We start from the raw sequence: 72,089 nt of genomic DNA on the forward strand, positions 1-72,089 counted from the left end.
ACTTTAGATTAAGTGGGCAAATCACAGTTGACCAAGGCAAGTGGTAGTCGATCCTTTGGCTAGGGGTTTTTGTTAAGATTCCTTTAACTATATTGCTAAGTGATTAACCGATGTTATGTTGAATATAGGTTCTGGAGATTGTGAATTCTTAGTACTCTACGTGATGAGGTGTGTAATCGGATGCCTTGTTTGATAATCGGCTGAAAAGCCGAAAATGTGCGTGATGTTTACTCTACTATGACTGTAGGCCGGCAAAATGCCGAAAAGCCAAAAAAATAGCGTATGATGCCACACGAGTGTGCGATCGCACATATGGTGAACCGAGCCCATGAAACATGGGTGTTCGGCGGAAGAGGCCGCCATGAACGAATCCATGGGCTTAGGCTAGAATGGGCCGAATAGCCCCAATGGGCCCTCTTGTGTCAAATCAGCTGCTAGGTGGAATTTGGTTGGGCTCATCATGTCGCGTACATGGAATAGCCGTTCTGGGCCACGTTGGGCCGGACTGGGCTGTGTGGGCCCAATGGGCTTGTGGGCCTACACAGATAAAATGTATGTTATGTGGTAAGTGACAAATTATGACCTAGGCTATAGAGTTCACATAGCTGTGACTGAAATTGGGCTAAATGGGCTACACGAGCGTGTGGTCCCACTTGGGCCGAGTAATGGGCCTTAGGCCCATTTGCACCGTTAAGTTTGTTTAGGTTACTTTAGTCGTCGAGGCGACGATGGACCTTCAGTTGGGTCGTTAAGACCCCGGATTGTAAAATTACCGAAATACTCTCGATTTGTAAAAGTATTGAAATACCCCCAGTTTGGAAAATTATTGAAATACCCTCGGTTTGTAAAATTACCAAAATACCCTCAATTTGGAAAATTATTGAAATACCCTCAGTTTGGAAAATTATAGAAATACTTTCAGTTTGGAAAATTACTGAAATACCCCTAGTTTGGAAAATTACTGAAGTACCTCCAATTTGAAAAGTTACCGAAATACTTCAGATTCGTAAAATTATCAAAATACCCTGATAGTGTAAAATGACTATAATACCCTTGTAGGGTAAAATGACCGTAATGCCCCTATATGGTAAAATGACCGTAATACCCCTGTATGGTAGAATGAAAATTATGCCTTTATGTTCTGTATGACTGATGTGCTTATGATTTACATATATGATTGTACTGAGTATGACTTTGCATACACGTAATATTTATGACATGACATGCTGCATGGGGTTGGGTTAATATTGACGGAGGAAGTGTACGGCTCGTAGCCATTCTGGGCAAGGCTTTCAGCCTTTCTGTGATACTTATGGCTTATAGCCGTTCTGTTAACTGGCAGTGTTGCTGCAATATTTATGGCCTTTAGCTGTTCTGTCTATGGCGTTGAGCTGTTCTATTGACTTAGTGGCACAACCGGTGCTAAGCTTGGTGTGCTGGGTGGGTGGGTCCTACATGGTGTGTTGGTTGGTACGGTTGGTGTGTTGGTTGGACTCAGTTGGATATCTATCTGCACATCTACATTTGATACTGATTTTGTATTGGGCTTAGGCCCACCTGATTCTGTTAATGGGCTAGGCCCAACTGTTACTGATTTTGAGAATAGGCTAGGCCCAATTGATTCTGATGAGGCTAAGACCCAAGTGAAATTGTACTTGGCTTAGGCTCACACACATTGTTCTATTACTGTAATGAGCTTCGGCCAAGGGGTGATTCTAAATTTTGTCTATTTACTAACTATTTTAATTTAGGAGGGGATTACACACTGAATTTTCGTAAACTTACCCTTTCTTTTAACTTTACAGGTAATCCTCAGGCTTTGACGGTTTTGGCTGCAAGGGACTCGGAGGTGGCCACACAATTACTATTGTTCTACCTTTGAATTTATTTATTTGAATTTTATATTGGGTTTTTGGTTATGTAATAAGGCCATTTGTGGTTTTAACTTTTATTTGGGCTTTGATTTATTATTAAATTGCTAGTCTAGGAAAACACGAGATTTTAAAATAGTCACGGTTTTCTAAAGAACACGAGCTTTCAACAACAAAGTTTTCAAAATGCTTCTGTGATTTAAATTGAAGTAACATTCTAAATGAAAATAGATTGATAAACATTTTGACGAGAATTTTGTTAAATAATAATAAAAAGATTTAGATTCAGTAACAGATTTTTACCGAAAAGATCAATTTTTGAAAAAAAACTTCAATGTGACACGCCAGATTCGACCATAACGCCTAGGCCAGGTTTGGGGTGTTACATTTAAACACTTTTAACAATAGAAATAAACTTTTATGCGTTATGCGATTTAGTCCTTTTTACCAAATTAAGCATTTAAACAGTAAAATTTCTTTACGAAACTTTAACATAATAATTCTATCATGTTGTAAACCTTATTAAAATAAAATATAAATATTTTGACTTTGTATTTATGGTCCCGAAACCACTGTTCCAATTCCACCTAAAAACAAGCTGTTACATATTTAGCCGCTACCTTTTAATTTGCTTAAGGATCTCTACTCGCAGTTCTGTCTCCTAAGGTTTCTTCCTTTGCTTCTTTTTAAATTTCCTTGTTTTTTTCAGGATAATTCCAACAGCACTAAGATTTATCTTTTCCTCTTTTCTTGGCAGATTTATCTGGTACAAGTAGAGGTGGGCTGAAACTGATCTGCGCTGAATGTTGACTGGACACCTTTCCGGCATTGCCACGGCATATTGGCTAGCAATCTGAATACTCTTTTGCCCCGAAAAAACTTCACTTATTTATTTCTTGTTCCTTATCCTTCACCTACCAATACCACAAAACAAAGTCCTTCCACAAGTAATTAAAAGCACCTAATATTTAAATGCAACCCAAGTTCTAATGCAGTGCTAAAAATACTAATGAAATGTCTTAAAATGAAACTAGATATACTTAAGTACCGACATTTAACTAGGTCCCAAGGCATAAAATATAACTCTTTTCAAGAGTTATCAACAAGAAAGGTGAGAGAAAGAGAAATAATTCGGTAAGCTGGTAAGAGTCACTAAGGGGGAAGGAATAGGGACCAATACAATGTGCCAAACTATTTTTGTGTTTGTAACCATTCTTGATGCTTACTATTTTTGAATGTCATACCTGTCCTAAGCCTTAGAACATTACAAGCCAAAAATTCCTATGTGACATAAAATATCCTCATACAAGAATGAACATCACATTGAACATATGCATATATAACTATTTGTATTTTGCTTGGATAATCAAAGTACTTGTATGATTTGTTGATGGATTCTTACAGGTGGGACCCTTAATACTTGTACACTTTGTAACATATTGAACTTAGGTGTTTGTGGGAAAAAGTGGTAAGTCAACTACTCATTATGTTAAGATTGTTTGTAAGTATGAAATGCTTAAGTCATATGTTTCGAAGTCAATACTTGTATCATATTTGCTCAAGTTCATCATTTTATTATTTTTGTTATTATTTTTGTTTATGTTGCTTGAGGACAAGCACTGACTTAAGTGTGGGTGAATTGATCTGCCGTAATTTAGTGTAGTAGATTAAACTAGTTTTCATGTTTAAGGAGCTAAAATACAAGAAATTTTGTTATGTTATAGTTAAGTTTCAAATAGTTTTATTTATATTCAATAAAATGTGAAAATTAAGTCTTTTATTAACCTTAGGGGTCGAATGCGGCCTAAGGTGAGATAACATACTTTGTGAGTGTGCAGGAGACCATTAGAAAGTGTATTAAATGAATACTGGTTGCTATGTTGCAACACGGATAACTCAATGTCATCACATAGGGAACAAAATAAAGAAAACTCAAGTCTTTCTTCAATGTCGTAACACAGACTAAGGGTGTCACGACATACCCCTGAAGATGGTTGCCGAGGATCATACTGGTTGCTATGTCATGACATAGGTCTTGGTGTTCTCTAAGATCAATCAAAGGTTTGGATATTATCAATTGAAAGTGAAGGAGACAGATGTTCCTAAGACTGCGTATAGGACTCAGTATGGTCATTACGAGTTCCTAGTGATGCCCTTCGATCTCACGAATGCTCTGACTTCTTTTATGGACATAATGAATCAGTTTTTTTAGCCCTATCTTGATCAATTTGTTGTAGTCTTCATCAAAAACATCTTGATCTACTCCAAGTCTAAAACTAAGCATGATGAGCACTTGAGAGTTGTTCTGCAGATTCTCCGTAAGAAAAAGCTCTATACTAAACTTAGTAAGTGTGAGTTTTGGCTCCACAAAGTGATGTTTTTCGGGTCACGTGGTATCAGATAAGGGTATCCAACTATAATAGCCCAAAATTGGGTCTAGTTGGAATAAAGGTTTCGGGACCACAAAATCTGAGATAGAAATAATTATTTTATGATTATTTTGAGGTCTATGATATGATTGCATGATTTTGTGAAAATTTCGTGAAGAAATTCTATGCATAAAGTGCTTAATTTGAAGTTAGGGACTAAATAGAATAAGTTGCAAAACTTGCATTCTAGAAGTTTCTAGTATGAAATTGCTTTGAAATATTAATTAGGAGGTCTTAAATAGAAATTTTACCAATTTCTAAGTTATGGACAAAAATTGGACATGGATGGAATTTTTGAAAGTTTAGTAAGGATGGGCATTTTGGTCATTTGGTAATTAAAAGAAATAAAAAGGAAAAATAAAGCCAAAATTGACTCATCTTTTTCATGGAGGTCGAAATTAGCATGGGGGAAGCCATGGCTAGGGTTTTCAAGCTTTCCAACCTCAATAGCAAGTCCGTTCTAACCTCCTTTTTCAAGTTCTTTACGTTTTTGGAATCCCGATAATTTGATTAAGCTTATTCTAGCAATAATTTAAGCCAGGGTTCATATTTGGAAAAATACCCATAGGTGAAATGTGTTTATTTTGATGTTTTATGATAGAATATGAGGTTTTAAATTATGTTAGAAAACTTGTGCTACTCGGTTTTGAGTGAAAACGAGTAAAAGGGCTTAACCGGTAAAAATACCTAATAGTCATAAGTATATGTTAGAGTGAGAATTTGATGTTGCCATAGGAGGGAAAAGTGATCATCATGTCATAAAACATAAGAATAAGGGATGAAGTTTAATTCCCGAGCCTAGGGGCAAAAGTGTAAATATGCAAAAGTTTAGGGGCAAAATTGTAATTTTTCAAAATTTTGAGTTAAGGACTGTTTTGAATAGTACATTAATTAAATAAGTAAAATATGATGTTTTAGATCTCAGAAAATGAGATTTGAACCTAGAATGAGAGAAAAATCAAAAATTGGGAAAGTTGGTAAAATGGCCGTTTTAGTATCGAGGTAAGTTCATATGTATAATAAGCATTAATTTCTGCATGTTTCAATGTAAAATTGATATATTTACTATGATTGCCGAGGTGTTGAAAGTATGTAAGTTGGTGTGATAATAATACAGCAATAATGCTGTAATTTATATTTGAAAGTTAAATTTAGTGAATTAATTGAATTATGTTAAATTAAATGTTTATGGTGCCCAGTTTATGAATTGATTTAAAAATATGTCTATGGTACATGAAGTGCATTGAATTATCATACATAAATGTGATTTCTATGATTATGGATATTATGAGAAATTGTAAGTTTATATGATTTTTAATAAGGCAATGTGTAATTTAATGTTATTACCTTGATATTAAATGAGATGTAAGTTTATATGTAAGTAATACATCAATTTTACTTGTATTATGATATTTTATAATAATGTTGGAAATATGTTTGTTGATAATTACTTGATTGGTGAAATTGTTGGAAAAGAGAGAGAAATCCCGGTTGAACCTTCGGAAAGATTGGATGATACAGATGGTATGTAGCTAGGTCACATGTATGGTGCTGAGTGCACATCATGTGTAAAAGAGAGCTACAAGACATTATGATGTAGCTAGGTTGCATGGGTGATACTATGTGTACACCATGTAGACAAGAGAGCTACGAGATATATGTAGCTAGGTCGCATGCGTGGTTCTAGGTGAAGGACACCATGTAGACAAGAGAGCTACGAGATAAATTGGCTAGGTCACATGGGTGGTCCTGAGTGTTCACCATGTGTACAAAAGAGCCGAACTATATGATGGGTGGAGCTATGTGCTGAAACCACCAAGTATCGAGGATTGATCCGAACTGTTCAACGGGAGACTCTCTATGTATTGCTTTGTGAGTTTTGTGATGAATAAGTGCAGGAACTTAGTTATGTGAATGATGTGTACATTAAGTGACCGGGATGTGGTAAGGTTATAAACAAGTAAATTATACTTGAGGATGATTTTATAGTGACCTTGTAATCATGGGCCTATACTTGTGATGTATGAAATGTGGTGAAAATGATTTGTGATATGTATGTTAAAATGAGGTTAATACAAAGAGAGTGTGAAAGAGTGAATTAGCAATAAAATTGTTTTGGACAGTAGCAGTGACGTGATTTTTAAAAATCACCAAAAATAGTAGAAATTGAATCAGAGACTGAATGAGATATCAAATTAAAACTTAATGAGTCTATTTTCATATAAAAGAAACAGAGAAAGAAAAGAAGTTATATATTTTGACATATTTATGTTTTTGTGAGACTGGTTCAGAATGATTAAGTGATCCCCTGTTCTGACTTTGGAAAATCACAAAAATTTGGAAACAAATAATTAGAGGCTAAAACTTATATTTTTAAAATCCCTAATGAGTCTATTTTCAAGATAAATCAACAAGAACATTATCTGAGTTCTGTATTGTGAGATAATTAATTTTTAGTGAAAAGAGGTCAGAACTGTTAGAAAGTGAAATGGGGGAAAATTTAATGAATAAACTGTACTAATTGGCTAAACCAAAAATTATGAAAATTTTGTGGTGGAAAGATATGTGAGTCTAATTTCAGGGGAAATTTACGGATCTTAATTTGGAGCTCTTTAGCTCAAATTATAAATAAGTAAGTAACTATGACTTGTGTGGATAGTTTGTTGTGAGCATTTATTAGTAAATTGTGAAATCGTACTTACAAGAATGCTATATACATTAAGGATGTGGAATGGAGAGGAGTAGGAGGAAAATAAATATATGTGGAATACATGGAAACTATGGTATATGAAATGTTGATATAATGAAATAAATGATATGTGTTTTTAAGAAAACAAAAAGAGAATGATATGTATCATGACAAGTATATATATATATCTATGACTAGTCTCAATGTAATGCTTGTTGGGTATGGAGTTGAATTGAAATGTTTCAGGCAAACATGTTATTCTGCGCATCTGAGTTGTGGTATTTTATAAAGATATGATCTAGCTTTAAATATGAATGCTTGATGATTAAGCTGAAGATATTTGGTAAGATGATAATCTTGGTATAAATGTATAAGTGTGTAAGAGATTAAGGTTGACCAAAGCTTGGAAAATAGCCTAGGTATATTCCACACAGGCAGAGACACGACTTTGGGACACGGGCGTGTGGAACCTTAAAGCATGAAATTTTTAAGATTTTCGTAAGTTCTCGGTTTAGTCCCGAACCCTTTCTAAAGTATGTTTTGGGCTCCGTAGACTCAAATAAGGGACTATGTGCAAGTGAATGAACGTTTTGAAATGAATGAAATTTTATGGCCTGTATTTTAGTTTAATGTTTATATGTTTTTTTCGGTAATGCCTCGTACCTTACCCCAGCCTCGGGTACGGGTAAGGGGTGTTACACCAACATAAGTCAACTGTTCATCATGTTAAGCTTAGAAAAACTTAAGCCTGTGTTGACTCTAGCACCTGTTTTGATCCAGCCTGAGTTTGAGAAAGACTATGCAGTATACAGTGATGTGTCTCATGCCAGTCTTGGTTGTTTTTTGATGCAATATGGTAAGGTTGTGGGCTACGCCTCGAGACTTCCTATACATAAGCGCAAAATCTGTAGTCTTACCCTCCTCAATTTATCTATACTTAAGGCAGAGGGGATGGATAAAATTGCTCAAGGAGTATGATTGTACCATTGAGTACCATTTCGGAAAGGCAAACATTGTGGCTGATGCACTGAGTAGGAAGTTGATGATTGATCTAAGAGTTATGTTTGCTAAGTTGAGTTTGATTGGTGATAGAGGCTTGCTTGCAGCGTTGCAAGTGAGACGTACTATAGTGGATTATATTTGGTCGAAGCAATCTCTTGATACATCTCTTGCACCTCAATTTATACAGATTGAGGAGGGTAAGACTACAAATTTTGGGCTTAATTCTTAAGGAGTTTTTTGTTTTTGTAGGAGATACTGTGTACCTAATGATCAATATTTGAGATAGTTTATTCATCGGGAAGTGCATAGTAGCCCATACACTATGCATCCTTGAGGGAATAAGATGTATTAAGATTTAAGGGAGCAGTTTTAGTGACTAGGTCTTAAGCATGAGATAACCAAATTTGTGGGTAAGTGTTTGACATGCTAGCAGGTCAAGGTTGAACATTAGTTTCCCTCTGGTTTATTACAACCTATTTAGATTCCTTGGTGGAAGTGGGAACATGTGAGTATGGACTTCGTTAATGGGTTGCGTTTGACACCTACTAAGAAGGATTAAGTCTGGGTAATTGGGGATAGACTAATTAAGTCAGAACATTTTCTGCCTGTTTGTATTGATTATTCATTGCAGAAGTTGGCAAGATTATATATTTTCGAGATTGTGAGACTTCATGGAGTACCAGTATCTATCACTTCCAATCAGGATCCTTCATTTACATCTTGGTTTTGGAAAAAGTTACACAAGGCTCTAGGTACTTAGTTGAACTTTAGCACAACTCTTCACCTACAGTTTCGTGGGTAGTCAAAGCAAGCTATCCAGATTCTTGAGGACATGTTAAATAATTGCGTGACTGACTTTAGTGGTAGTTGGAAGGAACATTTTCCACTAGCAGAGTTTGTGAATAACAATAGTTGTTTTTCGAGCATTCATATAACCCTTTACGAAGCACTTTATGGTCACAAATGCAGACACCTATGTACTAGATTAAGTTGGGGGGCAAGAAAGAATTGGGTCTAAATTTGGTACAGGACTGAGAATATTATTAAGCTGATTCAGGATTGATTAAGAGGGACACCTAATCAAAAGAAATCTTGCACTCATTTGAGAAGGAAAGATATAGAGTTCAGTGTTGGGGATAAAGTTTTCCTTAAAGTATCACCATGGAAAAAAGTATTGAGATTTGGTCGTAAGGCAAGTTGAGCCCAATGTTTATTGGACCTTACAAGATAATTAAGAGGGTTGGACTAGTGGCTTATCATTTGTAGCTACCTCCGAAACTGGACCATATTCATGATGTATTCCACATTTCTATATTAAAGCAATATCTATCTGATCAAGCTCATAGGTTCCAATCAAAGAGGTCAAGGTGAGACAATATTTGTCTTATGAGAAAGAGCCAGTTCAGATTTTGGACCGTAAGGTCAAGGTGTTAAGGAAAAAATAGGTTCCACTAGTGAAAGTCTTATGGCAAAATCATGGGACAAACGAACTTACTTGGGAACTCGAGGATGCAATGCGACGACAATGTCCTCACACGTTCTGATAAGGTAAATTTCGAAGGAAAACTTAGTTTTAAGGAGGGTAGGGTTGTCAAACCCCATATTTTTATTATTAATTTCATCAATTCGTGCACAAACAAGTAAGTAGCCTAGTGGTAAGGAGCCTAATTAAATTCCTAAATATCGTAGTTTCAATTCCCCTTATCCACATACTTTTTTTTATAGAATTTTTGGCATATTAAGAATGATTCAAACCCCTTGTTCTATCCACACCAGGTTGCCATACAAGGGAAGATTCTTTCCTTGTTTGTCTAATCAACCTTCCCCCAATAGCCCCATTTTCACTCCCTTGATCCACCTTTCATGCCTTTGTTGTAATGACCTGATAGTCAGGGGTGTTGGAAAGTGCATTCCCGAGTCTCTATTCTCGTAAATCAGACTCATAAATATTTTTAACAAATATTTACGAAGCTAGTTGTGTAGTTAATTAGGTTTCAATTAAGCGAATTTACTTGAATTAAAAGTACTTAGGTATAAGGACTAAATTGCGTATAGGGTGCAAGTTGAATTATAGATTAAAAATTAATTAAAGGGCCAATGTAGTATTTATACCTATGTTATAAAAAATATGTTAAAATATGTTTTCTTAATAATTAAGTAAATATATATATTATACAATAATAATTAGTATAATAAAACAAGATAAGTATTAAAAGAATGAATAAAAAAAGAAAGAAAGAAAGAAAGAAAGAAAGACATACAAAATTGAAGAAAGAAAAAGAGAAAGAAAAAAGAAAAGGAGATGCACGGCTAAGGACTTCTACGGTTCAACGTTCAATTGGTTAGTCAATTTAGTCATTTTTCTTGTAATTTTTATGTTTTTGGAATCCCGGTACCTAGGGTTACCCGACCCATGTTGAAATTTTAGCATTGAATGAGTTTTTAAATGTTGTTGATGTTGAATAGTTTTAGTATTAGGGATTAAATTGATAGATTTTTAAGCTAGAAATGAAGAAAAATTAAATTGTAAAATAAATTGTAAAATTTGAGTAATAGGGACTAAATTTTAAAAAATTTGAAATTTAGGGGTTTAAGTTAAAATAGGGTGTTAAATTTAGTTTAAAGTGAAGTTTGTTTAAAAATATAGAATTAATTGTAAAGAATAAAAATTAGTCTCGGTTTAGGGGCTAAATTGAAATTTAGGCAAATATTGAGTAAAAAATTAAATATTCAATATGAAATTGAATTGTATTGTATCGATGAATTTTAATTGTTTTAATTTAGTAGCTAATGTCATATTGGAATCCTCGACAAAAAGGGGAAAGATAATTCGACGTCGAATAGCTCAGAATTCACGGTCTGTATTTCTATAATCTGAACCTAGTTCCTAACTATTGTATTTTGATTTAATGCATATGGTAAGTGGTTGAGGTGAATATTTGGTACCTTGATATTGAATTTAATTAAAGTTGATTGAAATTGATTGAATTGGTATATATATTATGAATATATTAATTATTTGAATTGAAATGAACATATATGTGTAAATGTGATAATATGCAAATATGATACTTGGATATTGGTTGTATTTTGAATGTGAATTGGAACCCTATTAACTGTATCGGGCTGAGTCAGATATAGACTGCATGCCATAGGATAGGAAGTGTACAAGGATTTTTTCGACTTCAAGTTGATGAGGTACTAGGTGCCAATTTACTTCGGTTTAACTAATGAGACACTAAGTGTCAATTTATATAGCGCTGGGCATAGTTATTACTTCGGATTTATCCGATAAGGCACTGGGTGCCAAACTGGTGTGTTGGTTGGATCATTGTATTCGTCTGAGTTCGAGTCGTGTTAATAGCGGTAATTGAAATAAAACGGTTTTATTATTGATATTGGATTTTATTGCATGAGAAATGAAAATGAGATAGTGATTTGAAACATGAAAATGAGATATATTGTGATTAAATGAGATACATGAGTTATGTACTCATGAAGTGGATATGGAATGGATAAAGTAATTGTTAAAATGAAATGTGGTTTGATATGTAAAAATCTATTTATATAGAAAGTATGAGAATTGGGATATTTGTGAAACAAATAAAATATGATGGCATGTGTAAGTTTAATATAGTATGAAATAAAAAAGGTTGGCATATGGTAGTTGTGATTTTTAAATATTAATATGTGTTTATATTTCTAATATACATTTGTAATTTCTTGTCTTTAAATATTCAGATTATAGGAATATCACTGAGTTTTACTCAGCGCACGGTTTTGTTTTTCTATGGCATAGGTTAGGTATTTCACTTTTGATCGCTGATTTAGCATCCAACAACGATCTCGAACTCAAATGTGTTGATGTTTATCTTTTGTGTTGGCATGTACCTAGGACGTCTAAATGATAGTTATTTTGTGGATAGATTGTAAATGAGGTTATAAATGTAATGTCGGTTTGGTATATACATATAAATATGTGTTTCTATTTGAAGCCATATTATGGCATGGTAAATTGAACCTAATCTAGATATGTGCATGTGAATTTAAGTTAATGTTTTAGGTAGATTTGAGTTAGGCCAAATTAATGAATTTTGACATGTTTATAATTTTAATTTGGTTGATGTTTTGATGATATAAATGTGGTACATTTGAGGGTACATTGGTTAGGCACCTAGGATGATTGTTTTGGCATGTTTTGAATGTGTTTGATCGTGTTTTGAATAGGTTAAACAAGTGGTTTTTGAGTTGTTTAATGTCCAAGCTTGTAGGAAATGGTAAATTTGTTGTTTAAGACACATTTTAGGTCCACACGGCTAGACACACGAGGGTGTGACTCTCACACGGCTAGGATGTAACATCCCAAAATAGGGCCTAAACGAAACAGTGGTAGCGAAACCATGAATCTGAGATAGAAAATTTTATTTCGAATTAATTTTTATAATTTACCGAGTGATTAGATGCATGTGTTAGAGTATCGATGGAAAATTTTATAGATAGCATGCTTAATTTACCTACTAGGGCTTAATTGCAAAAGTTGATAAATACGAGTTTTAGATGCTAAAGGATTAAATTGAAGAGTATAATTGAAGTAGAGGTCCTTAAATGGTAATTAGACCATTAGGTTTTCATGGACAACAATGGACATACATAGATAAAAATAATTAAACTTTTAATGAAGGGTATTTTAGTCATTTGGTAATTAAAAGATTAAAAAAGGGAAAAAGATGGCAAACTGTGCCCATCTTCTTCATTAGGTCGAAATTTCATGGGTTCTTCATAGCTAGGGTTTTGTCAAGCTTCCAAGCTTCATTGTAACTGATTCCAAGCCCCGTTTTTAATGTTCTTTACGTTTTTGGCCTGGTAACTTGATTTAGCTTATTCTAGCAATAACTTAACCTAGGGTTCATATTTGGAAAAATACCCATAGGTGAAATGTGTTTATTTTGATGTTTTATGGTAGAAAATGAAGCTTGAAATTATGTTAAACGACTTGAGCTAAGCGATTTTAAGTGAAAAGGAGAAAAACGACATAATCAGTAAAAATACCTAATGGTCATAAGTACATGTTAGAGTGGGAATTTGATGTTGTCGTAGGTAAATAAATGATCAGCATGTCATAAAACATAAGTATTAGGGATAAAGTTTCATTTCCGAGCCTTAGGGCAAAAGTGCAAATATGCAAAAGTTTAAGGGCAAAATCGTAATTTTTCCAAAGTTAGAGTTAATGACTGTTTTGGTAAATGTGAATATTAAATAAATTAAATTTGCTATTATAGATCAAGAAGAACGAAATTTGAGGTTAGACCGAGGAAAGAAAGAGGTTGAGGACTAAATCAAAATATTTGATTGTATTTTGTATCGAGGTAAGTTTGTGGTAAATAAATGCAATGTTTTATTATTTATAATTAATGATGTTATTTTTCAAAATCTATATATTTATTTTGTAAATTTATTCCTTGATGATTCAAGCAAGAATTGACAAAGAAATGATACTTAAAAGTCCCAATTGAACCTTAGGAATGTGTAGGATACAAATGTCATGACATTAGGGTTTAAGGATACCAAGTAAGACCATGCCAAGGCATGGCATTGGTAAGTATTACAAGGCAAGGAAATCATGTAAGACCATGTCAAGACATGGCACTGATAAACTATGATAAGGCAAAGATCCCATGTAAGACCATGCCAAGGAATGGCAATGGTGAGTTCATAAGGCAAGGATACTGCGTAAGACCATGTCAAGACATGGCAATGGTAAGTTTAGAAAAGGAAAGGTACCTGTGTATCCGGAGTAAACCACGAGGCATTACCAAAGGGAAGTAAGATAAGTCTGGTAATGCCTCGTGCTCAACTCTAGCAACGGTCTCGGGTAAGGGGTGTTGCATAGGACATGGGTATGCGAGACCATTTCGAAGGGTACACGGCCTGGCACACGGGAGTGTGGCTTGGTCGTATGAGTCAAGCCAGAGAGTTACACGGGTACAGACATGGGCTGGGACACCCCTGTGTGTCCCTACTTAGAATGCCCTCATGGCCGTGTGAACCCTACAGTTAAAATTTTTATAACTTTTTCCTTAAACTTTTCAAATGTTACCAATTTAGTCTCAAATCGTTTCTAAAGTGTTTTCAAACTCTCAAAAGCTTAATAAAGGACTCTATGCATGTTAATGATGAATCATTTTATGATTTTTGAAATGTTTGAAATGAATGATTAGATTACGATTACTTGATAATGCTCTAAAACCCTATTTTGGTGACATATATGGGTTAGGGGTGTTACATTTGTCCCCCGTTGTTTCCATTCTCTCTCCCTTACCATGCCATACCGTCCCATGCACCTAGACACTCCTAAACTCACATTTGTTTTTCATTTCATTTTTCTCTCTTTTCCTCCTCATTCAAACACCATTCCTTTTACTTTTTGCCACCATACCACCACCGTCGGCCACCATATCATCACCAAATCATCACCACGACACAACAAAGACATCCCCCTCTTTTTAACACCTCCTTCACACTTCACAACCACCGCACTATCGTCGCACCATCACCTTGTTGCTGCCTTAGCACTGCCGCACCACCATCTTTTGTCTCCATTTTGATTTCTATCTTCTCTTCAATTACTAAGTTGTAATGGAACTACTTATCCTCCTCTCCTTTTCTTTCATAGATAGTTTAATAATTTATAAATTCTGATGGTTTAACCACATTATCTTGTAGTATATCTGTAATTCAGGTGGGTTGCCCATAATAATTTATATCTGGCAGATTGTCTGCATTATTTAGTGGCTTGTCCACAATAATGATGTGTTAATGGATGGATGAGAACTCAAAGAACTCTTTTATGGTGTGTAGCGGAGCTGGGTAGGAGTGTTTTCTGAAAACTATGCATTGATTTATGAAAAATTCTACATTCACAGTACCAAGCATATCAACATATGTAAAATTGGCCAATTTTTGTACTTTCTGCTATCTTTTTGAATCCTGTGATTTATTCACTGTTATATTTTAAGTAAGACTCACATTGGGATTTAAAAGCTCACCACCTCAAATTCCTAACTTTTAAGATAATCCACAAGGTTAGGACATGGGCTTGGCTTACAAAAGAGTACTCGGATATTTTGGATATAAACTTTTAAACTTATTTATTATTCGGTATTTTGGGACTGTTCATTTATTATTTACGAACTGTGGCATGGGACATTGAATTGGATTTTGAATTTTTGGAATACTTTTGCATGATTTTATTTAAAAACAAATATTTAAAGGGTTTATCAATTTGGTATGAAAAATGAGTTTTTTCAACATAATTATAATCTTGACCCAATGATTTTATCTCAAACTCAAGAATTCGTTTTTACAAAACTTAAATATATTTATTCACTTATTCGATAATTTATAAAATGTATCAAATTATGATTTTTAATCAACAAGTAAGATTTGGTCGTTTTTCTATTGCGACATTTTCAAAGTATGATTTTTTTTTTCAAATGTTCAAAACTTGCACTTTTCAAAGCTAATCAATTTATGATAATATCTTTCCAAAGATATTCAAAGAAATTAGTTTGGTTTTTCTTGAGCAAATAAAAACGCTGATTTTAAAAGTAAGAAATGAATAAGTTTTGGGCTCTTAAGTGAACCTAGATGTTAACTTATAGGACTTATAATAATTAGTGTTTGTTTTATGTCATAAAGAGAGAAGGAATCTAATGGCAAGGTGGCTCTACATGTGTGGCAAGGAGTTTAAGGTTCGAGGCATGGCATGCGCAATTGTATGTTTATTTTGCTGCTTGAGCTAGGGAGGTGTTGGAACTGGATTGGAACTCTGGGGTTGAATTGGTCATAAGAATTTGGATTGAATTTGAATGGGGAGTTGAAGTAAATCAAGGAGAAAATTCGGTGGAGGAGATAAATGAGGAAATTGTGGAGAAAATCAAGGAGTTTTGGAATAAGGGGGAAAAGCTAGCGCCGTTTGTGATCACTAATTCAGCTTTAAGGGAGCAGTTTTCCATTTTCAGGATTATGAGCATTTTGGGAGTTCTCTGTTGCACTACTTAGCCGATTCTTGCTGGGGGTCTTTCAGGTTTCCTGTTATTTTTTTAATTTTATTTTTGGAGTAGCCGAATTGTTACCATTCAGGTATTTTGTTCATGTTGGCTTGTCACCTTTTCTTCCCTCTCTCAAGAGTTTCCTCGTGGACGAAATACCCTCCTTTCTCCTCCTCAATCCCTTCACATTTTTGATTGGTCAATTCTCTGCTCCCCTATCCTTCTTTCAACCTAGCCGAATACATATTTCTTTACTCCTTCTCCATTTCCTTTTTGGTTTCTTCTCCTAGTCGACTTTCTCTTCTTTATTTTCTCCATTTCCTTTCAACTTTTAGTTCTTAATCCTTGTGATCGATTTCTGGATTCTTCTCCCCCTCTTTGTTCTATTTATGGTTTGGTAGTGGTTCTTTAACAATTGCTGAACCTCTCTCTCCATTTCTATTCTTAATTTAGCAAGTAAACTCTGTCAATCGAACTTGCGATGAGCAAAAGGGGTTCTAGCAATAAAGCGATGACAGTGGTGTTGATTGGGAGTGGACGCGTAGCCTCTGCCCCCTAGTTTAAGCGACGTAGGGTATCAGCGGTTCGAGACTTTACGCCAGGTTGCGGAAGGGTGACTGCACCAAACATTGGATTAAGTAGGCAAATTACAGTTGACTGTTCGAGTCAAGGCAAGTGGTAGTCGATCCCTTGGCTAGGGGTTTTGTTAAGATTGTTTTAACTGTGTTGATTAGTGATTAACTGAATGTTATGTTTGAATATAGGTGTTGGCGATCGTGAATTCTTAGTACTCTTTGTGATCACGTGTGTAACCGTATGCCTTGTTTTGATAATCAACTGAAAAGCCGGAAATATGGCGTATGATGCCACATGTGCGTACGATCGCGCGTGTGGTGAACCGAGCTCACGGAACGTGGGCGTACGACGAGGAAGGCCACCATGAGCGAATTCATGGGCTTAGGCCGCAGTGGGCCATTTGGGCCATGAAATAGGCCGAATAGGGGCCCGCTTGTGTCAAATCAACCGCTAGGTGGAATATGGTCGGGCTTGTCAGGTCACAGGCCAATCTAGGCCATGTTGGGCTGGACTGGATCGTGTGGGCCCAATGGGTTTGTGGGCCCACACAGATAAAATGTATGTTATGCGGTAAGTTTTGGACTGGGCTACGGCGTCGAACAGCCGTGATTAATTCTGGGTTAAATGGGCCGTATGGGCCCAATGGGCCCGTGGGCCTGCGTAGGTAAATTTTGCGGTTAAGCGGGAAGTAGATAGACTTGTCATGTCGCGCAAATGACTTAGGTTGTTTTGGGCCTCGATGGGTCAAAATGGGCCGTTTGGGCCCAATCGGCTCGTGGGCCCACACAGATAAAATCTGCGGTAGGTGGCTATTGATGAGCCAGGCTATGGTATAGACATAGCCGTATATTAAATTTGGGCTAAATGGGCCACACGAGCGTGTAGGCCCATTTGGGCCGAGTAATGGGCCTTGGGCCCATTTACACCGTTGTGATCATTTAGGTTATCAGTGTCATTCAAGGCGACTGTAAACCTTCAAAGAGCCCGTTATTTGACCGTAATATCCCTGTAGGGTAAAATAACTGTAATGCACCTGTAGGGTAAAATGACTATAATGACCCTGTAGGGTAAAATGACCGTAATGCCCCTGTAGGGTAAAATGACCGTAATGCCCATGTAAGTTAAAATGACCTTAATACCCCTGTATGGTAAAATGACAATTATGCCCTTATGTTCCATATGGCTGATGTGCTTATGATTTACATATATGATTGTACTGGGTATGACTTTGCCTACACGTAATATTTATAACATGACATACTGCATGAGGTTGGGATTTGGATATGGAGGAAGTGTTGTACTGGTGATTATGTCACATTCACTGTTACTGGTGGCTATGCCACAATTACTAATACTGGTGGCTTGGCAACATTTATAGTTTCTGGTAGCTATGCTGCATTATTATTACTGACAGCTTTGCTGCAATATCGGTGTACTGGCTGTGTGGGTCGATTTATATCCCAACATGGTGTGTTGGTTGGTACGGGTGGTGTGCTGGCTATATTTGGGTGGGATGCATAATTGCATTACACTATACTGATATTGCATTCGACTTAGGCCCACACTGCTACTGTATAGGGCTAAGGCCCAGACTGTACTTATCTTGAATAGGGCTCAAGCCCAGACTGTTACTGATTTGGGCTTAGGCCTAGACTGTGTTATTCACTGTTTGTTTGTTATTGGGATTACACACTGAGATTTCGTAAACTAACCCTTTCTTTTAACTGTACAGGTAATCCTCAGCCTTAGACGGTTTAGAGCCGCGAGGGACTTGGAGGTGGCTACATGATTGCTGATGTTCTACTTTTGACTCTATTTATTTTAAAATTCATATTGGGTTTTTGATTATGTAATAAGGCCATTTGGGGGCTTAAGTTTTAATTGGGCTTTTGTTTTCTTATATTAAACTGCTAGTTTAGGTAAAGACGAGTTTAAAATAATTAATGATTTCTAAAACACGCGTTTTAAACTTCATCGACTTAAAGAGCTTCCGTGTCTTTAAATCTATTTAATATAACACTGATGGTTAATAAGGTAAACATTTTGACGAGAACTTTTGTTAAATAATAATAAAAGGATTTAAACTCAGTAACAGATTTTTATCGGGAAGATCAATTTTTGAAAAACACTTCAATGTGACACGCTAGATTTGGCCATAACGTCTAGGCCGGGTTTGGGGTGTTACAGTTCAAGTAAAAAGTAAGTAAAAATGAGTTATCGTCTCCGCAGGGACTATATAAGCTTAAACAATTAATTGCAAAATTATAATTAACAGTTTGCTGTAAAGAACTCAATAAATTTGGATAGTGATGATTAGATTAATTAAATGTAAGAGTGATCCCTTAATGCAAATTTTAATCTCAATGCAATTTACCTAAGTGTATGAATGAAGGCTTTAGCAACAAAAATCATCAATATTAAATGGGCTAGGATAATTATATTAATTAATTCAATTTACATTCATCATGCTAACATGTTCAAAATTACTTCCATGCCAACTCGATCTCTTATGGATTTGGGCACCAAATTAAGTCCTCTCGGATCTTTTAGTTAGTTAAATATGCATGCTACTGATCATATTAGACTAAGGGTTTCTTAGCATTTATGCAAGGTCACAGGGACATTTACGTTTGCAATAATTTAATTACACAAACCTAAAAACCATGCGTAACACCCATCACCTGTATTCAATGCCAGAACAGGATACGAGGCATTACTGGACTTATCACACGAACAAACATACAATTTGGGGTATACATTTGTGTCCAAATTAAATTTTTTTGCATTTAATCATAAAGTTCCTAATATGAGCTGACGAGGCCCAAAATATGCTTTGGAAGTGGTTCAAAACTAAACCGAGGTCTTTAGGAAATTTTACACGGCTAGGGCACACGCCCGTGTTTGAGGCTGTGCCGTCGACACGGTTGAGACACATGCTCGTGTCTCTGCCCGTGTGCTCAATTCTGAGCGTTCTATTTCTTAAAATTTAGGTACAGGGGACACACAACCTAAACATATACATGTAGGGCGAGCCGTGTGTCGCCACGGCCTAGATACACGCTCGTGTGTCTACTCGCGTGGACAAAAGTAAGGCTATTTACCAAGCCCTTTTGCCACCCCTTTAATGCACACACCTACACAACATCACATAGCACCAATCCAAGCATATACATACGACCAACATCCACAACAAAGACATCAACACATCATTCATGAAAGGCACCATTATATGAATATACTTATAACCAATATTAGCCTATTTCTAATGGCCTTATACAAAATGAACTTCTAACCAGTATAAGATGACACATTTGGCCAAATCAATTATGAGACATAACAAAATGACCAAGTCCCCTATACATGCCATAACTCAAAATGTTGAATTCATTGGTACCAAAATAATTGTTGATAGTGTGAGTGAATCTCCGATGGTCTCTGAACCCCGAGCTAGATTAGTGACACTATAAGACAAGGGAAATGAAAGGGGAGTAAGCTATATAGCTTAGTAAGTTCCTATGCAAATAATAAGTATCATAACCATACATTTAACATACAATTAACATTATTAAAATTAGCATGAATGTTATCAAAATCTCATAATCATAACTTACTCAATCACAATCCTATCAAGAGCTCACCACATATCAATCTCATTACTTATGAGTTTTACGTACATACCTCTACCAACTCGTAACATAACCATATCCTTTCACAACTTTGAAGTTCCCGTTGAACACTTGGAATATTAACGAATACTCGAAAACCTTGTACATAAGTGCCATATATGTAGCTGAAGCTACCTCATATCTCATAACACATATGGGCTCGTTTTCGAGCTATTCACAAGCCTGCTCACACAAGCTGTCAGTCAGCACGTAGCTACAGAGTGCCGCTCACACAAGATGTCAAGTATCCACAACACATGCCAGACTACCCAGCCACTGGAAGGACGTACGAGACCAGCACCCGAATTACTGAATTGCATATACTCATGGGTTCCTAGTGACATGTCACTCGTACCCTATTCTAGTCCTAAGGTTTAATCGAGATTTCTCACTTGTCAAAACTTTTTCGAATACATCCAAAGAGTCAATCACAATTCATACAACATTAAAGCATTTAAAACATAAGTATAACAATATATTATTTACATAAGAACTTACCTCGGTACAAAATAGTAGAATTGGACCTAATCGTCAAACACTTTGTTTTTTCCACAATCTAGGTCCGAAACTCATTTTTCTTGATCTATAATAACAAATTTAACTCACTTAATACTCACATTATTCAATTTGGTCCAAAAACCATATTATGGAAAATTTACATTTTTTCCCTAATGTTTCAAATTTTTACAATTTAGTCCCTAGGCTCGTAAAATGAAATGTATTCAATTTCTTCAAAACCCAAGCCTATCTGAATCGTTTTCATACTCATATCAACCCATATTTTCTACTTAATCACACTTTTACTACTTATTTTATAACTTTAAGTCCTTTTTGACTTTTTTACTGAAAATCACTTAGCAAAAGTTCTTTATCTAACACTAAACATGCATTTTCTACCATTATACATCAAAATACACAAATATCTAACATGGGTAAAATTTTAAATTTTATCTTTCTTTCAAATTAGTCCTTGAAATAACTAGATTAGGTTACAAGGATCTCAAAAACATGAAAATCATTAAAAACAAGGCTAGAACGGGCTTATAATAGAGCTTGGACGCTTGACTAACCCTAGCTATGTTTTCGTCTTATAAATTTCAGCTAAGGGATGAAATTGAAGAAGATGAAGATGTTTTATTTAGTAAATTTTGTCTTTATTTGACAAATGACTAAAATGCACTTCACTAAAAACTTTGCAATTCTACTCTACGATGTCCATTTTTGTCCAACTTAAAGTAAAATGGTCTAATTACTATTTAAGATATTTTAGCTATACTTGATTGGAAACCTCCGAGAAATGTTTCTGAAGTCTGAAGTTTTTTGGGACTTGCTGGTTACTATAGACAGTCCGTGAAAGGCTTCTCTATTATTGAAGCCCCGGTGACAAAGCTATTGTAGAAGGATGTTAAGTTCGAGTGGTTAGAAAAGTGCCAGGAAAGCTTTGATCAGTTGAAAGCCTTTTTGACTGAAGCTCCAGTGCTGTTCAGCCAGAATCGCGTAAAGAATTTGTTATTTATAGTGATGCATCTTTAAATGGTTTGGGCTATGTTCTGGTGCAGGAAGGCAAGGTTATAGCTTATGCTTCGAGACTGTTAAAGCCACATGAAATGAACTATCTGACACATGACCTAGAATTGGAAACTATTGTGTTTGCATTAAAGATATGGCGTCACCATCTGTACGGTGAGAAATGCCATGTTTATTCTGATCACAAAAGCCTAAAATAATTGATGACTCAAAAAGATCTGAATTTGAGACAACACTGATGGTTAGAATTGCTAAAAGACTACGAGCTTATAATTGACTATCACCAGGGAAAAGCTAATGTTGTTGTTGATGCTTTAAGCCGAAAATCACTATTTGCTTTACATGCAATGAATGCGCATATGGCTATGTTTGATGATGGTTCGATAATAGCTAAATTAAAAGAAAGACCGTTATTTGTTCAACAAATTTGTGATGCCTAGAAGGTTGATAATGAGTTGATAGAGTTGATAGCAAAACGAGCTCAATGTGATTTAAATGCTGATTCAGAGTTTCAAGTTGATGCTGATGACTGTTTGAGATTCAGAAACTAAATATGTGTCCTAAGGAATTCAAAGTTGATTCAGATGATTTTGAATGAAGCTCACAGTAGTCAGTTATCTGTTCACCCAGGTAGTCCGAAGATGTATAATGATCTGAAATAGCTTTATTAGTGGCATGGTATGAAACAAGACATTTTTAACTTTGTTTTGAAATGCTTAATCTGTCAACAAGTAAAAGCCGAGCATCATGCACCTTCTGGATTGCTTCAGACGATTATGATACCTGAGTGGAAATGGGACAGAGTTACTATAGATTTTGTATCTGGTTTACCATTGACACTAAGCAAGAATGATGTAATCTGGGTTATTATGGATAGATTGACTAAATCGGCTCATTTTTTTCGATTCGTACAGATTATTCACTTGATAAGCTTGCTAAGTTATATGTTTCTCAGATTGTGAGATTACATGGTGTACCTATTTCTATTGTTTCGAATAGAGATTCGATGTTTACATCACAGTTTGGAAGAAACTGCAAGATGCTCTAGGTACGAATTTACATTTCAGCACTACTTTTCATCCGCAAATAGATGGTCAGTTTGAACGAATCATTCAGATACTTAAGGATATGTTGAGATGCTGCATTCTCGAGTTCGATGGTACGTGGGAATGATACTTACCCCTGGTTGAATTTGTGTACAATAATAGCATTCAATTGAGCATTAAAATGGCACCTTATGAGGCTTTGTACGGTCGTAAATGTTGTACACCATTGTATTGGACTGAGCTCAGTGAAAATAAGATACACGGGGTCGATTTGATCAGAGAGACTGAACAGAAAGTAAAAGTGATTCGTGAAAGTCTAAAAATAGCGTCAGATCATCAGAAATCGTATGCAGACATGAAACGAAAAGATATAGAATTTTAGGTAAAATATAAAGTATTTCTGAAAGTCTCACCGTGGAAGAAAGTACTCAGATTCAGTCATAAATGCAAATTAAGTCTGAGATTTATTGGGCCGTATGAGATTATCGAGCGTATCAGGCTGGTTGCTTACAAACTGTTGCTGCCACCTGAGCTAGAAAAGATCTACAATGTATTCCATGTTTCAATGCTTCAAAGATATCGATCGGATTCCTCACATGTGATTAGTCTATCTGAGATTGAGATTAAGTCCGATATGGCATATGAGGAAGAACCGATTCACATTCTGGCTCGTGAGATTAAAGAGTTATGAAATAAGAAAATTTCGTTGGTTAAAGTACTGTGGCATAAACACGGAGTTGAGGAAGCAATGTGGGAGCCAAAGGATACAATAAGAGAATGTTATCCTAACCTATTCACCGGGAAGATTTTCGGGGACAAAAATCCTTAAAGGGGAGAGTTGTAACAGTCCGATTTAGACCCGAATCGGAACGGTGGTTTCGGAACCACAAATCCAAGTTAGAAAAATATCTAAAAATTATTTTCTGTGTTTATTTTGTGTGAATTTATATCTGTGAAATTATCGTGATTTAATTTTGTCGTTTAGGTATCTGATTAAATAAAAGAACTTAATCCCGTAAAAGGGAAATTTGGTGGTTATTTCTAAAAGGGACCTAATTGCTATTGGCTTCTTTAATGGGAACCTTTATGTTGTAAATAGTCCACTTACATATTTCTTGGACGGTATTAGGCTTATAATATAAAGTTTTATAATAATTCATTAAGGTTATATTTGTATATTAAACTTTAAGTTATAATATGTTATAATATATATAATAACAGATAAAATAAAGTTAACATATGTGTTATTATTATTGTTCTTGCCGAAACCAAATAAAAGAAAAAGAAACTAGGGTTCGGTTGCTTTCAAGCTTAATCAAGGTATGTGTTTAGCTCAGTTTTTGATAATTTTTACGTTTTTGAGATCGCTGCTTCGAGTACTACAAAACCCATGCTTAAATTTTTGATTTTGGTGAATATTTTGAGTTATGCCATTGATGAGAGCTTGTGATTTTTGTTGTTTGATGATGAAATATGAAAGATATGTTTTAGATTAACATGTTTTGTATTGGAGTTTTTGATGATTTTGAGTAATTAGGACTAAATTGTAAAAATAAAAATTTGAGGGACTAAAATGCAAAATAAATGAAATATATGGACTTGTATAATAATGGGTAAGATTTGGTCCAACATAGGTATGTTGAAATTTTGTATATTTTGTGTTCAATGCAATAGGGACTAAATTGTAAAAAGTGTAAATGTTAGGGGTAAAATGGTAATTTTCCCATTTATGTGTTTTTGGACTAAATTGAATGAAAATATGTTTGAATGAGTGTAATTTAAATATGTTTAGATCAAGAACCAAAGAAATCAGATTTCGATTGGGAGAAAACGAAAGTTGTCGATTAGCTGCCTTGTTCTATTCTGTATCGTCTGAGGTAAGTTAATAAGCAAATAGGTGTGCTAAATTTAGATTAAATGCTAAGTATACTTGCTGGATTGAAATATGTGAAATTATGTATGCTATGGCTGAATGTAAATAAGTTGGCTACTATATTTCTGAATTCGTTTCGACCGAGTTACGATGTCTGAAAGCCCCGTATGAAACTTAGGAATAGTTAGGATACATATGTCATGACATAGGATTCCGATTTATGTGCGTGAGTAAGACCATGGCATCGATATGTGACTCCGATTTATGTGTGCGAGTAAGACCCTGTCTGGGACTGTGGCATCGATCTGTGATTACATGTAAGACCACATCTGGGATGTTGGCATTGTACGATATATATGTGATTATCTGAGTGTCCTATCAAATTTTGAATGGTTCATCGGGCATAGATAAGTTGTGTTCGAATGTGTAAAACGAGCTAAATGGCCAGGTATCAATTCGCTTGTTATTACCTAAAATAAGGTAAGTGTATTCAGCCTTGAGATTATTATTGGAATGAGCCTTAAAATTTTGCATGCATGATTATGTGTATTCGGTTACATAATTTACATATGTATATGAAATTATATTGTGACTCATGAGTTTGTGTGATTGTGTGTATGTGAACTAGGCTGATAATGATTATTTGGCTTTGGATATTAAATGGTAATATGTTAATTTGGAGATATGAGCATTCGGTCAAGGTGACTTTTATGAATGAATATTTATATTTATAATGTGAATTTTATATGTTGGGATTTAATTGTGTTAAGATGATATACTTTGGCCTAATTTAATTAAGTTGACGATATTATTAAGTTACTCATTTGCTTATGACTTACTAAGCTATAAAAAGATTACTGTGTGTATATTTGTGTCTCTATTTATAGATCTTGAAGTCAAGCTACGAGCTTAGGGACTGTCAGCAAAGTTCATCACACTATCAGCTATTTCGGTACTTTTATAAGTTAAACTTGAATTATGGCATGTATAGGCTAGAATGTGTTTTGAAAAGTAGAACTTTGTTTTGTATAAAGGCCATGCAAAAATGGCTTATTTTCTACGCCTGAATTCGGTTTTGGCATAATTGTTGTTTAAGTCCATTTTGATTAATATGCTATGTGCCATGAGTGATTATAATTTGTGTTATGAGTTTGTATATTGAAGTTGGTTAATGATTTTGGATGAGGTAAGAAGAAATTGGTCGTAAGTATGTTTGGTGCTTTGGATGTGTTTCATACTAATATATTTATATATGTAATTTGATCACTATGTTTAGTCTTAGTCTTATATGTTCTTTTTTTTAGTTGTAATGTTTAAAGAACTTAGTTTTGGTAATTCGGTGATGAAATCTTTTGGTTTTGTTCGTGGTTTTTAGTAATGTAATTCGGTTATGAAAGGTAATATGTAATAAAAATGTCCCATGAATGTTTTAGTCAATTGTTTTGTATGCAATTAAATGTTAAGTGTGGCTTTCAAATTTAAGGTAAATACGCACAGTGTATATATGTGTTAGAAGCTTGTTCGACCATGTTGTATTGTACTAAAGATGCTTACGTGATTGCTTATTAAATTATGTAAAAAGTTTTTAATCGATTATATTAAAAACTTGTGCAGAAATTGATACTCGTGATTAAATGATAGACTGAGGATATAACGAGTTATGCATGTTATTAATATTGAGTTGTTATTTGTGGCTGAAATTGATTTAAGATAAAATGGAGAAATATGTTTGAGCTCGATAAAACATGTTGCATCTCTTATGTGATGATTATTTATCAAACCGTAACTATGACTTACCTTAAAGCTTTATTCGATTATGTTTAGTTACCTCTATTAATATGTTATATATATTAAATAGGTGTATTGGATAACATTAATGTATGACTTATGAACTACATATAAATTAATACAATAATGCCACATAAATAAATAAAAAGGAAGGTATTGAAATTTGTTTCAAATGATGTTTAATTTTGTACATGTGCACGACTTATATAAGTAGGTTTGACATTCAATTAATGAAGTTATTAATTTGTTACATGTTTAGTATATGGGTAAATTGTTTGATAGACGGAGATTATGTTTTAAATTATGTCAAGTTATGAATGATATGATTTTAAGATTGAATCTCTTATTTAGTTATGAGCATTGATGTAATTAAAAATTTTGAATTGTAATAGGTTATGTATACTTGTATGAGCTGTATTATGATTGGTGAGGTCTCTTAATCCTCATCCGGCGACGGATATGGGTTAGAGGTGTTACATTACCTGCACAGATAAACAGAAGGGTGAGTTTACAAAAACTCAGTGTGTAATCCCTTAACGAGCAAACAGTCAGAAAACAAGCACAGGCTTGTCCTAAGCCCTTTTTAGTAATAGTGACAATATCAGTTTGGGCTTTAGCCCATTACAGTAATAGTAAATAGTGTAGTAACACTAACAGTGTAGTAACAGTAAACAGTATGCAAGTCCTACCTATCTAGCCTCTACACTCTATCTTCGTCCAACCCTACACTTCATGTGGGGATAAAATCAACCCACCCATCCCTACACTCCATGTAGCACCAGTTGCGACATTAAGCAGTATTTGTAGCAGAGCTGCTAGTATAATAGGCTTAAAGCCATCAATGATTTGCAGCAAAGCTGCCAGTATAGTACACTTCCTCCAATCATATAAAAACCCATCCCCATGCAATGCATCATGCAACATGTCATAATATTATACATATATTCAATACAGTTACAATAGCATGCTAAAATATAAACATACATCACATAGGGGTAAAACAGTCATCTTACCATAAAAGGGAAAAATAGTTATTTTACCACATAAAGGCAAAACAGTTATTTTACCACATAAGGGCAAAACAATCATTTTACCTCATAAGGGCAAAATAGTCATTTTATCGATAAAGGGTCTAGGTATGCTTACCGACCCAACAGAAGGTCCACAGTCGTCTCGGGCGACCTCCTTAATAATCAAACAGAGAAAATGGGCCCAAGGCCCATATTGCAGGCCCATGTGGGCCCACACACCCGTGTGGTCTACATAGCCTAAAAATTGCCTTGGCCGTGTGGAATACACAGTCTGGTCCAATATTCTCCACACGTCCGTGTGATTTACTCGTGTGGGGCCCAAACGGCCTATTTCAGCCCAACATGGCCCAAATCAGCCTTAGACCATGAAGTCGCTCATGGCCGGCCTTAACGATCTTACGCCTACTTTTAGACGTTTGAATTACCACACGAGCGAGCGCACACTCGTGTGGTGTCGACGGTAACTTATTTTGGTTTTGTCGATTTACGAGAATGGCAATATGGTTACACACCTGTACCAATTTTGATGTCAAAACTCTCTAAGCCCGAATACCTTCAAAACGACCCTTCACTAACACCGTTAAGCCAAGAACCACGATCACCCAAGAACCTTCCTTAGCTAGAAACACCACTTAGTCAGTTAGACAAAACATGCAACCAAACTGGAATACTAAATATACACCACATTACCTTTGATCACGAAAAGAGGGGAGTTTCGTCCACCCTAACGCTAGTTAAAGATCTTCCACCCTTCAAATAGTCCCTAAGCACCAACCAAAATAGGTGAGCATTCACTCATCAATAAACAAATTTCACTATACTATTACACTTAGCAACCACGCGAACAGTGAACCAATTACGAGGTGCAAGACTTGACCGTAAGAAAAGGACACCACCGGCTCCAAGAGAAAGATAAGGATGAAAATAAGGAAAAATTCAGCCAAGGGAAACCAAAGTGGAGAACGCTTGCTTACTACACCGAAAGAGCAGAAGAAACCAAACAGATATTCGGTATTGAGGGAGGAAGAAACGTTAGCTGTAGAAAATGGGTAAAGCCGAAAGAACGATGTGCTAGCTGAAACACAGACCACAAAGATTTTAGCCAAAACAAGGGAAGCAAAAACAGGAACAACAACTGGAGAAGCAGAGAGAGAAAAGAAAATCATCAAAAACAAAATTAGGGAAAAATATGAGAGAAATCGAATTTAATTATGCTGACAAAAAAATCAAATAACTCTTCTTTTATTCTCTCCTAAAATTTGGCCACTAAATCCCTACACTTTAAAATCCCTTAATTCTCTCCTAAAATCACTCCTAAAATTCCTCCAACCAATCACACCTCCCCATAAACACTCAAATTGAATTCCCCTCAACCACTTCAGTATTTCAGTCAACCCACAACACTCCCACGACACAGTAATAAAATAAACACTCCCTTGCGCCCAGTAGGACTTGAACCTTAGACCCCTTGTAACACTCCACACGCCACTTACCCCTAGACCAGCAGGCCTTTTCTGTCATGAAATACCCATATTTATTTAAAAGCCTATTCCCAGAGACAGTACTTATTCCTTTAAAAACAAAACATTTTGCACCTGCCCAGGCTTAAACCCAAGACTTCTTAGACACTTCCCAGAACACTTAACCATTGAAGCAGACATGCAATTCTGTCACTTTCTTGCACAATTAAACATTTATGTGCAGCCTCCTAACTGTTCCCATGTTCAAGACCTAATACTTCTAGGCCTAAACTTTAGGGTGTTAAAGAACCTCCTCTATGGCAAGGATGAGAAGTTTTTTGGTAAAGGATGGAGACATGGAGTGAAAAGGGGGATCATAGAGTGAAAAGGGGGATCATGCACCCTCCTAAATATGATGACTATGAGGTGGACGACAATTCAGAAAGAACATAGGAAAAATGTGTAAAAAGTTTAACCAAAAGAATGTGAACATGAGGGCTTGAACTTAAGACCACTAGGATAGTTAATGAGCATTTAAACTACTAGACCAAACACTTGTTCTCAAACTTACACCACTAGTAATAAAAATATGGGATTTGACACTTTGACTAATGCTCTTGCTACATTTATGGACTTGATGAATTGAGTATTTCAACCGTATTTAGATCGGTTTGTTGGGGTATTCATCAATGATATCCTGATATATTCGCTGAACGAGTCATATCATGCTGAGCATTTGAGAATTGTATTATGAACTCTACGTGAAAGGGAACTTTATATGAAATTCAATAAATACGAATTTTGGCTACGCGAGGTTGGATTTTTGGGTCATGTAATCTCTACTAATAGGATTTTGGTTGATTTGAATAAGATATCGATATTTATTGATTGAAAAGTTCTGGAGAATGTCATTGAGGTACGCAACTTATTGGGTCTAGCGGGGTATTATCGGTGTTTTGTTATACACTTTTGTATTTTAGCAACTCCAATGACAATGTTATTGCAAAAATGTGTTAAATTTCTTTGGTCTGATAAATGTCAAAAGAGCTTTGATCAATTGAAGAATATGTTGACTAAAGCTCCAGTGCTCACTCAACCTAAAATTGGAAAAGATTTTGTTGTTTATAGTGATGCGTCTCTTTATGGTTTAGGGTGTGTTTTGATCTAAAATGGGAAAGTGATTACTTACATCTTGAGGCTATTAAAACCTTGCGAATGAAATTATCTGACACAATTTACGGTTTAGGTTGTGTTAAAGATTTGGTGACACTATTCATATGGTGAGAAATGTAACTTTTTTACTAATCATAAAAACCTAAAATATATGATGACTCAGAAGGATTTAAAATTGTGGTAACAAAGGTGGCTTGAATTATTAAAAGATTATGAGTTAGTAATTAATTATCATCTCGGGAAAGCTAATATGGTAGCGGATGTGTTGATTCGTAAATATTTGTCTGCCTTAAGAGCTTTGAATGCAAGCTTAACAATAGATTGTAATGGTACCATTTTGGTTGAGTTGAAAGTGAGACCGATATTCCTGTCAGAGATTCAAGAACTTCAGAAGAATGACTCTGAATTGTTAATGAAATGTGAAGCTGAGAAAAGGAAGTAAACAACTGATTTTGATGTTGGAATCGATGATTGTTTATATTTTTGTGGAATCTTTGTGTACCAAAAGATTCTGAGTTAAGACGAAAGTTGTTAAATGAATCTCATAGTACTGTTTATTCGATACATCCTAGGAGTAGCAAAATGTATAATGACCTAAAGCAATGCTATTGACGGACTGGTATGAAACAGGAGATCACAGAGTTTGTAGCTAGATTTTTTATTTGTCAGCAAGTGAAAGCATATCATCAGGTTCTGTCAGGTTTATTAAAACTTGTAATGATACCTGAGTGGAAATGGGAGCAGATCACTATGGGTTTTGTTTCAAGGTTACCATTGAATCTGAACAGAAAAGACTCAATCTGGGTTATAGTTGATATATTGACGAAATCCACTCACTTTATACCTATTTGATCTGAATTTTCACTCGAGAAGTTGGCAAAGTTATTTGTTGCTAAAATTGTAAGATTGCACTATGTTTCTCTATTAATAATATAATATCATGATTTGAGATTTACTTCTCGATTTTGAGGTAAATTACATGAAACTTTGGGTTCCAAATTGAATTTTAGTACTGCTTTTCATCTGTAAACAGATGACCAGTCTGGGTGAGTAATATAGAGTTTAGAAGATATGTTGCAGTGTTGTATTATTGAGCTCGAAGGTAGTTAGGAAGAATACTTGCTGTTAGTTGAATTTTCCTATACTAACAATTATCAATTGAGCATAAAAATGACACTGTATAAGGCTTTTTATGGTCGAAAAGGCAGAAGTTCGTTGTTTTGGTCTGAATTAAATGAAAGAAAGCTGGTTGGGTTTGATTTGGTTTGAGAAGTTGAAGAGAAAGTTAAACCTATTCATGATAATTTGAAAGCTACGTTTGATCGTTAGAAATCCTATGCTGATTTAAAATGTAAAGATATTGAATTTTTCATTGGTGAAAAAGCATTTTTGAAAGTCTCGTCGTGGAGAAGAGTGTTACAGTTTGGCAGGAAAGGAAAACTTAGTCCCATGTTGATTGCACCGTACAAAATGTTATAAAGAATCGAGATGTGGCTTATCGTTTAGCATTATCTCCAGAGCTCGACAGAATTGATAATTTATTTCACGTTTAATGCTTCTTCATTACCGTTTTGACCCATAACATATTTTGACTACGAATGAAAATGAAATACAACCTGGTTTGGCTTATGATGAGGAGCCTGTGAAGATTTTAGCTCTAGAAATAAAATAGTTGAGAAATAACTCTGTACATCTAGTTAATGTCTTATGGAGTCGACATGGGGTAGAGGAAGCTTCATGGGAAACAGAAGAAACCATAAAATCTCATTACTCGAACCTTTTTTCTGGTAAGTTTTTCAAGGATGAAAATTTCTCTAGGGGGAGAGTTGTAATATCCCATTTTTCAGTGGTGTTGAGAATGGTGATTTCAAAACCACAATTCTGACAAGTAAGCTCATATTGTATTGTATATTTAATGTCTATAGAATTATATTTGAGTCGTATTAAAATTTTGTTAAGAAATTTTAATGTTTAGCTTGTTAATTTGGTAAAAATGGATTAAATTGTAAAAGTTGTCAAAGAATCAATCAATAGTCAAAGATGTTAAATTGAGCATTTAACATGTTAAGTGATCTTTATAAGCAATTTGCCCAATAATAAGTATAGTGGACGGTCATGGTTATATTTTTAGTGAATTTTAATTAAATTTAAAAGTTTATTTGGTAAAAGGGTAAATAAGATTATTATGCAAATGATAAAATATTTGGTATCTTCTTCGTTAGGGTATTCTACTGAAAATAAAAAAAGGAAAACCTCTATTTTTTAGCTTGAAGTTTCGGTTAGCTAAGTGGTGTATGTAAGTGTTTCTCTAATAAACCTCAATAGTAACATATTTTAATCCCGTGTTTGGCATATTTTTGGATGAATTATCGTAAGATTTAGTGAATTTGATGCTCCTAATCCTTTAATTCCATGTTTTATATCCAGACAAGCATAGGAAAGCGAAAAGTGTAAGAAAAAGGGCCAAAAACGGACAAAATAGGTTTATTTCAGTGCTGCACACGACCCAGACACTTCCACACGAGTAATACACATGCCCGTGTTAGACACACGAGAAGGCCACACGCCTATCTGTCATGGCCGTGTCGACTTAAAACCATATCAGAATTGCACACGGGCTGAGCACCTTCACACGAAAGTGGCATACTACCGTGTCCCTGTCGAGCCCAAGTCTAATTCTATTCAGAAAAGGCTAATTTTGGGTTATTTTCGACATTCCAAAGTCTATATAAACACCCTAGAAGAGGATCAAGGAGACACAGAGGGTAGAAGGCAGAAAATACTCGAAGACAACCATCGGAATCAGCTTGGAAGCAGGATCTACTTCAAGACTAAAGATTTGCATTCAATTTCCTTAGAAGTTCTTTGGGTTTTCTTTATGTTTTGTTGTTTTCCCAATTTTGAGATGTTTTCCCCCATCTTTATGAACTAAACTCCCTAAATACCCAAAAGAGATGAAACCCAAGACAGATCTTATTACCATTTGAATTATATGATAAATACTTGTTCTTACTCTTAATTATGTGTTATTAATTCTTGCTTTAATATTTCAGGATATTAACTCAAGTATGATGTGCTTATTTAGTGGAGCAAAAGTCCCTGTTTAAGAGTAGATCTAGCATAATTAAGCAGAATTGAATGCAATCCTAGACATAAGACGATGTAAATCTGTCGGATTAGAGTCAAATCTAATAAGGGAATCCATAGATCGAGTTAATGTGACAATAGAGGTTTTAATTAGAAAGAGATTTCAATTAATCAACCTAGAGTCAGTTGTTTTTAGTCTCGAGAGAGATATTAACACAAGCTAGGGATTTCTACGGATTAAGTCAAGTGAATAAATCATCTAGTTCAAAAGTAGTAAGTGAAGTCTAGGTGGATTTTTCCGTGGGTATTGTCTTCTCCATTGGTTTTTCCAAAAATATTTTCCAACTTTTATTTCTGTCATGTTCTTAGTTAATTAGATAGTTAATCTTAGTTTAAAACATCCCTTTAATTCTTAGGCTAGATAATAAAAAGATAGTAATCACTAGTACTTTTAGTCCTTGTGGATACGATATTTCCGGTCTCACCATAACTATACTACTATTCGATAGGTGCGCTTGCCTTAGTCGAAATTTTTAGTTAGTTTAAGGACCATCAAGTTTTTGTCGCCGTTGCTGGGGACTAAGATATTAGGAAAGCTTGAATTTTATTACTTTAGCCATTTTTACTTTTATTGCAATTTACTTTTTGTTTTTAGCTTAATTCCTCTTTTCTAATTTGTCTTTTTAATTACTTCTGGCAGGTGTCTCTAGTTTATGATTAGAAGGAACACGTCAGGACCGTTTCTTTTCGATAGTGAAAGAGAGAGTACAACTCGCAGAAACTAAAGAGAAATAAGGCAAAGTCTACAATACATAGAGGAAGAGCAAGAGGACGTTACAGATTTTACTAAAGAGATGGATGATAATCAGAATAATCTGCTACCTCCTGTAGTTGCCGCAAATCCTGTTAATCAGAATCCTGCTCCTCGTACTATGTATGATTATGCTAAGCCTACTTTAACAGGAACTGAATAGAGTATTGTTCGACCTGCTGTTGCTGCAAATAATTTTGAATTGAAACCTAACACTATTCAAATGATACAACAGTTTGTTCAGTTTGATGGTTTGTAGGATGAGGATCCAAACACTCATTTAGCAAATTTTTTGGAATTCTGTGACACCTTTAAGATCAATGGCATTTCTGATGATGTCATTCGCCTTTGGTTGTTTCCCTTTTCATTAAGGAACAAGGCTAAAAAATGGTTAAAGTTATTACCACAAGGGTCAATCACCACTTGGGAACAAATGACCAAAAAATTTTTACTCAAATATTTTCCACCGGCTAAAATGGCTAAATTGAGGAATGATATCTTTTCTTTTGTGCAGATGGATTTAGAAACACTATATGATGCATGAGAGAGATACAACGATTTATTGAGAAGGTGCCCTCACCATGGGTTACCTTTATGGCAATAGGTTCAAACTTTCCACAATGGTTTAAAACCCTCAACTAGACAGATGATCGATACAGCGGCCAGTGGAACCATAAATAACAAAACACCTGAGGAGGCTTATGAGTTCATTAAAGAGATGTCACTGAATAATTATCAGTGGCAAGTCATGAGAACAAAGCCAACGAAATCAGCCGGTGTTTTCAACCTAGATGCAGTCACCATGTTATCAAACCAAGTAGAACTCTTGAATAAAAAGATTGAAAGTCTATGTGGTTCTGCGCAGGTACATTCAGTGATGCAGTGTGACATGAGTGGAGGTGGAATGGGCAATTTAGAATATTTACCCTTCGGCCCCAGCATGTAAAACGAGCAAATAAATTACATGGGTAATAATCTTTGATCTCAAAATAATCCTTATAATAACACTTACAATGCAGGTTGGAGGAACCACCCAAACTTTTCATAGGGAGGCCAAGGAAATTAGAGACCACCACCCCCTCCAGGCTTCCAACAACAGCCTTACCATCAAAAGAAAAAGTTGAACCTTAAAGAGATGATGACGAAGTTTATTTCAGTGGCAGAAACCCATTTTTAAAACACTGAAACTGTAATTAAAAATCAACAAGCATCGATTCAAGGGCTCGAGAATCAAATAAGATACCTGGCTAAGATGATTTCAGAATGACCACAAGGGAGCCTGCCTAGTAACACCAAACCCAACCCAAAAGAGCATGTGAAAATAGTTACCCTTTGGAATGGGAAAGTGTTAACTAAATCTGAAAAGAAGCTGCCATAAGAAGCTAATAGGAAAGAAGATGAAGAGGTAAAACTCAAAATCAGTGAAAAACCAGTGCTGAGGGAATACAAACCACCAATCCCGTATCCAGCAAAGTTGAAGAAAGACTGTATGGATGCACAATTCGGTAAATTTCTTGAACTTTTTAAACAGTTACATATTAACTTTCCTTTCATTGAAGCTATCTCACAGATGCCTACATATGCAAAATTTTCGAAGGAGCTTCTAACAAATAAAAGGAAGTTTGAAGAGTTGTCTACAGTAGAACTCAACGAGGAGTGCTCGGCCATACTCCAAAATAAATTTCCAACCAAACTGAAAGATCCATTTTTACTATTCCCTGCTTAATTGGTAGTTTAAATGTTGAGAAGGACTAGCTGATTTAGGCGCTAGCATTAATTTGATGCCTTACAAAATGTTCAAGCAACTTGGCCTTGGGGAACCAAAACCTACTAGGATGAGTATTCAACTAGCTGATAGATTTATTAAATATCCTAGGGGTATTATTGAAGATGTACTAGTAAAAGTAGATAAATTTATATTCCCTGTTGATTTTGTTATGCTTGACATGGATGAGGATGTTGAGGTGCCTTTAATTTTAGGTCGCCTATTTTTAGCCACTGCTAGGGCTGTTATTGATGTAGGTGACAGTAAACTTGTACTTGGGGTAGGTGATGAAGAGATTATCTTCAAAATTTATGATGCCATGAGATTTTCTAGAGAACAAGATGACTCTTGCTACTTTATTGATTCTATTGATCATGCTACTCAAGATTCGTTATAGGAAATCTTTTATAAGGACACGTCAGAACTGTGTCTTGCACAAGGAGAGGAGGTAAATGATGATGATTTTGTGTTAGGTAAGACAAAAGCTAAATTAAAATCTAATGAGTCTTCATTACGATAGAAGAATTATGAGGGAATTGAGGTAAACAATAAATTGAAATTAAAACCCTCTGTTGAAGAACCTCCTAAATTGGAATTAAAGCAACTGCCAAATCACCTAGAATATGTGTTTCTTGGAAATAATTCCACATTACCAGTAATTATTGCTTCAGATTTACAGCCATCCGAAAAGGACGAGTTACTTCAAGTATTGAAGGAGCATAAAAGAGCTATAGCATGGAAAATTTCCAACATAAGAGGGATCAGTCCTTCTTTTTGCACACATAAAATTTTAATGGAAGATGAATATAAACCTTGTGTGCAAGCTCAAAGATGACTGAATCCTAATGTGACAGCCCTAATTTGACCCTAGTCGGAAAGTGGTTTCGGGACCACAAAACCGAGTCATAAAAATAATTAACCGTTATATTTTATGCTTATTGTATGTGAACATGCATGTGTGAAAGATACATACCTTAAATTTTGTTATTTGAATGTGAAATTTATTAAATAGGACTTATGTGAGACAATTGTGAAATGTGATAGCTAAATTGTAAAGTGGTCTATTAATGCATGTTGTCAAAAAGGTGGACTTGCATGTCAAATTAGCCATTTTTTTAGTGGCCGGCCATGATATTGATTAATATATATTATATGTGTTTTATATTAGCATTTTAATATACAAAATAAATAAGAAAATAAGATAAAGAGTTAGTGGGAGGAAAAACCAAAGGGAATCCATTTTTACTCCTCCATTGTCGTAGCTTGAAGTGAGGAAGAAGGAAATTTTTGCTTAAATTTTCAGCTTAGGTGATGGCTATAATGAGGTAAGTACTAAGAAATTCTTGAAAAATTATGCATAGTTTGGATGATTGGTTTGAATGCTACCTATTCCATGTTTTAAATTTGGGTCATTTGGGGGTTTGAAATTCGGTCAAGAAGCTAGAACTCTTAGTATATATATATTTTTCTTTATTAAATTGGATAGTAATGTGGAGAATGATGAATTGTTAAATTGCTTTTAACTTGAAGGTAGAGGTTAGAATATGTTTTAGGGAGATGCATACTGTGGTTATTGTAGGTATCTTAAGAAATAATATTGTGGCTTGAGTTGCTAACAATCGGTTAAGGACTATGAGGATTAACAATTTCGGTATGATGTATAGGTGTTAATTACCATGTATTTAGATGATTGAAGATCAAGTAGTGGCTTAAATTCTTAGTGGCAAATGGCTATTATGGTGAAATGCAAATGTTAATATTTAGTTGCTAGTGTTTATATGTGTGTTAGCCGAATTTGAACTTGAATAATGATTTGAGCACAATGTGTTGTATTGATATTATGCTTAAGTGAAATTATAGATATATATATAATGAAATTGATTGGTGATACACATGTTTAAATAATATGTATGCAAAGGATGTGTGAAAGAGTGAATTAGTAATAATCTGTTTGGGACAGCAGCAGTAAAGTGAATTTGGAAAATCACCATAAATTGTGGGAGTTGAGTTAGAAGCTGAATAGATTATGTAATTAAAGCTTGATGAGTCTACTTTCTTATAAAATAAACTATAAAAGCAAAAGAATTGCCGATAATGAGATATTTGAAGTAATATGGGACAGTATCAAAATGACTTCTAGATCCCCTATTCTATATTTATAAAATCACTATAAAACGTATAAAAATAGTCAAATGATGAAATTTATATTCTTAGACTCCTTAATGAGTCTAGTTTCAAATGAAATAAACAAGAACATGTTGTGAATTCTTTACAATGAGAAATTTATTTCGTAGTAAAGAGTGGTCAGATTAGTCAAACAGTGAAACAAGGGAAAATTTAGGAAAAATATGGTGTTGATTGGCTAAACTAAAAATTATGAAAATTTTATGGATAAAAGATAAATGAGTCTATTTTCACGAAAAATTTACGGAAATTGATTTGGAGTTTCGTAGCTCTAGTTATAAATAATTTAGTGACTGTTGCTCAGGAAGTCAACTTATAGTGAAATTGTGATTATATTGTACACATTGATAAAAATTCGCTAATGAATTGCTTATTGATTTCTTATAAGCTTACTATAATCTGTATGTGTGAAAGTCGAATATATATGTATTATATTCTGAAAATAATATTTGAATAGTCAATTAATGATTAGTTTAAAATTTGTTGAATTAAAAGCTCAAGAGCATATGGGGGCAATTTCGAATAAGGGAAAAGAGAAAGTAACCGAGTAGCCATTTCGCAACCTTTCAAATATATCCGAAGTAAGTTTTAAGTAGTTTCCTTTAGTATATAATTGACGATGCCACTATAAGAGTATAGTAGGTAAATTGTGATCTTTGGCTTGCACTTGAATTAAGATGTATAATAGATAATGCATGTATATGACTTATAGTTTGATGGCCACTTTGAATTTAAGATTAAATGATGAAGAGAATGAGTGATATGAGATATAACCATTGTGTAACACCCCGAACCCGAGGCCGTCGCCGGAGTCGAACACGAGGTGTTAACAGACTTCAAACCACTAAAAAAAATTTCTGGACAAGCTGCCAATCTGCGTACTAGTCGCTTTAAAAATCATATCTTGAGTTCTGAAACTCGAAATCCAGTTCCGTAAATTTTCCCTGAAACTAGACTCATATTCCCATCTACATATTTTTTTCTAGAATTTTTGGTCGGGCCAATTAGTACAGTTTATTAGTCAAAGTCTCCCATGTTACAGGGATCGACTACACTGACCTTTGCGCATTACGACTTGGATATCTCCCTGCACAGAGCTTCAATACTGATACCGTTTGTTTCTATAGAAACTAGACTCAGAGTGGAATCTATACATATATGGCATGACTCCTAATTATCTCTGGTTAATTTATAATGAATTTCCAAAGTCGGAACAGGGAATCCAGAAACTGATCTGGCCCTGTCTCACTAGAACCTGAATATCTCTTAACATACTGTCCATATGATCGTTTCGTTACTTTCCTATGAAAATAGATTCATCAAGGTTCGTTTACATAATTTATTCACTATTTAATTCCAATCCTACTATTTTTAGTGATTTTTCCAAATCTACATCACTGCTGCTGCCAGCATCTGCCTTTAAGGTAGACTTTACCTATTTCATAGTTTCCATGATTCAACTAGCCCTTTTAGCATAAATAGCACAAATTATGATAGCGATTAACCATTCCATACCAAATGATTGTAACATTATGCTCAAACATATATAAGCCATTTTCGCATGGCTATACACATTAACCAAAATATTCTTCCGCCACTAGTCTATTTTATACATGCCATAAGACAATCCGAAACATAGCAGTACCAAACAGTGGATAGTGATAGTGTGACTAGTTGCTGACGATCCCCGAGCCTGTAGCTTCGCAATGAGATCTATAAAACAGAGGAAACAGAGTAAACGGAGTAAGCATTACAATGCTTAGTAAGTTTTAAGCAGTGTCAACAGATAACAATCAAATTATAACATAGTTGTTCGTATTTTTATTTCACTCTTCCTTCGGGCATACCATCCCTTTACCGAATCTGCACATCTCATCATATACAATAGGCAGATAAACTTTCACATAAAAGTGAGCTCATGTGACATAGATACATTGTATGATTTCACATCACCTCTCACACTGATCCGATGTCACATAATCATAGGAATAGTCTCATAGATTGCTCTCGTATGCATCACATAACTACCTTATGATTTAGTGCAAATCAAGCTCGCACATAAACTTGGAGTACATACCTGTTTAACCTTTCGCATTGAATATATTTATAAGCAATTCTTATTACGAAGTCTTACCCGGACATAATCTTCACACGAAGTTATCGGGTCTTACCCGGACAAAATCCCCACACGTAGTCATCGGGTCTTTAGAGCTCGGATATAGTACGAGCACGAAGCTTAAGGCCATTAATCAGTGATGATATTCTCGCATAAAGCCTGCGGGGTTTTAACCCGGATATAGTACTGACACAAATGCCCTTTGGGACTTATCACATTTATACACTTTCACATCCATCACGTTGGCCACTCGGCCCTGTCACATATATATACACTTCCACATTCATCACATCGGCCATTAGGCCTTATCACATATATACACTTTCACATTCATCACATCGGCCATTAGGCCTTATCACATATATACACTTTCACATTCATCACATCGGCCATTAGGCCTTATCACATATATATACACTTTCACATTCATCACATCGGCCATTCGGCCCTATCACGTATATACACTTTCACATTCATCACATCGGCCATTAGGCCCTATCACATATATATACACTTTCACATTCATCACATCGGCCATTAGGCCTTATCTCATATATACACTTTCACATTCATCACATCGGCCATTAGGCCCTATCACGTATATACACTTTCACATTCATCACATCGGCCATTAGGCCTTACTATCATTTCATATTCGAATACTCATAAACTTACAATATCACGATTTAGAATTCAAGTATGGGTTTAATCAATAGCTTATGAGCAACTAAAACAAGTTTATCAATGTTCACAACATATTCTCAAATTCAGCACAAGCTGTTTTTCCTGAGCAATAGTCACTAAATTATTTATAACTGGAGCTACAAAACTCCAAATCACTTTCCGTTAATTTTTCCTGAATATAGACTCGTATATCTTCCACCATAAAATTTCCAGAATTTTATGTTTGGCCAATCAATACCAGATTTTTCTTAAAGTTTCCCCTGTTTCACTGTTTGACTAATCTGACCACTCTTCGCTACGAATCAAATTTCTCATTTTACTGAATTCAAAATGTGTTGTATTTGATTTCATTTGAAACTAGACTCATTAAGCTTTAATTTCATGTCTCATTCAGCCTCTAATTCAAATCCATAAATTTATGGTGATTTTCTAAAGTCACGTTACTGCTGCTGTCCTGAGCAGGTTTATCACAATTTTACTCTTCTGACATATCCTTTTCGCGCTTCATAATATCATATCCATTTGGCAACATATCATATCAATAACTTACCCATACTTCATAATAGCCATTAGGGTATATGCATAAAAATTTACAATAGAGTTATGATTCTTTTAATATGTGCTTGACATATCATACTCAATCACATTATAGGCTTTAATACTTAAAACTTACCTCGGATATTTTGAATAGTTGCGGATAGACTACTCGATTGCTTTTTCTTTTCTTTCCCTTTATCTGACTTTGACCCTCTTAGCCCTTGAGCTTGATTCAAACAAATAGATCTTATTCAATAACTTATCAAATTAGCTATTCGATTAAATACATGTATATTATACAATTAAGTGCGAATGATTTTATTAACTAGTTATTCAAGCATTATACACATGCTCTACTCATGCCCATCGAACATAATACTAGCTTAATACCTTGCATATTAGGGTTTCATAGACATCATTTGGTTTCACATAATACACATATTGTCCCAAATCGACACAAGAGTCAAACGCATCACTCAAAATGCCGAACTCCAATTAAGTCTACCATTATAGCATTATCGTATTTATGTACTTGGTAAGTTGGGTTTGAACATGTTTGGCACTAGGTGTCCAACCAAATATTCCTTGAACACTAAACTCAATTTATAATCTTTCCTAAGTAAAACATTTAACACCGTCTAGACATGTTTACAAGCCTAGGCTGAATATTATTTTAGATCATTCGAGAAATCATTTCTCAACTCAACTAAATTTTAACTTACTCTAATACCGAATGCTACTCAAGCTTTAAGCTCATGTCCTTTCATTATTAAGCAAATGTTATAACATAACTAACATCCCTTTTTTCAATTTGAACATCAACACATAAAGAAATTAAACACAAAGATTCATAGCCGAAACCTATACATAACATCATTCAAGGTTTAATCCCCTAAGTTCATGCACAAAGCCGAACCTATTGAGAGATGTATATAAAACAATACCTAGTTAGTACATTCAAGCACCTACGGCATTCCCTTCAATTTAATACTAAGACAAACCAAAAGATTTATTCATGTAAATTCAAAATTTCAAGTTCATCTCTTTCACATATAAATACCAAAAAATTAAGTATTTACTAGCTTAAACTCTATTAAACCTTAAAACATCAATCTATCCCCTACCAATTTCCCCCATGGCCAAATGCTCAAGACACCATGAAACTAAAAATTTTGTCATGGGCTATGTAATGAACTTAATACCTAACTCAAAATATGCTAAAAAAAAATCCATAAGCTAACATGAATTTCTCACCTTATTCATGACTTAGAATTGCTGAATGGGTGCTCCCTCTCTCCCTCTTAGAATCGGCCAAGAAGAAACAAGAATAAAGACTTGTTTCTTTCACCCCTTTCCTTCTTTTTCTTTACTTTATTTCTAACATTTTATTTTATTCCATCCTCCATACTAATATGGCACCTAGTTAATTAAAGTTAATATAAAATTCACACTTGATTATACAATTTGTAGCATGGCCGGCCACTACCTATAGTTTGGCTAATTTGACATGCAAGGACAAGAACTTTCCCACATATACTAATAGGCCACTTTAGCACTTGCCTAGCATATTTCTAAATTGTCTCACATAAGTCCCTACTAATAATTTTCACATACACTGACCAAATTGAAGTATGAAACTATCACACAAGCATTTACTCACATCATAAACACAGAATATAACATTTAACTATTTATAAGACTCGGTTTCGTGGTCCCAAAACCACTTTCCGACTAGGGTCACTTTAGGGATGTCACAACTCTCCCCCCCTTTAGGGATTTTCGTCCCCGAAAATTTCTACCGATGCATAGTTTAGGATAACGTCCTCTTATTGAATTATATCCATAACACATTAGCTCATCGATAGCAATTGTAATTCATTACTGATTTCGCATCGATCTATAGAATCATTTTCTTATCTTAAAACAAATACATAAACATTTCTACAAGTATGCACATATATCTCATTTTCTTGATTTCATAAGCAATAATCACTTAATTTAATTCACAAATGCATTTCAAACACATATTAGGCACATATTAACATGTATAATTCACATCGTCAACCCACATATTCATTCATGAATGAGCTGTAACCTAGCCGAAAGTACACATATACTCAAACATCCCAATAAATATCCTTTATAACTTTATCACATCTCAATATTCAACTAAACTCATTTCCAAAAGAAAAGTCAACTTCCACGTACCTGAACATTTAGTTCATTTAGCACATTCAATCATAGTTAACGTTACCCGTATACAGTCGAATAGGCATAAAGCCTAATATAATACACTGGCATGAGATTTATTCTAGAGCATAACTCGTATATCCAAAATTATCAACATTCATCAAAAATTCTTTCAAACTTTCGAATGCGAAACTTAACCAAAATAATTTCTTGAACAAGATTAACAAAATAGTGTCCATTCAGCAATAGCACATATAGCTTTTACAATGCCATATCCTAGATATGGTCTTACATATTCTCACATATCGAGCCGATGCCATGTCCCAGACATGGTCTTACACACTATCTCAAATCAATGCCTTCGTCCCAAACGAGGTCTTACACTGACCGATCTCGCACTTATAGTGCTCGGTTAAAGAAATTCGCACACACACAGTGCCTCTAATTATTCACATACATAGCGCTCTTATTCATTCGTTAATACACATTGATATGACTTAACCAAGTCTATAAACATCATGTATGTACACTTTTAAACATATCATCTCGTTTAAATTTGAATTTGTATAGTAGTGAGCACTTAAACTTTGCTCAAATTACCGGCACGAAGCCTACTAGGCACGAAGGCCCGAATACACGTCACCAGCATGATTGCTCTTCGGGATTTAGCACGGATATATCACTAGCACGAATGCTCTTCGGAACTTAGCCCGGATACATCGCTAGCATGAATGCTCTTCGGGACTTAGCCCGGATACATCACTAGCATGAATGCTCTTCGGGACTTAGCCCGGATACATCACTAGCATGAATGCTCTTCGGGACTTAGCCCGGATACATCACTAGCACGAACGCTCTTCGGCACTTAGCCCGGATACATCACTAGCATGAATGCTCTTCGGGACTTAGCCCGGATACATCACTAGCATGAATGCTCTTCGGGACTTAGCCCGGATACATCACTAGCATGAATGCTCTTCGGGACTTAGCCCGGATTTAGTAATTCGCACCAATGCCTTCGGATCTTAGTCCGGATATGGTCACTTAGCACAAAGCCTTCGGGACTTAGCCCGGACATCATTCGAATAACCATGCACATTTAACAATAAATCATGACACATTCGTATTTCATTTTCATTAGCAAAACTCAAACACAAGACACTTATCATTTTTGCAATTTCGGCTCAATAGCCACACACAAAGAGCATGATTTTGATTTGCTTAAAACATGATCTAATCAAATCATAATTTAAGCTCTATTACTCAAGAACTTACCCCTTTCCGCTGTCCGAAATCGACTTGGTAAGGTCGCACCCTTAATATAAATAATTGATAGAAAATATATATATATAGTGGGTTCGCACACATAGTGCTTAATAATCAACCACGCACACTTAGTGCCATGTACTTTAAACTCGCACACTTAGTGCCATGCATTTCAAGCCCGCACACTTAGTGCCAATCTCACAACCGTGAACACTTATTGCCCGCACACTTAGTGCTGAAAACCAACCACTCTATACGCTTCACTGCCTTTTTACATTCGACAATTTCGTCTCTACATACATATACACATATAGCAATACACATTAGTATATCATTTACATTACTTGAATACAAACACAACATGCTTATCGACCATTTAACTTCCAGTTCCATAGCCACATACAAAAATCACATTTATAGTCATAACACTCCTTCAAAATTGCATCACTTATACCCTTATAATCCAATCCAAATCGAAATTCAAATACGAGTACATGATACGTACCTGATCAACTTAATAATTTAGGCATATCTAAATGAAGTTATATCGCAAATTCTCATAGTCAGAAGCTTGCTACAGCTCGATCGGGATCAAGATTCATTACAATACAGCAAACACATTTTAATAGCCAAAAAGCATCACACTATCATTTTATCACTTTATGGCATGTATAAATAGACTCACGCGTGCTACGTTAGTCCTAGAATCGACTAAACCGTAGCTCTGATACCAATCACATGTAACACCCCGAACCCGAGGCCGTCGCCGGAGTCGAACACGAGGTGTTAACAGACTTCAAACCACTAAAAAAAAAATTCCGGACAAGCTGCCAATCTGCGTACTAGTCGCTTTAAAAATCATATCTTGAGTTCTGAAACTCGAAATCCAGTTCCGTAAATTTTCCCTGAAACTAGACTCATATTCCCATCTACATATTTTTTTCTAGAATTTTTGGTCGGGCCAATTAGTACAGTTTATTAGTCAAAGTCTCCCATGTTACAGGGATCGACTACACTGACCTTTGCGCATTACGACTTGGATATCTCCCTGCACAGAGCTTCAATACTGATGCCGTTTGTTTCTATAGAAACTAGACTCAGAGTGGAATCTATACATATATGGAATGACTCCTAATTATCTCTGGTTAATTTATAATGAATTTCCAAAGTCGGAACAGGGAATCCAGAAACCGATCTGGCCCTGTCTCACTAGAACCTGAATATCTCTTAACATACTGTCCATATGATCGTTTCGTTACTTTCCTATGAAAATAGATTCATCAAGGTTCGTTTACATAATTTATTCACTATTTAATTCCAATCCTACTATTTTTAGTGATTTTCCAAATCTACATCACTGCTGCTGCCAGCATCTGCCTTTAAGGTAGACTTTACCTATTTCATAGTTTCCATGATTCAACTAGCCCTTTTAGCATAAATAGCACAAATTATGATAGCGATTAACCATTCCATACCAAATGATTGTAACATTATGCTCAAACATATATAAGCCATTTTCGCATGGCTATACACATTAACCAAAATATTCTTCCGCCACTAGTCTATTTTATACATGCCATAAGACAATCCGAAACATAGCAGTACCAAACAGTGGATAGTGATAGTGTGACTAGTTGCTGACGATCCCCGAGCCTGTAGCTTCGCAATGAGATCTATAAAACAGAGGAAACAGAGTAAACGGAGTAAGCATTACAATGCTTAGTAAGTTTTAAGCAGTGTCAACAGATAACAATCAAATTATAACATAGTTGTTCGTATTTTTATTTCACTCTTCCTTCGGGCATACCATCCCTTTACCGAATCTGCACATCTCATCATATACAATAGGCAGATAAACTTTCACATAAAAGTGAGCTCATGTGACATAGATACATTGTATGATTTCACATCACCTCTCACACTGATCCGATGTCACATAATCATAGGAATAGTCTCATAGATTGCTCTCGTATGCATCACATAACTACCTTATGATTTAGTGCAAATCAAGCTCGCACATAAACTTGGAGTACATACCTGTTTAACCTTTCGCATTGAATATATTTATAAGCAATTCTTATTACGAAGTCTTACCCGGACATAATCTTCACACGAAGTTATCGGGTCTTACCCGGACAAAATCCCCACACGTAGTCATCGGGTCTTTAGAGCTCGGATATAGTACGAGCACGAAGCTTAAGGCCATTAATCAGTGATGATATTCTCGCATAAAGCCTGCGGGGTTTTAACCCGGATATAGTACTGACACAAATGCCCTTTGGGACTTATCACATTTATACACTTTCACATCCATCACGTTGGCCACTCGGCCCTGTCACATATATATACACTTCCACATTCATCACATCGGCCATTAGGCCTTATCACATATATACACTTTCACATTCATCACATCGGCCATTAGGCCTTATCACATATATACACTTTCACATTCATCACATCGGCCATTAGGCCTTATCACATATATATACACTTTCACATTCATCACATCGGCCATTAGGCCCTATCACATATATATACACTTTCACATTCATCACATCGGCCATTCGGCCCTATCACGTATATACACTTTCACATTCATCACATCGGCCATTAGGCCCTATCACATATATATACACTTTCACATTCATCACATCGGCCATTAGGCCTTATCTCATATATACACTTTCACATTCATCACATCGGCCATTAGGCCCTATCACGTATATACACTTTCACATTCATCACATCGGCCATTAGGCCTTACTATCATTTCATATTCGAATACTCATAAACTTACAATATCATGATTTAGAATTCAAGTATGGGTTTAATCAATAGCTTATGAGCAACTAAAACAAGTTTATCAATGTTCACAACATATTCTCAAATTCAGCACAAGCTGTTTTTCCTGAGCAATAGTCACTAAATTATTTATAACTGGAGCTACAAAACTCCAAATCACTTTCCGTTAATTTTTCCTGAATATAGACTCGTATATCTTCCACCATAAAATTTCCAGAATTTTATGTTTGGCCAATCAATACCAGATTTTTCTTAAAGTTTCCCCTGTTTCACTGTTTGACTAATCTGACCACTCTTCGCTACGAATCAAATTTCTCATTTTACTGAATTCAAAATGTGTTTTATTTGATTTCATTTGAAACTAGACTCATTAAGCTTTAATTTCATGTCTCATTCAGCCTCTAATTCAAATCCATAAATTTATGGTGATTTTCTAAAGTCACGTTACTGCTGCTGTCCTGAGCAGGTTTATCACAATTTTACTCTTCTGACATATCCTTTTCGCGCTTCATAATATCATATCCATTTGGCAACATATCATATCAATAACTTACCCATACTTCATAATAGCCATTAGGCTATATGCATAAAAATTTACAATAGAGTTATGATTCTTTTAATATGTGCTTGACATATCATACTCAATCACATTATAGGCTTTAATACTTAAAACTTACCTCGGATATTTTGAATAGTTGCGGATAGACTACTCGATTGCTTTTTCTTTTCTTTCCCTTTATCTGACTTTGACCCTCTTAGCCCTTGAGCTTGATTCAAACAAATAGATCTTATTCAATAACTTATCAAATTAGCTATTCGATTAAATACATGTATATTATACAATTAAGTGCGAATGATTTTATTAACTAGTTATTCAAGCATTATACACATGCTCTACTCATGCCCCATCGAACATAATACTAGCTTAATACCTTGCATATTAGGGTTTCATAGACATCATTTGGTTTCACATAATACACATATTGTCCCAAATCGACACAAGAGTCAAACGCATCACTCAAAATGCCGAACTCCAATTAAGTCTACCATTATAGCATTATCGTATTTATGTACTTGGTAAGTTGGGTTTGAACATGTTTGGCACTAGGTGTCCAACCAAATATTCCTTGAACACTAAACTCAATTTATAATCTTTCCTAAGTAAAACATTTAACACCGACTAGACATGTTTACAAGCCTAGGCTGAATATTATTTTAGATCATTCGAGAAATCATTTCTCAACTCAACTAAATTTTAACTTACTCTAATACCGAATGCTACTCAAGCTTTAAGCTCATGTCCTTTCATTATTAAGCAAATGTTATAACATAACTAACATCCCTTTTTTCAATTTGACCATCAACACATAAAGAAATTAAACACAAAGATTCATAGCCGAAACCTATACATAACATCATTCAAGGTTTAATCCCCTAAGTTCATGCACAAAGCCGAACCTATTGAGAGATGTATATAAAACAATACCTAGTTAGTACATTCAAGCACCTACGGCATTCCCTTCAATTTAATACTAAGACAAACCAAAAGATTTATTCATGTAAATTAAAAAATTTCAAGTTCATCTCTTTCACATATAAATACCAAAAAATTAAGTATTTACTAGCTTAAACTCTATTAAACCTTAAAACATCAATCTATCCCCTACCAATTTCCCCCATGGCCAAATGCTCAAGACACCATGAAACTAAAAATTTTGTCATGGGCTATGTAATGAACTTAATACCTAACTCAAAATATGCTAAAAAAAAATCCATAAGCTAACATGAATTTCTCACCTTATTCATGACTTAGAATTGCTGAATGGGTGCTTCCTCTCTCCCTCTTAGAATCGGCCAAGAAGAAACAAGAATAAAGACTTGTTTCTTTCACCCCTTTCCTTCTTTTTCTTTACTTTATTTCTAACATTTTATTTTATTCCATCCTCCATACTAATATGGCACCTAGTTAATTAAAGTTAATATAAAATTCACACTTGATTATACAATTTGTAGCATGGCCGGCCACTACCTATAGTTTGGCTAATTTGACATGCAAGGACAAGAACTTTCCCACATATACTAATAGGCCACTTTAGCACTTGCCTAGCATATTTCTAAATTGTCTCACATAAGTCCCTACTAATAATTTTCACATACACTGACCAAATTGAAGTATGAAACTATCACACAAGCATTTACTCACATCATAAACACAGAATATAACATTTAACTATTTATAAGACTCGGTTTCGTGGTCCCAAAACCACTTTCCGACTAGGGTCACTTTAGGGATGTCACACATTGAGCTGAAATGTGAATGATGATGTGCGTATCGAGTTTATATTCGAATGTAATATGCGACTGTTAAGTGATAAGGTGACTGACATGTGTTATGATCAAATGTGTATGAGATTGAAAATATCCGGACATGAGATCCGCAGGCTATATGCTGGAAAAATATCCGGACATGAGACCCGCAGGCTATATGATAGAAATATATCCGGACTTGAGGTCCGCAGGCTACGTGTTGGAATTATACTCGGGTTAAATCCCGCAGGCTTCGTGCTGGTAATATATCCGGGTTAAATCCCGCAGGCCTAGTGCTGGTATTGTATCTGAGTTTAAAGTCTTGTAGGCTTCGTGCTGGTGTTATGTTTGGGTTTTATACCTCGCAGGCCAAGTGTTAGTGAATTTGATAAAGTATATGACTACGAGATCCTATGCTAAGATGATAAATTGAACTCATATTACACATTAAGTGATTTAGGTATGTGATATATATATATTATATGTGAGATTGATCTGACGGGAATTAAGAATGTGTAATGAGAAGCATATGAAAAGATGTTGTAAATTCATATGTATATTTGTATATGTGTGCATTCAGTTATTATGCAAAGTTACAAGATATTTTTCGATATGCTATTTATCTATGAATGTTGAAAGTAAGTGTGGGTAAGAAACGATACACTAGTGAAATTTGAAAGAATTGACATTAATCCGGATTATGGTCGCATAATTAAATTCGATTTCTCTCATATTTTTCCCTAATTTTGTTTTTGATGATTTTCTTTTCTCTCTCTGCTTCTCCAGTTGTTGTTCCTGTTTTTGCTTCCCCTGTTTTGGCTAAAATCTTTGTGGTCTGTGTTTCAGCTAGCACATCGTTCTTTCGGCTTTACCCATTTTCTACAGCTAACGTTTCTTCCTCCCTCAATACCGAATATCTGTTTGGTTTCTTCTGCTCTTTCGGTGTAGTAAGCAAGCGTTCTCCACTTTGGTTTCCCTTGGCTGAATTTTTCCTTATTTTCATCCTTATCTTTCTCTTGGAGCCGGTGGTGTCCTTTTCTTACGGTCAAGTCTTGCACCTCGTAATTGGTTCACTGTTCGCGTGGTTGCTAAGTGTAATAGTATAGTGAAATTTGTTTATTGATGAGTGAATGCTCACCTATTTTGGTTGGTACTTAGGGACTATTTGAAGGGTGGAAGATCTTTAACTAGCGTTAGGGTGGGTGAAACTCCCCTCTTTTCGTGATCAAAGGTAATGTGGTGTATATTTAGTATTCCGGTTTGGTTGCATGTTTTGTCTAACTGACTAAGTGGTGTTTCTAGCTAAGGAAGGTTCTTGGGTGATCGTGGTTCTTGGCTTAACGGTGTTAGTGAAGGGTCGTTTTGAAGGTATTCGGGCTTAGAGAGTTTTGACATCAAAATTGGTACAGGTGTGTAACCATATTGCCATACTCGTAAATCGACAAAACCAAAATAAGTGACCGTCGACACCACACGAGTGTGCGCTCGCTCGTGTGGTAATTCAAACGCCTAAAAGTAGGCGTAAGATCGTTAAGGCCGGCCATGAGCGACTTCATGGTCTAAGGCTGATTTGGGCCATGTTAGGCTGAAATAGGCCGTGTGGGCCCCACACGAGTAAATCACACGGACGTGTGGAGAATATTGGACCAGACTGTGTATTCCACACGGCCAAGGCAATTTTTAGGCTATGTAGACCACACGGGTGTGTGGGCCCACATGGGCCGTCAATATGGGCCTTGGGCCCATCTTCTCTGTTTGATTATTAAGGAAGTCACCCGAGACGACTGTGGACCTTCTGTTGGGTCGGTAAGCATACCTAGACCCTTAATCGATAAAATGACTATTTTGCCCTTATGAGGTAAAATGATTGTTTTGCTCTTATGTGGTAAAATAACTGTTTTGCCTTTATGTGGTAAAATAACTATTTTGCCCTTTTATGGTAAGATGACTGTTTTACCCCTATGTGATGTATGTTTATATTTTAGCATGCTATTGTAACTGTATTGAATACATGTATAATATTATGACATGTTGCATGATGCATTGCATGGGGATGGGTTTTTATATGATTGGAGGAAGTGTTCTGTACTGGCAGCTCTGCTGCAAATCACTGATGGCTTTAAGCCTATTATACTAGCAGCTCTGCTATGAATACTGCTTAGTGTCGCAACCGGTGCTACATGGAGTGTAGGGATGGGTGGGTTGATTTTATCCCCACATGAAGTGTAGGGTTGGACAAAGATAGAGTGTAGAGGCTAGATAGGTAGGACTTGCATACTGTTTACTGTTACTACACTGTTAGTGTTACTACACTATTTACTATTACTGTAATGGGCCAAGGCTCGAACACATTCTGTTTCTATATTGAGATGGGCTAAAGCCCAAACTGATATTGTCACTATTACTAAAAAGGGCTTAGGACAAGACTGTGCTTGTTTTCTGACTGTTTTCTCATTAAGGGATTACACACTGAGTTTTTGTAAACTCACCCTTCTGTTTATCTGTGCAGGTAATGTAACACCTCTAACCCATATCCGTCGCCGGATGAGGATTATGAGACCTCACCAATCATAATACAGCTCATACAAGTATGCATAACCTATTACAATTCAAAATTTTTAATTACATCAATGCTCATAACTAAATAAGAGATTCAATCTTAAAATCATATCATTCATAACTTGACATAATTTAAAACATAATCTCCGTCTATCAAACAATTTACCCATATACTAAACATGTAACAAATTAATAACTTCATTAATTGAATGTCAAACCTACTTATATAAGTCGAGCACATGTACAAAATTAAACATCATTTGAAACAAATTTCAATACCTTCCTTTTTATTTATTTATGTGGCATTTTTGTATTAATTTATATGTGGCAATGTGGGAGCCAGAGGATACAATAAGAGAATGTTATCCTAACCTATTCACCGGTAAGATTTTCGGGGACGAAAATCCTTAAAGGGGAGAGTTGTAACAGTCCGATTTAGACCCGAATCGGAACGGTGGTTTCAGAACCACAAATCCAAGTTAGAAAAATATCTAAAAATTATTTTCTGTGTTTATTTTGTGTGAATTTATATCTGTGAAATTATCGTGATTTAATTTTGTCGTTTAGGTATCTGATTAAATAAAAGGACTTAATCCCGTAAAAGGGAAATTTGGTGGTTATTTCTAAAAGGGACCTAACTGCTATTGGCTTCTTTAATGGGAACCTGTATGTTGTAAATAGTCCACTTACATATTACTTGGACGGTATTAGGCTTATAATATAAAGTTTTTATAATAATTCATTAAGGTTATATTTGTATATTAAACTTTAAGTTATAATTTGTTATAATATATATAATAACAGATAAAATAAAGTTAACATATGTGTTATTATTATTGTTCTTGCCGAAACCAAATAAAAGAAAAAGAAACTAGGGTTCGGTTGCTTTCAAGCTTAATCAAGGTATGTGTTTAGCTCAGTTTTTGATAATTTTTACGTTTTTGAGATCGCTGCTTCGAGTACTACAAAACCCATGCTTAAATTTTTGTTTTTGGTAAATATTTTGAGTTATGCCATTGATGAGAGCTTGTGATTTTTGTTGTTTGATGATGAAATATGAATGATATGTTTTAGATTAACATGTTTTGTATTGGAGTTTTTGATGATTTTGAGTAATTAGGATTAAATTGCAAAAATAAAAATTTGAGGGACTAAAATGCAAAATAAATGAAATATATGGACTTGTATAATAATGGATAAGATTTGGCCCAACATGGGTATGTTGAAATTTTGTATATTTTGTGTTCTATGCAATATGGACTAAATTGTAAATAGTGTAAATGTTAGGGGTAAAATGGTAATTTTCCCATTTATGTGTTTTTGGACTAATTTGAATGAAAATATGTTTCAATGAGCACATAAGGGCAGAGCTACTAGTATAATAGGCTTAAAGCCATCAGTGATTTGCAGCAGAGCTGCCAGTACAGTACACTTCTTCCAATCATATAAAAACCCATCCCCATGCAATGCATCATGCAACATGTCATAATATTATACATGTATTCAATACAGTTACAATAGCATGCTAAAATATAAACATACATCACATAGGGGTAAAACAGTCATCTTACCATAAAAGGGCAAAATAGTTATTTTACCACATAAAGGCAAAACAGTTATTTTACCACATAAGGGCAAAACAATCATTTTACCTTATAAGGGCAAAATAGTCATTTTATCGATTAAGGGTCTAGGTATGCTTACCGACCCAACAGAAGGTCCACAGTCGTCTCGGGCGACCTCCTTAATAATCAAACAGAGAAAATGGGCCCAAGGCCTATATTGCAGGCCCATGTGGGCCCACACACCCGTGTGGTCTACATAGCCTAAAAATTGCCTTGGCCGTGTGAAATACACAGTCTGGTCCAGTATTCTCCACACGTCCGTGTGATTTACTCGTGTGGGGCCCACACGGCCTATTTCAGCCCAACATGGCCCAAATCAGCCTTAGACCATGAAGTCGCTCATGGTCGGCCTTAACGATCTTACGCCTACTTTTAGGCGTTTGAATTACCAAACGAGCGAGCGCACACTCGTGTGGTGTCGACGGTCACTTATTTTGGTTTTGTCGATTTACGAGTATGGCAATATGGTTACACACCTGTACCAATTTTGATGTCAAAACTCTTTAAGCCCGAATACCTTCAAAACGACCCTTCACTAACACCGTTAAGCCAAGAACCACGATCACCCAAGAACCTTCCTTAGCTAGAAACACCACTTAGTCAGTTAGACAAAACATGCAACCAAACCGGAATACTAAATATACACCACATTACCTTTGATCACGAAAAGAGGGGAGTTTCCTCCACTCTAACGCTAGTTAAAGATCTTCCACCCTTCAAATAGTCCCTAAGCACCAACCAAAATAGGTGAGCATTCACTCATCAATAAACAAATTTCACTATACTATTACACTTAGCAACCACGCGAACAGTGAACCAATTACGAGGTGCAAGACTTGACCGTAAGAAAAGGACACCACCGGCTCCAAGAGAAAGATAAGGATGAAAATAAGGAAAAATTTAGCCAAGGGAAACCAAAGTGGAGAACGCTTGCTTACTACACCGAAAGAGCAGAAGAAACCAAACAGATATTCGGTATTGAGGGAGGAAGAAACGTTAGCTGTAGAAAATGGGTAAAGCCGAAAGAACGATGTGCTAGCTGAAACATAGACCACAAAGATTTTAGCCAAAACAAGGGAAGCAAAAACAGGAACAACAACTGGAGAAGCAGAGAGAGAAAAGAAAATCATCAAAAACAAAATTAGGGAAAAATATGAGAGAAATCGAATTTAATTATGCTGAGAGGGAAAAATATGCTGAACTCGCACAAGGCTGTTGGGTCTTAGCTCGGATATGGTCGCTAGCACAAATGCCTTCGGGACTTAGCCCGGATATAGTAACTCGCACAAATGCCTTCGGGACTTAGCCCGGAATTAGTAACTCACACAAATGCCTTCGGGACTTAGCCCGGAATTAGTAACTCGCACAAATACCTTCGGGACTTAGCCCGGAATTAATCACTAGCACAAATGTCTTCGGGACTTAACCCCGTTAGCATCCGAATATTCATGCACATATCAGTAAATCATGACACATCTTTATTTCATTTTCATAACTAGAATTCAAACACAAATTAATTAATAGGCATTCCCATTTTCGGCTCAATAGCCACATACGAACAGCAGGATTCGGTTTGCTTCAGACATGATTTCTATGCACGTACGGCTACCTATCATACGTATAGACTAATTAACTCAACATATAATTCAAGTAGAATCATTATATCACCGTATATTTGTTATGATTATGAGTCATAACTTAATCAAATCGTAAACTAAGTTTTATTACTCGAAAACTTACCTCGGATGTTGTCGAACGATTTCGACGGCTATTTGATAACTTTTTCCTTTCCCTTATCCAACTTTGGTCCTCTAAGCTCTTGAGCTAATTCAAACAAATTTAACTTATTAAAGTCTAATTATGCTAGCTTATGGCCGAATATGACAATGAATTTGATAGGTCATATGGCCACCTTTAGCTCAAATACAAAATGGTCATACGCATTTTTAACCACATTGAGCAATTTAATACAATTAATCTAACATTTCCTCATGTGCACTTTTATGACCGAATACACACATCATTGACCTAATATCAATTAACTAAGCACTTAACAAATTCTCCTTGAACCGATTATCTAAGTCAAGATAAAAGCAATCAATATGCTTGCCCCTAACCGAATACATGCAACACCAATCTATCTCATGTGGCCGAATATGCATGTCTATGTTGAGGCCAATATATGCTTAATACTTTTTACAAATATGGTTACTTGTATTGACTACATACCATTTTGTTTCAAATTCAAAACTCGGCTCATACACATATATGCATTAGTAATCAAATACTAACATTTGCACTTCACCTTACTACCATTTCTCATCCAAATAACATGAGCAACAACCATTTTTCTCTTCTACTTCCTACCATGGCCGAATGCATCAAGACACCATACCATTTCAATTTTGGTCATGGTTTAAACAAAGAACTTAATGTCTAACTCAAAAAAAATGCTAAAAAGAAAATCCAAGAGTCATCAATCCACTATCACATGTATCATTACAAAGCTTCACATTTAGCATGCAAATGACATCAACACAAATCCACCTTAGCCGAAACTTAGCTCATCTTCATCACATAGCAAAGATTTAAACCATGGGCTAGGTAGAACTCAAGCTAACAACTAAAAACATGCATGAATCTCATGGAACAACATCAAACATACCTCCTCCTAAAACACCAACCAACCGAACATGAAGCAAGAAGACTCCTTTCTTCTTCCTTTGATTTTTCGGTCAAGAAGGACAAGGAGGATGAAGCCTTTTTTTTTCTCTTTTTTTTTCTTCTAGGTACGGCACAATGGGGGAACAACCACACACATTTTTTTTTGTTTCTCCTACTACTAACACTAATATTTTATTGCCCATGTTCTTTATTTTATTATTCCTAACATAAAGCATTAACCCAACATGTTTATGACATGTTTTAGCCATAACATTTTGTCCACCCTCATGCTCATGGCCGGCCACTACTAATTAGGGGAAATTTGACATGCAAGTCCACCCTTTTGATTTCATGCACTAATTGATCCTTATAGATTAACCTATCACATTTCAAAAGTGTCACACATAAGTCCTATTGACTAAATTCACATGCAATTTACTAAATCGAAGCTTAAAACTTTCACACATTCATATTCACATATTTTAGACAATAAATATCATATTCAAATAATTTGGTGACTCAGTTTAGCGGTCTCGAAACCGCTTTCCGACTAGGGTCACTTTAGGGCTGTCACATGTGTGAAGTTAGTATCCAATAAGACTTTGCCTGTAGAGGCTACTGAATTGGAAATTAAAGTATCGAACCCCTTAGGCAAGTGTATGTTGGTTGATAAAGTGTGCAAGAATTGTTCGTTGATGATTCAAGATTCCTGCTTTTCGGTTGATCTAATGTTGTTGCCATTTGATGAATTTAATATAATTCTGGGTATGGATTGGCTAATGTTGTATGATGCTATTGTGAATTTTAAGCGAAAGACGATTGATCTGAGATGTCAGAATAATGAGATAATTCATATTGAGTCAGATGATTTGAATGGTTTAGCAGTAGTGATTTTTTCGATGTTACCTCAGAAATACGTGAGAAAGGGTTGCAAACTTATTTTGCTAATGTGCTTGATACGAAAGTGACTGAAAAGAAAATTGAATCAATGCCAGTTGTGTGTGAGTATCCGGATGTGTTTCCTGAAGAGTTACCGGGTTTACCACCGATCTGAGAGGTTGAGTTTGGGTTTGAGTTAGTGTTGGGAACAACACCAATATCAATAGCCCCGTACAGAATGGCTCCAATAGAATTTAAAGAATTGAAATCTCTAATACAAGAGTTAACTGATAGAGGGTTTGCAAGACTGAGTTTCTCACCTTGAGGTGCTCCTGTGTTGTTTGTGAAAAAGAAGATGGCACGATGAGAATGTGTATTGACTATCGACAACTTAACAAAGTGACGATAAGAATAAGTATCCTCTACCCAGAATAGATGATTTGTTTGATCAGTTAAAAGGGGCTACAGTGTTTTCAAAGATAGATTTGAGATCAAGTTATTATCAGTTGCTAGTTAGAGACTTTGATATACCAATGACAACTTTTAAAATGAGGTATGGTCATTATGAATTTTTAGCTATGCCTTTCGGACTAATGAATGCACCTGCTGTCTTTATGGATTTAATAAGTCAAATTTTCAGACCGTACCTAGATCGGTTTGTTGTTGTGTTTATTGATGACATATTGATATATTTGTGAAATGAATCTGAACATGCCGAGCATTTGAGAATTATATTGCAGACTCTGCGTGAAAAGCAGTTATATGTAAAGTTCAATAAATGTGAATTCTGGTTGCACGAGGTTGGTTTTCTAGGTGATATTGTGTTAGCATCAGGTATTCGAGTTGATTCGAGCAAGATATCTACGACTATAGATTGGAAGTCTTCGAGAAATGCATCTGACGTCTGTAATTTTCTGGTACTAGTTGCGTCTATAGACGTTTTGTAAAAGGCTTTTCGATTACTGCGACTCCATTAACGAGATTGCTTTAGAAAAATGTAAAGTTTGAATAGTCCGAGAAATGTCAAAAAAGTTTTGATCGGCTGAAAGTCCTTTTAACTGATGCTCCAGTGTTAGTACAGGCAGAATCAGGTAAAGAATTTATGATCTATAGTGATGCATTATTGAATGGTCTGGGCTGCGTTTTGAGGCAGGAAGTCAAAGTCATAGCCTATGCTTCGAGGCAGTTGAAATCGCATGAAAAGAATTATCCGACGCACGATTTAGAGTAAGCAGCCATTGTGTTTTCATTAAAGATTTGGCATTATTATCTGTTTGGTGAGAAATTCCATGTTTATTCAGATCACAAGAGTTTGAAATATTTGATGAATTAGAAAGATTTGAATTTACGACAATGAAGATGGTTAAATTGCCAAAAGATTATGAGCTAGTGAGTGATTACGATCCGGGAAAAGCAAATGTTGTTGCTGATATATTAAGCCAAAAATCTTTGTTTGCTCTTCATGCAATGAATACTCAGTTGGCTTTATCCGACGATGGCTCGATTGTAGCTGAATTGAAAGTGAGACCATTATTTTTACAGTAGATTTGTGAAGCTCAAAAAGTTGATAATGAAATATTAGCAAAACAAGCTCAATGTGATTCTAATCTTGATTTAGAACTTCAAGTTGACACTGATGATTATTTAAGATTCAGAGGCCAAATATGTGCTCTGAGAAATTTAGAGTTGATTTAGATTATTTTGAATGAAGCATATAGTAGTTGTTTCTTTATTCATCTGGGAAGCACGAAAATGCTTAACAGTTTAAAACAACTTTATTAGTGGCCTAATATGAAACGTGATATCTAAGAGTTTGCTTCTAAATGTTTGATTTGTTAAGAAGTTAAAGCTGAGCATCAGGTACAGTCTGGGTTATTGCAGCCGATTATGATTCCTGAGTGGAAATGGGATAGAGTGACTATGGATTTTGTGTCAGGATTGCCCTTATCTCCGAGGGAGAAAGATGCTATCTGGGTTATAGTTGACAAATTGACAAAATCGACTCATTTTATTCCGGTACAAACAGACTATTCACTTGAAAAGTTAGAGAGTTGCATATCTTCGAGCTTGTGAGATTACATGGAGTACCTGTTTCTATTGTTTCGGATAGAGATCCAAGGTTCACATCGAGGTTTTGGAAGAAAATGCAAGATGCACTCGGTTCAAAACTACATTTTAGTATCGCATTTCACCCACAGACGGATGGTTAATCCGAGCGAGTTATACAACTACTCGAGGCTATGTTTAGATGTTGCATTCTTGAGTTTGAGGTACATGGGAAAAGTATTTACCGTTGACTAAATTTTTGTATAACAACATATTTCTATCGAGTATTAAAATGGCATCGTACGAAGCTTTATATGGTTGTAAATTTAGAACACCGTTGTACTGGACTGACCAAAGTGAGAATCAGATTTTTGGGGTCGATCTAATTAAAGAGACCGAATAGAAAGTGAAAGTAATTCGTGATAGTGTCAGATCGTCAGAAATCTTACACAGACTTGAAACAGAAAGATATTGAATTTCAGATCGGGGATAAAGTGTTTTTGAAAGTATCTCCATGGAGAAAAAATACTTCGATTCGATCGTAAAGGCAAATTGAGTCCGAGATTCATTGAACTGTATGAGATCATTGAAAGAAGAGGTCCAGTGGCATATCGGTTAGCCTTACCGAGTGAGTTAAAGAAGATTCACAATGTTTTTCACGTATCAATGCTTCGACGATACCTGTAACACCCCAAACCCGGCCTAGACGTTATGGCCGAATCTGGTGCGTCACATCAAACCATTTTTCAAATTTGATCTTTCCGGTGAAAATCCATTACTGAATCTAAATTCCTTTATTATTATTAAACTAAAGTTCTCATCAAAACGTTTACCAATTTGTTTGCCTTTGGTATATTACCTCATTTAAAATCGCGGAAGCATTTTGAAAACATTGTTGTTGGAAGCTCGTGTTCCTTAGAAAAATTATGCCATTTTGAAATCTCAAGTTTTCTTAGACTAGCAGTTTAGTATAAGAAATCACAATCCAAATTAAAACTTAAAACCCACCTACGACCTTATTACAAAATTTAAAAACCCAAAACGAAATCTAATTGCAATTAAAAGAAACAGAAACAGTAGTGTGGCCATCTCCGAGTCCCTCGTAGCTCCAAACCATCTAAGCTTAGGGATTACCTGCATAGTTAGAAACGGGTGAGTTTACGAAAACTCAGTGTGTAATCCCAATAACAAATAAACAGTGAATAACACGGCATCAGTATAATTTGGGCCGAAGCCTTTTGTTTAACGGTTACTAGGCCGAAGCCTTTTCATAAATCATATCACTGGGCCAAAGCCTTTACTGTAAATGATATGGCCCATAGGCCCATTTCACTATCACATGAAATACCAATGAATGCATGCAAGCCCATTTGGGGAGACTACTCAACCCACCATCCGCTACTCTCCACCCGTACCAACCAAGCTCTCCATGTGGAGAATAACTCAACCCACCCAACCAAACTCTCCACTGGCAGCATAGCTGCTTTATCAATAACTGGAGGCCTAGCCTCTTTTAATAACTGGGGCAAAGCCCTTTTTGGTAAACTGGGGCAAAGCCCTTTTCGGTAAACTAGGGCATAGCCCTTTTAGCACTTCCTCCATTTATAAAACCCAACCCATGCAACATGTCATGTATGCAGAATGTCATGCCCATATTTGAATCAAACAATCACAGTCAAGTCATTCATATCACCAACATATATTCACAATCAAATCCGTCAACCACACAGTCCAAGTTAGTCACTTGCCCATAAGGGCAAAACAATCATTTAACACCCTAGGGGCAAAATGGTAATTTTACCCCACAAGGGTATCTCGGTAATTCTACCCTATAAGGGTATTTCGGTATTTCTACCCTACAAGGGTATTTCGGTAATTCTACCCTATAGGGGTATTTCGGTAATTCTACCTTACAGGTTATTTCGATAATTCTACCCTACAGGGGTATTTCGGTAATTCTACACTACAGGGGTATTTCGGTAATTCTATCTTACAGGGGTATTTCGATATTTTACAAATCGAGAGTATTTCGATAATTTCACAAATCAGGGGTATTTTGGTAATTTTACAAGCCAGGGGTATTTTGGTAATTTTACAAACCAGGGGTATTTTAGTAATTTTACAAACCAGGTATTTTGGTAATTTTACTGATCGAGGGTATTTTGGTAATTTTGTAACTAAGAGTATTTTAGTAATTTTGTAAATCGAGGGTAAAACAGTAATTCTGTAAATTGAGGGTAAAATAGTAATTCAGTAAATCGAGGGTAAAACAGTAATTCTATAAATTGAGCGTAAAATGGTAATTCTATAAATCAAGGGTAAAATGGTAATTCTTTAAATCGAGGGTAAAATGGTAATTCTATAAATCGAGGGTAAAATGGTAATTCTATAAATTGTGGGTAAAATGGTAATTCTGTAAATCGAGGGTAAAACGTAGTTCTATCAATCGATGGTAAAATGGTAATTCTATAAATCGAGAGTAAAATGGTAATTCTGTAAATCGAGGGTAAAATTGTAATTCTATAAATCGAGGATAAAACGGTAATTCTATAAATCGAGGGTAAAATGGTAATTTTTCAAATTGAGGGCATTTTAGTAATTTGGTAAACTAAAGTATTCTAAACAGGGATAACAATACGAATGGGCCTAAAGCCTATTCTCGGCCCAAATGGGTCCACACGCTCGTGCGACCCTTTTAGCCCAAATCTAGGCACAAATATGGGATTCACCTACCTAGTCCAATATTTACTACACAATCAAACAACTTATCCAATTGGGCCCGTAGGCCCATTGGGCCCACATGACCTCTTTTGGCCCATCGCGGCCCGAAGTAGTCATCCTATAGCTAGAGTAGTGAGAAATACACACTTGTGGCGACTAGAGTTAATCCACGCTCCAGGCACTCTTAGCCAATGCCCAACCCAAACGAGCACGCCATAAAGCGAAAGGGATCAGCCAAGAAAGGTACCTCTACTCTCCTCATGGTTCTCTTTATTTAAAGCCAGCTTCGCATCCCCTCTTATGTTAGCTTTCCAATGTGGGATCCCTCCAACATTAGAGTTTAAATTCAAGACCAACTCTTGCCGCCCCTTGTTACCAAAATAAATGCTCTTTGATTGCCATGAGTTTCAAACCCTGGACCTCCTTGCCAACTCTATGACGCCACCTTGCCACTTCACCACAAGCTCTTTTTGTGTCATATTTTATCCCCAATTAATTATAAGGTCTAAAGGCGAAAGTCCAGGTTCCCTTAAAAAAAAACCAGAATAAATTGCAAGAGCCAAGGCTTGAACCCAGGCTCCCATACAATCTTAATTACGCCACAACCACTAGACCACATGCTTCCTTGTGTCATTTATTTAGCACAATAATTTAAAAGGCCCTCATCCAAGCATCTAGTTTTTTTTCACTTAATACCAAAATTTTTGCTAAAGCCCAGGTTTGAACCCAAGATTTCTCCAACACTTCTCAGGGCCATTAACCACTAAAGCAGACATTTAATTGTGTCATTTCAATGCACAATTAAATACCTAAATACAACCTCCTTACGGACCCACACTCAAGGCCCAAATTCGGGGTGTTACAATACCGATCTCATCTGTCATATGTTATTTCTCCTTCTGAGGTTGAAATTCAGTCAGATTTATCGTACAGTGAAGAATCGATACGAATTTTTGCTCGTGTCATCAAAGAGCGGAGAAATAAAAGAATAGCATTAGTAAAAGTCTTATGACATCAACACGAGGTTGAAGAAGCTATGTGGGAACCCGAGGATGCTATGAGAAAGAAAAATCCAAACCTACTCACTAGTAAGATTTTCAGGGACGAAAATCCCTAAGGGGGAAAGTTGTAATAGGCCGATTTTAACTAAATCAGAACAGTGGTTTCGGGATCACAAATCTGAGGTTAGAAAATTATTTTAATATTATTTTTTATGTTTATAACATGTGAATATGTATGTGTGAAAATTTCGTGAAATGATTTTAGCGTTTGAATGTTTAATTTGATGAAAGGACTTAATCGCGTAAAACGCAAAAGTAGCATGCTATAAGTTAAAAGTGTCTATTTGCTATGGTTCATTAAATGAAAGGTCCTTATGTTGATATTAGACCATTGATAGAGGAATTTATCATAAATGGCTTTATATTAATTGTTTTTAAACGTTATTATTAAAGGTTAACATTGGTAATTGATAAATCATGTTATTATTAATTAAAACAAACATAATGGTGGCCATTTTATCATCTTTTTGAATCAAAAATAGAAGAAATAAGAAGCCATTTTCATGTTTTAGGGTTCGGAACTTTTTTTTTTGTGATTAAGGTATGATTTGAGTTCGGTTTTTGATGATTTTTATGTTTTTTAGATTGTTGCTTTGAGTACTAGCTAGCTCAGGGAGTAATTTGCAAAACTGCTTAATGTTTTGAAAGTTTCCATTGATGAATTCATGTGTTTTTGAATGTTTGATGATGAATTATGAAAGTTTAGTGATGGATATCTATGTTTTGTAAAGTGATTTTGTGTAAAATTGCATATTAGGGATTAAATTGGGAAAAGATAAAAAATGTGGGGCTAAAAGTGTGAAAAAATGAAAGTTTTGGGCTTCTAGAGGTCCCTATCGAATTCGGTAAACCATGGGTTAAATTGAATTTAATGAATTTTGTGTATTTATAAAGTAGGGACTAAATTGAATAAATATGGAAATTTATGGGCTAAAGTGTAGAAATTCCCAAATTGTGTGTTTTGGATGAAATTGAGTGAATTGATGAATAAAAGAGTTAATTTTGAATGAATATAAATCAAGAAAGAAAGAAATCGTATTTAGATCGGGAAAAATCGAAGGTTATCGAATAGTCGATTCAGTCCCTTTATTCCGACTACGAGGTAAGTTCATATGCAAATGAATGTCTTTGAATTCAATTATATATGTTTTATTATTATTGAATTGCTATGAATGTTTAACGAGCAAATACGAGCAAAAATAAATGAAGTTACGGAATCCGAAAGTCCCGTACGAACCTTAGCAAGAGTATAGGATACGAATGTGATGACATTAGGTTACCAAGATGTGATTACATGTAAGACCTTGTCTGGGACATTGCCATTGTATTGTGATTACATGTAAGACCATGTCTAGAACATTGGCATCATTAATCGATTTTTTGTAAGACCATGTTTAGGATAGTGGTATCGATATGTGATAACATGTAAAACAATATATGGGATATGGCATTGTACAAGCTATATGTGATTGCTGAGCATCTTTAACGATTCCGAACAGTTAAACAGGAAAAGTCAAGTTGAGAAAGAATGTGTGTATGAGTTAAGTGACTCTGGTATGTATGACATTCATACGAGTATTGAAAAGGGAAGTATTTGATGAATTCAATTATGAAACTAAAAATGTGTACAATGAGAATGGTTTGTGAACTTGTATGTGTTTAACTATGCTTAGCATATTTGAATTGGTATGCAATTATTCATAAGATGACTTTATTTGTATATGGCTTACTAAGCTTTTAAAGCTTACTTTTTGTGTTCTTTCCCTATTTTATAGATTATCAAAGCTAGCTCTGACTCGGAGATCATCGGGAAATGTCATCACACTATCGATCATCTTGTTGGTACTTTCGAAGCTTTGTAATTATGGTATATGGCATGTATAGGCTAGTATTTTGATGATAAGTTTTGAGATATGATAGAAGCCATTTTTATTAGCTTGTGAAATGATGTAAATGTTGGTGTGTATCACTATTTAAGTTAGCTTGAATTAGGTGTTTGGTAAGTAATTCATGATGTATAAGTCGTCATACGTTTTGGTTTGGTTGGTATGGTTATATGGTTGCTCAAGTAACTAGTTGCCAATTGGTGAGTTAATGCTTGAATGATACTGTTGTGGCGTGGTTTTGAGATGATGAAATGGTATGATTTGAAGCAAGAAATAGATGATAAGATGATGAGGAAATGAATTTAGAAATTATGTAAGTTTGATGATTTTGGAATACTAATTTGGTATGTTTTGGTTATAGATTTGAGTAGTTAAGAGAATTGATTATAAATGGCATGAAATATATATGAATTGGAATGTTTTGGCTACCTATAAATGTATTGAAATGGTACCATATTGATTGCTAGGTGTGCTTGAGAAAAGGGTGGCAAATTGGGTTTGCAAATTGGGTTTGCAAATAGCCTATTTTTGTCCACACGGGCAGAGACACGGGCGTGTGTCTTAGCTGTGTGCGACACACGATCATTTACACGGTTGTGTGGCCCCTGGGGTACCCTTTCGAATTAAATCAGTATACCTTATAGGTTTGACACAGGTGTGTCTACCGACCTTGTGTGGCACATGGGCTGGCACATGGGCGTGTGGCTGGCTGTGTGACCCAAGTCAGTAGGTATGCCCTATTTTTACATGGCTTATGACACGGGCGAGTCTGGTGTCCATGTGAGGCACACAGCCTGTTCACACGAGTGTGTGAACCTTGTGTGCATGATAATTTTTATAAGTTTTCCAAAGTTTCAAATGTTATTGGTTTACTCTCGAGCCTCGTTTAAGCATGTTTTTAGGTCTCGTAGAACCTTATAAGGGACAATATGATTACGTTAGATTGATATTTATGTGAAATTGAATCATGTATGAGAAATGTATTTTATATATTGTGCTTTGATTGGTAATGCCTCGTAACCCTATTCCAGCGAGGGATACGGGTTAGGGTGTTACAAACTTGGTCTTGGGAAACCCAAACTCACTAGGATGAGTATTTAATTAGTAGATAGATCAATTAGATATCCTAGGGGTCTTATTGAGGATTTAATCATGAAAATCGATAAATTAATATTCCCCTTGACTTTGTTGTGTTAGACATGAATGAGGATAGTAAGGTACCATTGATCTTAGGTCGACCCTTTTATCCACTACTAGGACTATTATCGATGTTGGTACATGTTAACTTGTTCTTCGTATAGGTAACAAAAATATTACTCTTTAAGAAAGTGATTCTGTGAGAGTCTCTATTGAGCAAGACGATATTAAATTCCTCGTGAAAATGTGTTGGAGCCATGTTTTAGTCAAGGTGATAGAAATCAAATAACATATGAAGAGTGGATCGTGCAACCCGATGAACTATATGAATGGCGAATGCATGCTGAGGATAAACAGAAAAAACACTATGAAGTGACAAAGCGACACCATGAAGAGTATGTGAGGAGAATGAACCACTTTAAAGTAGAGGGCAAAGTACTGCTAGACAAGTCGGATCTGCTATTTTTCCCTTCATAGCTTAAGTCAAGCGAAACGAACCCATTTACGGTACAATCAAGGTTACATATTCTGAATTTGACACATTTAAGGTAAATAATACTTGAATCAAACCTTATCTTGGTATTAATTTTGATAACGAAAGAAAGCAGTTTCAGCATTAAGATCCGAATTTAATAAGCACATACAAGGTAAAGTTGAGTTAATTTTGAATGTATATAGATCAAGGAAAAAAGAAATCGGATTTAGATCGGGAAAAATCGAAGGTTATCGAATGGTCGATTCAGTCCCTCTATTCTGACTACGAGGTAAGTTCATATACAAATAAATGCCTTTGAACGAAATTGTATATGTTTTATTATTATTGAATTCCTATGCATGTCGAACGAGAAAATACGAGCAAGAAATTATGAAGTTACAGTATCCGAAAGTCCCGTACGAACCTTAGGAATAGTATAGGATACGAATGTCAAGACATTAGATTACCGAGATGTGATTACATGTAAGACCATGTCTGGGACATTGGCATTGTATTTTGATTACGTGTAAGACAATGTTTAGGACATTGGCATCGTTAATCGATTTCGTGTAAGACCCTGTCTGGGACAATGGCATCGATATGTGTTAACATTAAGACCATATCTAGGATATGGCATTGTACGAGCTATATGTGATTGCTGAGTATCCTTAACGATTCCAAACGGTTCAACTGGCAAAGTCAAGTCAAGAAAGAATGTGTGTATGAGTTAAGTGACTCAGGTATGCACGAGATTCATACGAGTATTGAAAAGGGAAGTATTTGATGAATTCAATTATGATACTAAATATTGGTACAATGAGAAAGGTTTGTGAACTTGGATGTGTTTAGCTATGCTTAGCATATTTGAATTGATATGCAATTATTCATAATATAACTTTATTTGTATATAGCTTACTAAGCTTTTAAAGCTTACTCTGTGTATTCTTTCCCTATTTATATGTTATCAAAGCTAGCTCGGACTCGGAGATTGTCGAGAAATGTCATCACACTATTGATCATCTTGTTGGTACTTTTGAAGCTCTGTAATTATGGTATGTGGAATGTATAGGCTAGTAGTTTGATGATAAGTTTTGAGATATGATAGTAGCCATTTGTGTTGGCTTGTGAAATGATGTAAATGTTGGTGCCTATGGCCATTTAAGTTGGCTTGAATTAGGTGTTTGTTAAGCAATTCATAATGTATAAGTCGTCATATGTTTTGGTTTGTTTGGTATGGTTTTATGGCTGTTCAAGTAACTAGTTGCCATTTAGTGAGTTAATGCTTGAATGATACTATGTTGTGGCTTGGTTTTGAGATGATGAAATGGTATGATTTGAAGCATGAAATAGATGATAAGATGATGAGGAAATGCATTTAGAAATTAGATAAGTTTGATGATTTGACATATTGATTTGGTATGTTTTGGTTATGGATTTGAATAGTTAAGTGAATGGTTTATAAATCGCATGAAATGTGTATGAATTGTCATGTTTTGGCTACTTATAAATGTTTTGAAATGGTACCATATTGATTGCTAGGTGTGCCTGAGAAAAGGGTGGCAAATTGGCTTTGTAAATAGCTTATTTTTTTCCACACGGGCAGAGACACGGTATGTGTCTCAGTTGTGTGTGACACACGGTCAAGCTACGCGGCCGTCTGTCCCCTAGGTACCTCTTCGAATTATGTCAGTATACCCTATAGGTTTGACACGACCTAGACACACGAGAGTGTCTACTGGCTGTGTGTAGCACACTAGCTGGCACATATATATAAACTGTGATACTGTGATGATTCCTGACAGCTTAAAATGTGTTTTCATATAGCAAACAGATCTCGATCGAGTTTTAGCTGATGATGTGGAAAGTATTGTGCCCGCTCCTACTCAAGGGGCAGCGCCAGCTGATTCTTGGCCTATTTCAAGTAGTCATGGGGGAGAGGCTAAGCAAGCCTTCTTGCAAATGATAAGTGAGTGATTCATAGAGTTAGTTTGAATGAATCCAACTGCTCAACAACCTCCACCCCCGCCTATTTCTCAACAAATCCCAGCTGTACCACAAGTTATAGATCCGATTCAATTGAGTAAGCCGCCAGTAGATAAGATACGTAAACATGGGGCTGAGGAGTTCAGGGCTACCATTGATGATGATGCTGAGAGAGCTGAGTTTTGGCTCGAGAATACTATCCGAGTATTCGATGAATTGTCCTGTACTCCTGATAAGTGTATCAAATTTGTAGTATCTTTACTTAGAGAAAATGCCTACCATTGGTGGAAAATGTTGATCTCAGTGGTTCCAAGAGAATGAGTTACTTGGGAGTTCTTCCAATTTGAATTTCAAAAGGAACACATAAGTTAAAGATTTCTCGGTCAAAAGCATAAAGAGTTTCTAGAATTGAAATAGAGTAGAATGACAATGACTGAGTACGAAAGAAAATTTGTACGATTGAGCAAATATGCTCGAGAATATGTCTCCACTAAAGAGATCATGTGTAAAAGGTTCATTGATGGACTAAACGAGTATATAAAATTATTAGTCGAGATTCTTGAATTGAAAGAATTCGTCTTTTTGGTTGAAAAGGCTTGTAAAGCTGTGGTTCTCTACAAATAAAAGAGAAAAGATTTAGAAGCTAGAGACTCAAGAAATAGATCAATGAGTAAGCCGTATCAATCTTCATCAAAGAAATTCTAAGATTCATTTAATTGTTCTAATGCATCTGTATGACATTTAATCAGAGATCGTGAAAAGCAACTTGTAAATTCTAAAGCTTAAGCTACATCTATTGCTAGTGTTGGTAGTGGGAGACAAAACTGGCCCGAGTGAAGACATTTTGGAAAATGGCATAATAGTGATTGTAAATTGAATGATCAAGCCTATTTTAAATGTGGATCATTGGATCATTTCATTCGTAATTGTCCTGAGTTGGCTGAGCAAGATACATTACAAAACACGAGGTCAAGTAACACTGCAGCTTGAGGTAGACCACCCAAAAATGTTGTTATGTTATTGGTAGTCAGAGAACGACCACAGACTTTGTTGTGAGGTCTGAAGCCAGAGCACCTGTATGAGCCTATGCTATTCACGCTCGCGAAGAAGCGTCATCTCCAGATGTATATTACACTAAAGTTATTGCATTAACAGATCCAGGATCAACTCATTCGTATATATGGGTGAATTTAGTATCTAGTAAGACTTTGCCTGTAGAGTCTACTGAATTGGTAATTAGAGTATCGAACCCCTTAGGCAAGTATGTGTTGGTTGATAAAGTGTGCAAGAATTGTCCGTTGATGATTCAAGATTCCTACTTTCCGGCTGATCTAATGTTGTTACCATTTGATGAATTTGATATAATTCTGGGTATGGATTGGCTAATGTTGTATGATGCTATTGTGAGTTGTAAATGAAAGACGATTGACCTGAGATTTCAGAATAATGAGATTATTCGTATTGAGTCAGATGATTTGAATGGTTTAGCAGTAGTGATTTATTCGATGTTACCTCAGAAATATGTGAGAAAGGGTTGGGAAGCTTATTTTGCTTATGTGCTTGATACGAAAATGACTAAAAAGAAAATTCAATCAGTGCCAGTTGTGTGTGAGTATCTGGATGTGTTTCCTGAAGAGTTACCGTGTTTACCACTGATTCGAGAGGTTAAGTTTGGCATTGAGTTAGTGCTGGGAACAACGCCGATATCAATAGCCGCGTATAGAATGGCTCCGATAGAATTGAAAGAATTGAAATCTCAGTTATAAGAGTTAACTGATAGAGGGTTTGCAAGACCGAGTTTCTCACCTTGGGGTGCTCCTATGTTGTTTGTGAAAAATAAAGATGGCACGATGAGAATGTGTATTGACTATCGACAGCTTAACAAAGTGACAATCAAGAATAAGTATCCTCTGCCCAGTATAGACGATTTGTTTGATCAGTTAAAAGGTTCTACAGTGTTTTCAAAGATAGATTTGAGATCGAGTTATTATCAGTTGCTAGTTAGAGACTTTGATGTACCAAAGACAACTTTTAGAATGAGGTATAGTCATTATGAATTTTTAGTTATGCATTTTGGACTAATGAATGTACCTGCTATCTTTATGGATTTAATGAATCAAATTTTCAGACTGTACCTAGATCGGTTTGTTGTTGTGTTTATTAATAACATATTGGTATATTTGCAAAATGAATCCGAACATGCCGAGCATTTGAGAATTATATTGCAAACTCTGCGTGAAAAGTAGTTATATGCAAATTTCAGTAAATGTGAATCCTGGCTGCACGACGTTGGTTTTCTAGGTCATATTGTGTCAGCATCAGGTATTCGAGTTGATCCAAGCAAGATACCTATGATTACAGATTGGAAGCCTCCGAGAAATGCATCTGACGTCCGCAGTTTTCTGAGACTAGTTGGCTACTATATACGTTTTGTAAAAGGCTTTTCGATTATTGTGACTCCATTGACGAGATTGCTTCAGAAATATGTAAAGTTTGAATGGTCCAAGAAATGTCAAAAAAGTTTTGATCGGCTGAAAGTCCTTTTAACTGGAGCTCTAGTGTTAGTACAGGCAGAATCAGGTAAAGAATTTATGATCTATAGTGATGTACTGTTGAATGGTCTGGGCTGCGTTTTGTAGCAGGAAGGCAAAGTCATAGCCTATGCTTCGAGACAGTTGAAATCGTATGAAAAGTATTATCTGACGCACCATTTAGAGTAAGCAGCCATTGTGTTTGCATTGAAGATTTGGCATCATTATCTGTTCGGTGAGAAATGCCATGTTTATTCAAATCACAAGAGTTTGAAATATCTGATGAATCAGAAAGATTGAATTTACGACAACAGGGATGGTTAAAATTGCCAAAAGATTATGAGCTAGTGATTGATTACCATCCGGGAAAAGCAAATGTTGTTGTTGATGTATTAAGCTGAAAATCTTTGTTTGCTCTTCATGCAATGAATACTCAATTCGCTTTATCTGACGATGGCTCGGCTGTAGCTAAATTGAAAGGGAGACCATTATTTGTACAGCAAATTTGCGAAGCTCAAAAATTTGATAATGAAATGTTAGTAAAACGAGCTCAATGTGATTCTAATCTTGATTCAGAATTTCAAGTTGA

At 35.5% G+C, this 72,089-nt stretch overlaps 1 non-coding gene across 1 annotated transcript; it reads right to left on the reverse strand.

Annotated features, from left to right (window-relative positions):
- Positions 1 to 34,560: 34,560 nt before the first annotated feature.
- Positions 34,561 to 34,667, reverse strand: LOC121205746 (small nucleolar RNA R71). The gene has a single exon (XR_005900821.1). It is a non-coding gene; the product is annotated as a small nucleolar RNA R71 (small nucleolar RNA).
- Positions 34,668 to 72,089: the final 37,422 nt, after the last annotated feature.

The sequence above is a fragment of the Gossypium hirsutum genome, chromosome A08 (assembly GCF_007990345.1).
Source record: "Gossypium hirsutum isolate 1008001.06 chromosome A08, Gossypium_hirsutum_v2.1, whole genome shotgun sequence".
In the NCBI taxonomy this organism is placed as follows: domain Eukaryota; kingdom Viridiplantae; phylum Streptophyta; class Magnoliopsida; order Malvales; family Malvaceae; genus Gossypium; species Gossypium hirsutum.